Source organism: Cynocephalus volans, chromosome 14 (assembly GCF_027409185.1).
Source record: "Cynocephalus volans isolate mCynVol1 chromosome 14, mCynVol1.pri, whole genome shotgun sequence".
Lineage (NCBI taxonomy): Eukaryota > Metazoa > Chordata > Mammalia > Dermoptera > Cynocephalidae > Cynocephalus > Cynocephalus volans.
In genome coordinates this window covers 63,982,326-64,054,414 of record NC_084473.1, presented here as the reverse complement: position 1 = coordinate 64,054,414, position 72,089 = coordinate 63,982,326, and the positions used below count along the sequence as shown (strand labels likewise).

Sequence of the window (72,089 nt, the reverse complement as noted above, 5' to 3'; positions counted from 1 at the left end):
CAACTAGATAAGATTATAGTAATGTAGCAGGCACTGAAAAAGACATTAGAGAGGTAGAAAAGAGGTCACTGTCCTTAAGAACCTCGAAATCTAGTTGAGGAGTTTACAAAAGTGGTGCCAGATCTGAACCCAGATCAGATTCCCTACTGTGTTTATGTGCACATTATACTTTTATGGCACCTCCTCTGAAGGTGCTATTAGATAACTGCAGCTGTGGCCAAGACGCTGATGAAAGTGAGAGTGAAAAGTGAGCAATAGCAAAATTTGCCTGGGGACAGTCCCCAGGGCCAGTTGGGTTTTGGCCACCACAGCAGAGGTTCATTGCAACTTGATTCTTTCAAGATTTTTGCTCCTAGGACTGATAGATACTTGGGGAATGTACAGAAAATAACACTAATAAGAGAGTGAGATAGCATTTATTACTTGATATGAAAGGAACAAAATATGCTATTGACGTAAGACATAAAAACAGGTTTCTCCTTCATTCGTAATTCAAAAAACACACACCAATGATGGTTTCTAATGAAAATGAGAAATTTCCACTTCTGGTCCTATAAAACAAAGCAAAACAAGCAAACAAAACCACACAACAACCTACCCCTTTTTCATGTTAAATACTTTGTTTCCAAATGTGGAGAATCAATTATTTTATTGAGATGAAGTCAAGTTTTGTAATTCAGATTTTCAACACCATTATCTCTTTTATCCACATGCAAATATTTTATTCTAGGGGCAGGGGCCTTACAAAAGATTTGCCAAAGATTGGGGCCCTCTTCATGAAGAGCTATTTATTTTCCAATTAGCAAATGTCATAGCATAGAGCAAGTCCAAAATAATATAAATTACCACAAATGCCTCTGTTTAAAGATTCACGATCTTGTTTATCAGGATAATTATTTCCACATTTTAGCTCATTTTGTTAGCATAAACAGGTTTTTTAGTTGATTTAAATAATATTTTCAGCTTCGAAGTCACTTTTGCCTTAAAGTCTCATCCTTTTTTCGAGAAAGAGCAGCACTCCACAAACTTTTCAAATAGTCATCATGATTTATGATCCTATAAATGCATCTTCACAATAGGGGTTACTGGACTTGAGTTCCCAGCATTGGAGCACCAAGGTCCCATTATATTGGAGACACTTGGGTTGGTTTGTAGGTTTCATGCTGATTACCCTCCAAGTTCCAGTTATGAGGGGTGTGAACTTTGCCTCTCTAGAGGCTTTCCTCTGAACTCATCCTTTTTATAAAAACTGTCAGATAACCCAACTCTCCCTTCTAAATTAGCCCAATTACTAAACCACAGTCATAATTAGCAGCATGCCCAATTTTTTTCCTTTTACTTAGTGTACCAAAAATACTTTCTAATCATGAATTACTTAACCAGACCAGGTCCTGATATGTTGTCCTATCTCTGTTCCTAAAAGTAACCACACTAAGTCCACAGAGGAGAGGTTCAGCTCCAGAATTCCAGCCTCACTTGGAATTTGGATTCTAAATGGTGTTTGAAGTGTTTTTTAGTTTTTTGAGGGTTTTTTTTGGCGCTGGCTGGTATGGAGATCTGAACCCTTGACCTTGGTGTTATCAGCACCATGCTCTCACAAGTGAGCTAACCAGACAGCCTGTTTATTTGTCTTTATTAGTGATGTATAGCAAAGAATTTGGCTGGTCCTTGTCCCCAGTTTCTGGAAGGAAACCTCTAAATCCTTGGAATTTTCAGAGTGATAGAAATGTCTTTGCTATTCATGACAGAATATCAGACCACTCCTGAACTTATGCTAATGAGGTGACTCAGGGTAGACCCCTAGACAGTGTCAGGATGGGGGTTGGCCATTCTGGAAAGACTAACTATGTCATTAGAAGGTTGGGGCTTTGAGTCATGCCTTATCACTTGTCCTCCAGTAAGGGGCAGGACTTGAGATTGAATTCAATCACGTTGCTGATGATTCAATCAATCATATCTATATAATAACTCAGGTAAAACTCTGGACACCCAAAGCTCAGGTGTGCCTCCTGGTTGGTGATACAACACATTGATGTGCTGGGTGGTGCATCCTGAGGACATGGAATGTTTCAGATCTTGCACTGAGTTTCTCTTCTTTTGGCTGGCTCTGATTTGCATCCTTTCTAACTAAGCTGTAATTGTAAGTACAGCACTTTCCTGAGTTCTGTGAGTCATTCCAGTGAATTATTGAGCCTCAGGCAGCAGCAAAAAGCCCTGAATTTGTAGCCAGTTGGTCATAAGTTTGGTGGCCCAGGAACTGCAAAGCTTGAGCTGGTGTTTGAAGTGAGGAGGGTGTTCTGGAGGATTGTGCCCTTAGCCTGTGAAATGTTACCTAACTCTGGGTAGTTAATGTCAGAATTGCATTGCCACAGGAACTTACTTTTTTAAAAGTCGAAGAATTTCTTATGTATACATATGAACACATGAATACATACCCTGATCAATTGTCCAATTAATTTTTTTCAAGGTTTTTTTTTTTTTTCACAGTAGACTTCCAAGTCCAAATAAAAGAAAAACAGTTTTGTTTTGTTTTTAGTGATTGAAATGCAGCACAATATCCCATTAATGGGGTTATTTAATCCAGCCACTGTCGCAACAGGTTTGGATTTATAACCAGCTATGTTATTTAAAAATTTTATGTGGAAATGAAATGGTTATGTGTTTTAAGCAACGACTTGCAGGACTTTTCTAGTAAGATAGGGTTGCAGGGATTTCTAGTGACTCTGGACACTAAGAGATGGAAACTTTGCAAAATCACTGAGAAAAGCAGGACAAGTTGTGGAAAGTTGCCTGGAGACAAGATGCAAAAGAGGTATGAAAGCGGATATGTCAACTTGTTTCTGGACCCTTAGAGGAGAAGCGAGGAATTTGCAAAGCATTTCCATGTCTCTTACCATGAAGTCTTATAACAGAGGGCTCTGCATACAGTAGGTACTCAGAAAATGAGATGTCATGAATGAGGCCCTTAAAAGTTATACATGACTTGCTATGAGTCCAGCATTAGTAGTAGAACCAGAATTAGGTTCTGGTTTCTTGCCATAGCTGGTAGGTTCTTTCTTTGTGTAGTTTATTAAGCTTCAGGGACTGAAGACTTGGGGACAGGGAGCTAGAAGTAATGTGAGGAGTCATGCCTCCCAATTTATGCTTTGGAAACATCTGTCTATATTTTCGGTTTCAAATTAGTGCTTCAAGTACTGACACTTCCAATATGGCCCCAGTCCAGGGGGAAGGTGGATACAGAGCAAAGTCAACCAGTCTTTTCTCTTAAGGATGTGCCCTCCTGTCCTGTGAAGAATGGTGAAGAATCCTGTGTGGAATGTGACGCTGGGGTCAGTACAGGGCAACTATCAAATACAATAGGTGAAAAAGGCTTTAAATCCAAATACTTATTAAATTACTTTAAGTTATTTAATTACTAAATTATTTAAAGTCACAAGGACCTTACACAAATTCCTTCATTTTTTTCCTTCCTTAAAAATGACATTTGAATTTGACTATGTAACTACTAATTTTAAAAGGAGGTGATGCAAGGAAACTTTGACCTGGAAATATATTTTTCCTGTGGCTTTATGATAACAATAATGAACAAAAGAGTAAGATGAATCCCCATGTACCCATCATAGTTGAGTGGACTTGGGCCAACAGTGCTCTAGGGAGCAAAGGTAAGTAGAAAAACGTTCACTTAAACAGTACAGGGGAGATCCTCTGTGAGGAAAGAAGACGTGCTGGCACGTCCTCAAGTGTGTCTGTTCTGTTCCAATCAGTTATGTGGCTACAGAGCCATAAGAGGGCAGTTGTCGAGCTCCTTTAAAAATGCCCCTGCTTCTCACTGGTCTTGGGAATCAAGGCCACAGACTGCAGTGAAAGCATTTGCAGGTAGTCCTCAGCCTGAGGAGCTGAGCGAAAGGAGCCACTGAGCATGTTTGGAAATAGAGCTTTAGAATTCCTTCAGCCTCAGAGGACCTGCTCTGGGATAAAACCCTGAAAAACAAAGCAAATGATTCAACACCCACTGCTGGAACAGAAGAAACTGTTCTTTAAAGGCGCGTTTAATTGAGCCATTAACACCTAGAGAGGATCATCTGGGCTCACTGGTGGGGCAGACTAGACTTTTCATAATGGCCTCGGCCTCGTAAAACCCACCCAATTGTCTCTTGTTCCTTAATTAACATCTTGTAAAGTTGACAATATGATTATGATTGAATTGAACCAGAAGTGAATTGATGCTTTTATCAGCACACACCATGGCTTCTTAAGGGAATTTATGGAATAGTGCAGATCGGAAGGGGGCTGCTGACTACATGAAGAAAAGCAAAAGTGCTTTTAGCAGCTTCTTTAAACTTCTAAAGAAGAAAATATCAAAGTAAATGTAAACCAATGCTGTCAGATGGGAAGGAATCTGAGCCCTGTGATTCTTTACCAGCTTCCCCTCCTAGCATAAGACAGGCTGTGTAACACAGCCCTGATGAAGAGCAGGTGGTACCAAATGCCAGGTGCAATTTCCCTTCTTAGATTATCTCATTTAATCCTGCCAATAACTACGAGGAGAGACTATTATCATCTCCCTTTTACAGATGAAGGAACTGTGGTACAGAGAAGGAAAAGAAACTTGCAGAAAGTCACACAGCTGGGAAGTTGATGGATGATAGCCGCTCTGTTTAGTGCTACTTAAACTGTCTCTATGATACACTCTTAAAGCGATATGTCTTAATTTAGGGTTCAAAAGTGAATTTTCAGGGACGCTGAAATTCTATGAGAATTAGCATTTCTGTGATCTTACCTTTTGTGATCGTCTGAAAAAATGAACATAATCATATCAGGGTGGTCATATTATAACTGAGTATGGGCCTGTGTCAAACTTCTATTAGCCTATGTGAATTCTTACTTTCTATGGAACCATAACTTTGGGGGGATTGGAATTTGGTCATTTGAATCATATGCTTTGAGTCTTACGACATAGCACTCCACTGAAGGAAGAAAATCTCTGAACACAGTTTGTGCCCTTTGATTATGTCTCTCTTAGGCCTTGTTCCTTTTTTCACCAAATACCAATTCTCATTGGCTGCTTTATTTCCTCAATTCCTTATGTATTAACAGTACAGGAAAAGTAGAAAGTAGGGCACCCTGCCTTCCAAATATTATCGACATTGCTACAGTTATGCAGTTATGTAGGTCATCTTATAAATAAACTGACTGACCATTTATAAAATTAGTCTCCCCTCAAGCATCCCTCCCCTCTTAACTCTAGAGTCTATTACTGTTCAACAGACCTCTTCCTTCCCAGTGTTTTGGGAGGAGGGTGGGAAGTGCAGATTGACTACAAAGTGCAATCACAAATATTGCAAAAGATGCCAGATTTCATAGAGTTGAGCCAAGCGATGCATAAAATGGAAAGTCATGAACAAATGAGGATATGGCAGATTTAAAGCAGTTATTGTTAAAGAGGAGAAAATCTGCAAGGATTATGACAAGGATTACATGCTTCAAGAGAGAAATATGTGTTTCAAGGGCTTAAGAGAGACTCTCGGGAAAACTGATTCTGTCTCACATGTGTTTGCAAAGACGAATTACTTTATAGCTGTGCTACTAATGTGAGTGAAGAATGTCACATCATGCCATCTGATAATTTCTAGTAAATTCTGTTTTGGAAGAAACTTAGATTTATAGGAAAGTTGCAAAGATATTACAAAGATCCTGTTTATCCCTCATCCAGTTTCCCCTAATGTTAACATCTTAAATTAGCATGGTACGTTTGTCAAACGTATGAAATTAATGTTGGTATATTACTACTAACTAAACTCCAGATTTTATTCAGATTTTACCAATTTTTTTTTCTCTAATGTCCCTTTTCTCTTCCAGGACCCAATCCAGGACACCACATTACATTTAGGATCTAACAATTTTGTCAGAAAAATTTTAACACAAATCCCAATCAACATTTGAGGCCGTCTTTATTCATTCTAAGAATTAGTGTGCTGCAGTTATAACCAGAATTTTGTTAAATAATGATGATAAAATTTTTTAAACATATTTTTTATTTCAATTTTCAAGTTAGAGTACAAATCAAACCAATTCTTATGCAATTCCCTATCAAATATTACTTCCCATTTGAAGAAAATTAATTGATCTTCATCATACTATTTTTAGATAACTGCAATAGATGGTTGGAGGGGCTTTCTAACTACAGTGAAAATATGAAAAACAACATGTTATTAGGATCTATGGATTAAAAAAATACGTGAGTTTGATGTCTGCATAATCAGTGGAACTCTGTGTAATATGTATATACACTCTTTGAGTTACACACAAAATTAGTTAATAAAACAAAATAGTTTTGATGCAGTATAGAATCCTCGGATGAATGCCCTGACACTACTGCATTGTCAAGTGTTTAGTACTCTCTGCCTGCCTCTTGTTGCACAAATGTATACCTTCAAACAGGTATGCAGCATTATAGTAAAAAAAAAAAAAGAATCTTTCATTAATTTCAAGAGAAGTAACAGAAATGACTGTTTTCCTAATTGAAAGATAAACTATATCTAAGAAATGATCAGAAACTACTGCTAGCAAGTTTGACAGTTAAATCTATAAAAAGCCTGTGTAGATACTTTCAGCACATTAAAAGTGAGAGAAAGACCTGCTCTTGACTTCAGAAATAGCATGTCATTAAAGACTATGATACTGGTAGGATTTTCCACTAACAAGGTCAAGGCTTTTTTGTTATTTTAATAAGATTATATTTTTATGTTCTTTTGGACCAAGACTAATATTTTATTGTTCCTTGAATAGGGTATTTTTACTTTACTAGTGTTTGCATTTTCTTCTCAATGCAGTCATTTTCAAAATTTTAAAAAGTCATTTTATACAGGATCTGTAATGTTATTTAAAGATAAATTCCATAGTAGGACCCGTGGGCACTCAAGAAAGGAAAACAAACTTACCCTATAGAAGTACTTCCTTATAGTTCATCAATGTCACTATTAGGATGTTATGAAAGGAATGCCAGTGGATATGTGGCTTATAGACTGGGAGTAAGACATCTTTAAAAATTTTAGTTCAGTAAAAAGCTCTCTTAACATCTAAGAGAATTAACGTTTTTCAAGAAGGCAAACTCACTTTTCTCATCCTTTATATATTTTTATATTGTTATGGAATGCGGCAGTTAGTGCCACAAAATTGCTGTGTGGCATTCAGCAATTGTTGTGGATTGAATTATGTCCGCCCCACAAATTCATATGTTAAAGCCCTAATCCCCAGTGTGACTGTGTTTGGAGATAGGACCTTTAGAAGGTAATTGAGATTAAATGGGGCAAAATGATGGGGCCCTAATCCAATAGGACTGGTGTCCTTATGAGAAGAGGAAGAGATACCAGAGGTCTTGCTCTTCCTGTGCATGCACAGAGGAACAGCCATGTGAGAACACAGTGAGAAAGTGGCCATCTTCAAGATAGGAAGAGATCCCTTACCAGAAACTAACCCTGAGAGCAACTTGATCTTGGACTTCAAGCTTCCAGAATTTTGAGAAAAGGAATTTCTGTTGTTTAAGCTACTCAGTTCATGGTATTCTGCTATAGCAGCCTGAGCAGGCTAACACAGCAATATACCTTTGTTTCTCAGGAGGCTGAAGGTTTCAGCTAAGGTGAACCATCTGCTGATCTTAACTCGGCTCACTCATGTATCTAGGGGGTGGGCTGAGAGTCAGCTGTGAGTCTAGACTGGTCTTGGCTGTGACAACTGAGTTCTATTGCATTTGTCTCTTGTCTTCCTAGGACAATGGGTTAGCCAGGCCTGTCCTTCTTATTGTGAAAGCAGAAGCATGACAGAGCAAGCCTAGAGTTTTAAGCCTCTTCATGTATCACATCCAATATTCTCCCATTGCCTAAACAAGTCAAGTGGCCAAACCAAGAATCGAGAATGTACAAACATTTTTTGTGAAATAGTCACTCATTTGATGAACACTAGCTAGAATTATCAGTGGATAATTTTTTTGTATATGTAAACTCTTTTACGTATTAGGTCTAAGCCGACATAAAATTCTAAATTACACATTCTGATTTATTCACAAATTCTGTTTTCATGCTAAGATTTATCATTTACTTAAATTTTCCATTTGATCTCTTCACTTCCACCACTACTACCAGCCAGTAGATTTCTTTTGGGGGTCTAGTTCACACACACAAAACATAGTTTATATTTCTCTAGAGTTACAATACACATGAGATGCATAGAAGAACAGAAACCTGATAAGAAGATGCTAGTGGTCAGCTAGGCATACTCACTACTAAGCAGTGATTTTGAAAAATAGTTCTCCATTCATGTCTTAGAACTATTACACATTGATACGGTTCAGGGAACTTTGAGTTTGTTTGCAATAATCAAAAATTTGAAAATTAAATTCACATACTCTGCTATAGTTTGATTATGTTCCCCAAAGTTCATGTGTTGGAAACTTAATCCCCGATGTAACAGTATTAAGAAGTGGAGCCTTTAAGAGGTGATTAAATCGTGAGGGCCCTCCCCTCATGAATGGATTAGTGCTATTATAGTGGGAGTGTGTTCCTGATAAAAAGGATGAGTTAGGTCCAATTTTCCAATTTTCTCTTTTGTTCTCTTGCATTTTCTTGCCCTTCCATCTTCCACCACGGGATGATGTAGCTAGGTCCTCAACAGATGTGGGCCCATCAACCTTGGATTTCCCAGCCTCCAGAACTGCCACAGATAAATTTATTTTCTTTATAAATTACCCAGGCTGTGGTATTGTATTATAGTAACACAAAATGGACTAAGACATATGCCAAGGGCTTTCTGAGGCTTTCCAACTTGAATAGTTTAAGAGTAAGAGTTACTGTCTATATGATCTTTAGCAACACACAGTAGCTAAGGATCAGTTGAGGATTTCAAAACACCTCACGTTTTTATTGCACTTATAGTTTTCAGAATACTCTCACATTGCTTTTCTCATTTTAACTCAAAACAATTCTCCTGACAAGAAACAAAAGTTTTTCACTTTTCCTCATAATTAGTAGATCAGAAATCATGACTTTACAGATTTTACAGATTTAGGTTCAGAGCATTGAACTGAGTCACACACGCCCACACTGTTGATGAAATCTAATCTCTGACTCTTGGATCAAGACTCTTTCCCTCTATACTCCTGAGCGTCAGTCCAGAAAAGTCAGGATATTCTTGATGTGGAAATGGCAGAAAGCATTTTTTGGAATTGGAGAACAGAGCTACATGCAATGCACAGGAAGGGTTCACACTGAGTAATAAATAAATACGTTTATTTTTATCATGCCTGTAAACACTGACTTTTTTTTTTTTTTTGAAGGATGTTAGTATGTGTCAAGATTTCAGGGGGATTTTTAAAGAAGTATAACAGGAATCAATTTCTTAAATAAGCATTGCCTTATAACAATTATTTTTTGAAATGGCTAATTCTAGAAAGGTTTTCAAAATCCTGTCTTTATTCCATTTTTTGATGTAAATAATTTGGGGTAATAAAGCACAGAAAGGTAAAGATGAGGGAACAAATATAATTTTGCAGCGTTTTTTGAATGATTTCTGAGCTGACAATTTCTATCTTAAATTTTATCTTAAATTTTTCTATCCAATCAGAATGTTTCAAATAAATCAAATGAACTGCTCTTTAACACCGAGACTAACTTCCCTCATTTAAGAAAAAGAAAAGAAGGAAAGAAAAAAGAAAGAAGGAAGTAGAAAAAAAAGGAAGCAGTCTATTTATCAAGATTATTTAGACAAACAGTAGAAATGGTTTGTAGAGATGGTGGGAAGGGCGTCAGCAGCCCTTCCCACCCTTGGGTTCAAGATGGGCAGTTTTCACCATCTGGCCATTCTTCAGGATGTTATGAAACATTCATCACCTCTCTTGAACTTATTTGCTGCTAAACTGTCATTCTCTGAAATGTTGCTGATTCTTACAGGGAAAGTCAAATCAGGTGGAGTGGATTGCAGATTGTCTTCTGCACAGGCAAGTCACGACCCCGCAGTGTGACCAAGCCTCGGTTCCTGCCTGTCTGAGAAAACACTTGCTCTCTTTCTGTCCCTCTCCTGCAAGGCTGGAAGATGGAGTGGGATGAGGTGGGGTGAATGCTAAACCAGCTTTCACTTGCTTGTTTACTTTTAATACCCAACCAGAGAAGTGGGGTTGTGGGTGGGGGGACAGTGATTCAACCACTTTTGGATCAACCATTAATAAATTAGATTAATTAATGAGAACATGCTTCTAACCGGGTCACATAGACCAGTTTAGAGTTACCTTTAAATTCATGTTATATTTAGAAACAAAGCTTGCTGTTGGAATTCTTAATGTTACTGTGACCTGTGCTTTTCTTTTCAAAATTGGGGGAGGAGATTGAAGGGTGGTCAGAGTGAGAAATATTCTGCAAAGTAATGTTTTGAATACATACGTTGTAACCTGTGGCAACGTTTTCATCCCAGGTCCTTCATGACACAAACAAGACCAGAAGAAATCTTGTAGGCAAGCTACCCACAAAGCAAACACCTGCATGTATGTGAAGGCTCTCTCTGCCTCTCTGACCTCCCAACTCCTTAGAATTTTTTTTTTTGTATTTCAAATTTATAGACAAGTCGTGAGTATAATATAATAAACTCTCTCATACTCTTCACCTAGATTCACTGATTATGAACCAAACATTGTGCCACATTTGATATCTCTTTCCACATATTATTACTATTATTAATATTATTATTAATATTTTTCTGAACTACTTGAGACTAAGTTACAGACAGCATGGGCCTTTACCCCTAATCTAAATACTTCAGTATACATCTCCTAGGAGCAAGAATATTCTCTAACATAGTTGCAGTACAATGATCAAATTCAGAAAATACTGATTTAATACAGTCATGCACCACATAACAACATTTCAGTCAACTACAGACTGCATATATGATGGTGGTCCCATTTGATTATAATGGCTATATCATATAGCTAGGTGTGTAGTAGGCCATACCATCTAGGTCTGTGTAAATACACTCTGTGATGTTTGCATGATGAAATCCCCTAACAATGTATTTCTCAGAATGTATCCTTGTTGTTAAGTGACACATGAATGTATATTATTCAATATACAGTCTACATTCAATATTTATCAACTGCCCCATAATATACCTTATAGAGATTTTTTCATTGATTTGGGATCCCATCCAGAATCACACACTGCCTTTCACTGTCATGTCTCTTTAATCTAGGACAGTTCTGCAGCCTTTCTTGTTTTTCTTTCATGATATTAACATTTCTGAAATACAGGTCCTTTTTTTTTTTTTTTTTTTTTAATATCCGTTAATTTCAGTGTGTTTGATATTTCCTGAGGATCAGATGCAGGGAATACATTTTTGGTAGGAATCATATGTAGAAATGTTGTAGTCTTTCTTAGTGCCTCACAAAAGGTGACACATGGCATCAGTTTGTCCCATTATTAGAGATGCTAAAATATGAGGGTATTTCAAAAAGTTTGTGGGAAAATATTATTAAAAGATACAAATCTTTCCATGAACTTTTGGGAAGTATAATTGTACAATCTTTCCATGCACTTTTTGAAGTACATGTGGTTCTATATCTATAAGATTTACCCAATGTAAAATTACCATTTTTACTTTTGAAATTCAAAAATAATCCATGATGAGATAATTTAAAGTGGTATAAACGTCCAGTTCCCCAACAAACTTTCAAGCAATAGTTTTAGCATCTATTGATGAGTCTCACCTGAGTTAATTATTATGTTGGCTGTAAAATGGTGATTTTCTTTTCTATCATGCAGAAGATAGAAAAAAATTCTGATATTTTATTCTGATATCAATTGGGAGCTGATTTTGTTATTCATAATTTGAACACTAAGATTTAAGAAAGTATCTAAATTCAACATCAGAATTTTTAAGTTTCCTCTTTTAGGATGATAATATTCTATCATTACTACTGTTACTAATAATTTAATGTTTATTAAATGTTTACTCTGTGCCATGCAATGTGGTAAGCATTTAGACGCAGCGTCTCATTTGGCCCTCATAACCACCTAAGAAATAGGTACTATTATTGTTTCTATTTTCCAGAAGAGGAAAGTGATGATCAGAGAATGGGGATAACTTACCTAGGGTCACATAGCTAGTCTGCCCTGAAGAGTTGCTTTTGCATCAACCACCATCATTTGTACTATAAAGTAATTAAATGGGAAGGAACTGATCTGCATTGGGAATATAATCAATAGTTTTATCTTCCGTTTCCAAAGTCAGCAATATTGTTACAAATTAACTCTTTTTCATTGCAGCCAGAGGCTGGAGTATTCACTAGCCCTTTGAGGTGGGTTCAACCTCCTGATGTTGTGAAATGGAGTAACAGAAAGTATGACGTAGCATGATGCAGTGGTTTTGAAATGTCATCAGTAGACTCTTTTTTCCCTGTGACCTGAGGCTTTGGATAATTTTTTTTTCTCCATTGCTCCTTAGGGAAGTTAGCAATACTCAAGCAAACATCAGAAGAGTTTCAAATGTTTAAATATAGGGGGATTTAAGGAGAAAAAAGTGAAGGAAAAGAATAAGACAGTCGAGTGGAGTAAAGTAAAGGAAAAAGAAGGGGAGGTATTCTCAGTAAAAAATTTGAATGTACGAGGGTACTTCAAAAAGTTCATGGAAAGATTCATATCATCTGTTTTTCCATGAACTTTTTGAAGTACCCTCGTAAGCTCCACAAAGGAGGGACTTCTTACCCTCCTGTGTCTATACCATGTAGAACAGAATCTAACACATTAATGGTGATGCAGTAAATATCAGTTGGACAAATCCTGGGACTGCGGTGCTAATGCCGTGTGAACGTTTCGCACAAGGTAGCTGAGGAGCTGCACCTCTCAGGTCTCCCTTCAGGAAAGTACTTACTTTTCAGCTTCAGGAGTGCAGTTAGCTGACAGCCTCCAGCTGGGAAAACCTTCAGGATCTGTCCCAGCTTTCAGGCTAAAGCCATGCTCTTGTCAGGCAGCCCCTACCAATGACTGAACATCGAAGGGAGAATGGTACTTGGCCAGTTCTGCCGAATGTGGTCTTCTCTAAGGGGCACTCTTTGCTCTTGGTTTCACCCCTGGGGTGGCCCAGATTCTGTCAGATCTGTATCATGGTCTGAGACTCTCTCTGCCCAATTCTGCTTCCTCTCTCTTTATCTTTCAGAGATCCCGCCCCCACCCCCATTAGTCTGATTTCTGTTTCTTATAACAGAATACCTGAAACTGGGTAATGTATAAATAAAATGAAATTTAGTTCTTACAGTTTTGAAGGGTGTAGAGTCCACAGCTCAGGGAACATATCTGGGTTCCCAGGCCTTCTTCTTGGTGTTGACTCTACAGGTCCCATGGCCACACAGTATCACATGGAGAGAATGGCAAGATCTTTCTCATGTGCTCCTCATAAAGCCACCAGTCCACATACATGATAACTCATTACTCCATGAATGGATTAACTCATTCATCAGAGCAGGTCCTCATGATCCAATCACGTGTTACAGGCCCTGTGATGGTTAATTTTAGGTGTCAATTGAGTACATTAAGGAATACCTAGAAACCTGGTAAAACAGTGTTTTGGGGAGTCTATGAGGGTGCCTCCAGAAGAGATTAGCGTGTAATTCTGAATGGATTGGGTGGGAAGGATCTACCTGCCCTCAATATGGTGGGCACAATTCAATCCACTGGGGGCCTGGAGAGAATAAAAAAAGGAGGAAAAGGTGGATTTCTCTGCTGGAGCTGGGATGCACTCTTCTCTCCTGTATGTGGACATCAGAACTCGAGACTTTTCAGCCTTTGGGTTTTAGAGCTTCCACCAGCAGCACCTCTGGCTCTCAGGCCTTTGGCCTCACACTGAGAATCACAGCATCGGCTTCCTTGGTTCTGAGGTTTCCAGATTTGGACTGAGCCATACTACTGGCATCCAGTTTGCAGATGGCCTATCGTTGGACCTCTCAGCCTTCATAATCATGGGAGCCAATTCCACTAATAAGTCCCCTCTCATATGTTCATATACACAACTTATTAGTTCTTCCTCTCTGGAGAACTCTGACTAATACATGCCCCCACCTTTCAAATATCATAATTGGGTTTCCCACACTCAACACTGTTCCAATGGGGATCAAGTTTCCAACACATGAACTTTCGGGGGACACATTTGACCCATAGCACCCCCCACCATAACATGCTTCTTTTACTCCTAACTCCCTTTGGTGTTTGCTTTCTGAAGGACCCAAATGATACAGGTATAACAATTTGCCTTGAAGCCTCATTATCACCTCAGTTCAGGACAAACTGTCAGGTTCTGAATTATTGTGGGTTACGTTTCAGTCTTCCCAGGCCTCGATAATCTTTGTGGTGAGGTTATGCACCCACTCTCGAGGATGGTACAATTCAAAGTGTGATCTATGAATCAGTGTCAGTCCACGAAGTATTTGTTATTATTTCTCCACAGTGAGATGAGTGCAGAAATTGAGGATAATCATTTAGAAACGTTTATAGTGATTCCACATTTCCACAACCATGGTTGTCAGCGAACTGGTTTTCTTCAATAGAATTGTAGTGGATTCAATTATATCTGCCCTAAACTCCCTGAAACTTGAATTGTGTCCCCCAAGTTTTGTGTATTAGAAACTTAGCCCCCACTGTGACTGTTAATAGGACAGGAAATTCTATTATGGTAATTGAAAGGTGGAGCCTTGAAGAGGTGATTGGATTGTAGGACCCTGCTGTAGTGAATGGGTGTGGTTCTGAGAGCTTTAAAAGAAGAGGAGAGTCTGTCTCTCTCTTTTGCTCACTCTCTGCTCTCTCTGCTTCCACCATCTTGCAATGTGAGACCCCTTGGTCATTGTTGCCACCACTGGATGGACTTTACTCTTCCCAGCCTCAGAAACTGTAAGCAATAATTTCATTTTCTTTATAAATCACCCAGTCTCAGGTATTTTGTTATAAGCAACATAAGCGGACTAATACAAGAATGTAGATTAGTTTAGATGTCGTTGAACTCATACGGTGAGTCCCATGTTGTGTGAACTGTCATGTGCAGTAGGACCACATTAAAATTTGTGATATTTTAAGGTTAGTTTGGCAATTGTGACCCTAACAATGTGAAATACCTGGAATTAATTTCTTTCATCAAATATAATTTAAATTTATATTTTAGAGGATAAATTGTTGGAACTGACAACTAATTAAAGATTGAAGATGAATTTTGAAAATATGGCATCATTTGTTTCATGTCAGATAAAAGTTAAAAATGAATATCCTTAGCTTGCAGAAACAACTTTAGAATCTCTTCCATTCCCATCAATGTAGCTATGTGAAAACTGATTTCTCTACTACAGTGTTAAAACAGAGTAGAGGATTCACACTATCCTCTGCAAGTTGTTCAAGGAGTGCTGTCTTTAATCCAACTAGAGCATATCAAACCAGAAGCAGCTCATTTTCTACTTTAAAAACTTTATTGACATATATGGTGTTTGTTCACAGTTCCTTTTAATATATGGAATTGCTATTTCATGCATAACTTTTTGTTAAATTACCACTGTGGAACGATAAAAAGTTACGAATGTAAAACAATGCTGTTAATCGCTTACACTACACTTTAAATTAACAAACTGTACAATTTTCATGATTCTTTTTTTCTATTATGTTCTGACTGTATATATTGAAATGTAATCTTATGTACATTGAAACTAATAGTTAAAAATCTAGGCTCGTATTTTGCACATTTTTTTTTTTTTTGCTAGTAATTCGTTTTTCGTGTATTTTACAAAAGTATATCCTAACGATGGATTGGAAACATAAGGAACCCGTCTTTAGATAATTTGGGAAGCTGCCCTAGGAGGCTAATTTTGAGGTGGGTGATAAGGGTGTAGGAGGAATCAGGATGCTGGAAAGGGCTTCAGCAAAAGTAAAAACCTGAACAAGGCTTTAGTAACTAACATTTTTAAAAAACCCAAAACGCTCAACCGCACTTGAACTGGATGCCGGCCGAGTACAAATCTAGCTAAATGCCTCCAGCACACCACCGCAGCCTCCTTCCCCACGTCGCCCCGAAGCACCTACGAACACCGCCTTCAGAGCGGAGGGAGGGGCGGCGGGGCGGGGCGAGTGGCGTGAGGTCATCGGAGAGCGACGCGCGCGCACCATGACGTCATCGTTGCGCGACCGCCTTCCGGCAGACCGGAATCGAAGGCCCGGAGGTATTATTCAAAGCTGGGGTTGTTGGGATCCTGCCTAAGTTGACTTCTCCTGTCCTAGAGTTTTCCTTTCATCATCCGGCCTGACTGGGAGGAGCGGGGTCAGGGGCTGCGTAGCCTCCTGAGACTGCGATCGCTCACAGTTGAGCATTGGCGGCAGTCTTGCTATAGGACCTCCCACTTCCTCTTGTCTTGTGGCTGCTTGCTGACTTTGGCTTACTCTGGCTTCTCATTTCTCTCTCTTGGTTCTGTCTTTCCCTTTTTTTTTCGCTTGTTAACTCCACCTCTCAAATACTGGAAGGTGGAGAAATAAAAAGACATATAACTTCACAGTAAATTTTCAGCTGCCTTCAAACCTTTTTTAGGGAGGAAGGCTAAAGTGGAGGGTGTGAGGAAGTAACTTTCCTATGTCATCCCCGTTTATCATTCACATACATGATTACACACTGCCCGCCGCTGCAATATTAGCCCATCTGAGACGGTGGGCTAATTTGACCTTTTGTTAAAATCTGTAGTGGATAATCTTAACAGAGAAGTTTTTCTTTATGGCTCGGGAAAGTTCACTGTGACTCAAACTTCTGTTTGAAGGTAGCTTTAATGTTTTCATGTTTGTTGACTACAATTCAGTTTTGGCTTACTTAAAGATGTATCTGTCCCAATGAGATGTTTGCTATTCACTTCTTAATTTGTTTGGACTGATAGTAGACTGAACCAAGAACATACATTTTTCATTAGAAAATAACAGATAACCCCTACTGAAGTTCAGAGAACTGTTTATGATTGGTGCAAATGGTAGAACTCATAGTTTTGTTGAAAGATAAAATAATGACATAGTATGAACAATGGTCTTTCAAAATAATCAACACAAAATTCCCAGTCAAAAGACATGCTGCCTTCAAACGGCTATATTATGTGTATCACACTTAGAGATGATATAATTTTTTCTTAACTGCTTTTAACTTGTCAATAGCTCTTCATATGTATTATCTCAGCTACTGTTTCCAAATAGTCGACCCTTCAAGTATGGCTTTGAGTAACCCACATTGAATTAGGGTTTTGATAATTTTCAGTTCAGTAGAATAACGGCTGGTGTTACTAGCTAACAAACCGAGTGCTAACTGAGCCAGGCACTGTTCTTATAGCTTTACCTATATTATTCATGTTTTTCTGCACAACAACCCTATATGCTGTTATCATTATTTTAGAGATGAGATAATTGCAAGTTTCATGTGTTTTGGAATGTAATTTTGCTGCTTCATATCTACAATTTAGAAAATGCTTCAAATTAAACATTGAATAGTAATAAATTGATTCTGATCTAACTACTCATTTCAACCTTGAGTAAATTTCTTGTAATTTATATATTTTTCTATTATTAGACTTTGGGATAGATTTGTTTTTAGAGATTAATATCTTTATTAGAAAAGGAAGAAGTCTGTTTTCTCAGGGATTTTACTGTAAGCCCGAAGGAGAATTATAGGCAACACTAACATGTTCTCACTGTTTGTCAAGAAAGCAGTATTTATCGAGAACTTGTTGTATGTACATTTCACTTAATTTCTAAGATAGTGCAGTGCAAAAAAGTCATTACAGTGATAGAATTCTGGTGCAGCATCTGCAAATGGCTTTCTAGTTCCAAAAAACAATTATATGTTGGATTTGTTCTCTGGCTTAGTTCATGACTATGCATAGCTCTGCTTGATATAGAAGACGGAAACAGCCCCAGAATGTACATTATCATATATATATATATTTTTGGATCCATGTAGTGACTTCATAAGTCCAAACTAATAATCTAATATTCGTAATAATGTAATATTAAGATTAGATAATAATCTTAATAATCTAATATTAAGATTCTCCAAAATTTGGTCTGTTTACTTTGATTGATTTTAGTCAGTTAACAAATACAGTCATTCCTGGGTATCTGTGGGAAATTGGTTCCAGGAACTCTCATGGATACCAAAATCTGCAGATGCTCAAATCCCTTACATAAAATGCAGTAATATGAGGGTACTGCTTTTTGAGGGTACACCAAAAGTTTTTGTAAAAATAGAATTGAAAGGTAGTACAATCTTTTCATGAACTTTTTGAAGTACCCTCATATTTGCGTATAACCTACAGACATCCTCCCCTCTCCTTTAAATCATCTCTGGATTACTTATAGTACCTAATACAATGTAAATGCTATGTAAATTGTTATACTGTGTTTTTTTAGGAAGTAATGACAAGAAAAAAGTCTGTACATGTTCAGTACAGACACAGTTTGGACATTTTCGGTCTGCAGTTTGTCGAATCCATGGATGTAGACCTACACATATGGAGGGCCGACTGTAGTTGCTAAATACCTAATATGTGGCAAGACATTATGTCAGTGATGTGGAGATACGCTTGTAATGCAACATGAATCCTGCCTTGAAGGAATAGCCCAGTGAATCAAATAACCAATGTAGCCCAGTGAATTAAATAACCAATGGAAAGTTCTGAGCAGAGGCGTGACATGATCTTGACTTAGTCTTTAATGAGATTACTTTGGCTGCTGTGTTATGAATAGCTTTTTGGAGGGTGGGGTAGGTGAAAGCTAGGAGACTAATTAGGGAGGTGTCATAATAATTCAGATGAGATGATAGCATTTTAACTGGTTGGAAAGAAGTGCCAGTTCAATTTTGGATGCATTTTATAGGTAAATCCATGTATTTTATGGATTGAATGTGCACAGTGAGAATAAGGTAATTGTCAAAATTTTCAGGTTGAGCAGTTAGAAGAGTGGAATTTCCATTAACTGAGAAGTGGAAAACTAGGAGGGGCAGGTTTGTGGGAGAAGATAAGGAGTTCAGTTGTGGACATATTAAGTTTGAGAAGACTGTTAGTTATTCAAGTGGAGATGTTAAGTGGGCAGTTGAGTACCATATATTGAGTCTGGAGTTCAGGGGAGTGGTCATTGCTGGAAACAAACATTTGAGAGTTGTCATTGAACAGATGTTAGTTATTTAAATTCATGAGACTGGAGGTGATCATTAAAGGAGTGAATATAGACAGCAAAATAAAAAGCACCATGCCTGAGTCCTTACTTATGTTAGCATTTACAGTTTAGGAAGATGACGAAGAACCAGCAGAGGAGACAGACTGAACAGCCAACCAGGGACAAGGACAATTTTGAGTCTGGTGTTGTGAAATTCATGGAGGAGTAGTGCATTCAATTTTGTCAGATGCTGCTGATGGATCAGGTAAAATGATGATGGACACCTTTGGATTTATCAAGGTACATGAGGAGTATTATTGATGGATATGTGATAACTTTAAGTCTGGAGAAGCAGATAGTCACACACCGATGTGATAACTATACTACAGATGTATTCAGAGAACCTTGGGAGCAGGGAGGAAGAAGGGACATATAGAAGCCTTTATAGAGGAGAGGGCATTTGATGTGGGTTTTAAAGGATGAATAGGCCCAGAAAATGGGGCGGGGTTCCAGGAGGGGGTATTCCAGGCAGAGAGAAAGGACCATGAAAGTACCTTACTTCTTTCCCTTCATGATCACACCTCCCAGTCAATTGTTTTAAAGATGCTTTTGCAAATCCTCTTTCCTCTGTATCCACTAGAATGGTAACCATTCTAGCTCCAGGCCTACTGAACATTGCTAAGTGATAGAGTTCGGATGTGTTGTCTCTGACAAAACTCATGTGGAAATCTGATCCCCAGCATGGCAGTGTTGGGAGCTGAGTCATGGAGACTCTTCCTAGGGGCTGGGGTTGCCGAGTGAGATCTCCGTGCTTAAAAGACCCGGGCATCTCCTTTCTCTCTCTCTCTCTCTCTCTCTCTCTCTCTCTCTCTCTCTCTTTCTTTCTCTCTCTCCCCCCGCCCCCTCCCTCTCCCCTCTCGCTTCCTCTTGCCATGTGATCTACTTGTACCCACCGGCTGCCTGTCGCCTTCCACCATGAGTAGAAGCAGCTTAGGCCTGCGCCAGATATGGCTGTCCCAGAATCGTAAGCCAAATAAACCTCTGTTCTTTAAAAAATACCCAGTCTTAGGTATTCTGTTATAGCAACATAAAATGGATTAATACATTATGGAAATTGTGGGGATTCTAGTCATGTGGAATAATGACAGGAGCAGATGTTGAATGTGACAGGGGATAGGGAAAAGATGAGAGTTAAGGCTGAAAGGGCAAGAAAGCCAGATTTTGAAGAACCCCATGTGTTGTGTAAAAGAGGATTTTGTCCTGTAAGGGTGAGGAGCTATTGAAGGGATTTGTGAGGGCTGCTCCTGCATTAGATCTGGATTCCATTCCACTGAGCTTTACCACTTAGCTCTATGACCTAAGTCTCTGTTGTGTGTCATCTGTAAAGGGAGGCTAATGTTAGTACCCAATCACAGAGTTGTGAGGACTCTCCACACTACTGTTCTTGTCTGCTTAACTCAGCTGTCATCAAGAGTGTTTTCTTAAGGAAGCATTCTGTCTTCCCTCGGATTAAGTCTTGTTCATTAGTTTATAGTCTCATAGCACTATGTATTTCTCCATATCATTGTTGTAATTTTATATTTCTGTGATTATTTGATTAATGTCTATCATCCACACTAAACTGTAAGCCCAGTGCAGGCAAGTTTTTGCTCACCACTATATTCCAAGTATCAGGGCAGCGTGTCATAATGCTAGATAAATATCTATTGAATAAATGAGGCCTTAATGCCTGGTGTGTGGTAAATGCTCCGTAATTGTTATTCATTTACAAGGCATTGTGCAATATGTGCTGAGCCAAGGATAAATAAAAAAATTGTCTGGCAACTAAGAAAGGACCCATTTGAGGTTGGATAGTATTAAATTGTGTCTTTTGTGAATTTCTTTAAGACAGTTCAGTTAGCCTGAATCTAGAATGGTTATCCAGGACTGGAATTGGCTAGTGGGCACAAGGGAAAGATAAGGACTTGTAAAAGCATCTTTAAAACAGCTAACTGAAAGGTATGGCCATGTAGGAAGGGAGGCCAGAAGAGGCTTTTGTGCTATGAGAATAGGGAGAAAATGGACTCGAGTTGGCTAGAAAATTTAGGTGTAAAGAAAGGAATACATTCATATGGTTCTATGAATATAAGAGAGCTAAAGAATATAGGTTTGATTGTAGGTGGTAAGTAGGGGAAAATGATGACATTTTATGTGGCATACTTGGGAAGAAAGTAAATTTCAAAATTTGAGATAATTGAAATTTATATTTATAAACACATTATTATAATGTTACATATATTATTGTTTAAAAATCATAATTCAGAGAATGTAACAAAATATGCCCCTTCACCTTTATGCTTTTCCTTTCCCAGAAGTAAACACAGTTAACAGCTTCTTTTGTATTTTTAAGAAAACTTAACATGTATATTTTTATATTTTATATGACTCCATGCTCGTATCTTTTTGGCTTAGAAGCAAATGGGATGTATTATACATGCTGTTCTTTAACTTCTGTTCACTTAATATATATCTTAGGAATCTTTCTAAGCCCTACTTCATACTTTTTTCACTACACAGAGTATTTTATTGGATGGGTATATCATAATTTGTTTAACCGGTCACTATATTAATGGGCTTGCAGGTTGTTCCTTGTTTTAAAGTTTCACTGTTTTAGAGTGTGGCAGTGGATGTCCTTGAACATTATCTTGTGTGAAAATATACGTTATGAGAAGTGAAATTGCTTGGTCAAAGACTATGTAAATAAACAAACTGCCCAATTGCCCCACAAAAATGCCCAATTACCTTACATTCCAACTAATAGTCAATGAGAGGCTGTTTCTGCTCACCTTTGCCCATCTTTTAAATTTTGGCCTGCTTGACAGATAAAAAAAATGACATCTCGTTTTGGCGCTTTATGTTTCCTTAATTATGAGTAAGATTGAATAGCTTTTTTAAGGTTTATTGGTCATCTGGATTCCTTTATTTGTGAACTGCTGATTTTATTTGCCCATTTTTCTTTTAGGTTGTATGTACTTTTTTTTTTTTTTTTTTTTTTTTGTCTTTGTCATGACCAGCACTCAGCCAGTGAGTGCACCGGCCATTCCTATATAGGATCTGAACCCGCGGCAGGAGCGTCACCGCGCTCCCAGCGCCGCACTCTCCCGAGTGCGCCACGGGCTTGGCCCTACTTTTTTTTTTTTTTTTTTTTTTTAATTGATTTATCGAGACTCTAAATCTGTCTTTGTGTTGCAGATGTCTTTCCCTAGTTTTTCATTGGGCTTTGTTTGGACTTGGTTTATTTTTGCATGGAAACATTTTTAAGGGCTAGGTAAAGATATAAGAAATTAGGGGTTTTTTTAAAGAAGGAAATTTGTGATATTTTTGAAATAATTAGACGTTCTGGAATGTCAGCCTTTGTTGGAAATGCTAGTAATACAAACTTAATTTAAGGCACAAGCTCTGTCTTGTTTTCCTAAGTTTTGTTCACCAACTGTCACAGATTCAGTGAATACCTAGTAACATTCCTACCCTTCACCCTTTATTATCTTGGGAATTGATATGAGATGTAATAGAGCTGCTTAAATATTCTAGAGTACACCTCTTTAGGTATCCTCCACTTTATGAACCATGTTGTATTCTAAAAGTTAATTTGTGAATTAGCTATATAAATTCACTGTAGAAGTATCATACATAGATTCTTATCTTTGCTCTCAAAGTTTAGTCCAAGAAGTCTAGCTTTTTTTTTCCCCCAAAGCAAATTCAAGATGTAATATAATTTTACCCCTGTGTACTTCAGTATGCATCTTTAAATGATAGGGACATTTTCTTATATAACTATAATGCCATTTTCATAGATGATAGAATTATCAATAATTTCTTGGTATCACCTAATACCCCATCTATGTTCAGATTTTTTTCTCTCAAAAATCTCTTTTTATACTTATTTATTTAAATCAAGATCCAAATGAAGTCTACACATTCCATTTGGTTGTCATGTCTCCTAAATCTCTTTAATCTCTTCCTCTACCTCCTCTTTCTTTTCTTTATTTTTTCTTAATGTCATTGACTTTTACAGAAACTCAGCCAATTGTCCTATAGAGTATTTCTCATTCCAGATTTGTGTGTTTGCTTTCTTGTGGTGTTAACTTGTTTCTCTATCCTCCATATTGCGTGTAAAATGGAAGTTATCTCTAAAGGCTTAGTTAGATTCAGATTCAACTTCCTTGGGAGTCGGAAATACTTCACAGTTGGTGCTGTGTATGTTACATTGCCTCACATCAGGAGGTTCATAATATGTGTTCTACTTTTAATGATGTGAACATTGATAAGTGCGTTTGGATAGTGACAGTCTCATTTCTTCATTGTAAACTTCTCAATCATCCTTTTGTCTTTTGGTGATCATTGCCTGAATCTGTAATTCCATTAGGGATTGCGAAGTGGTGTTTTTTTTCTTTTTTCTTTTTTTTTTTTTTAAAGTTATCGTTTCTTCCACATATGTTATCTGGAGTTTGAAGTCTAGTTTTATTACTTGGGAACCTGGTAATCAAGAATAACAAAGCTGTTATGGGAAAATGCTGTCAGAGCAACAACTTGTGATGCCAGGAATACATCTTTACTTGCTGTAGTTCTGGAGACTTAAAGGAGTGTGATGGTCTCTTTGATCTTTCAACTAGGTGAAGATGCAGTTCCCAGATATTCAAACAGAATCTAGGTGTTGCTGTGAAGGTATTTTGTAGATGTGATTAAAATCCACAATCAGTTGACTTTAAGTAAGGAAGATTATCCTAGATGATCTGGGTGGGCCTGACTAAATCAGTTGAAAGGCTTTAGAAGCAGAGCTGAGGCTTCCCTGACAAAAAAGCAATTCCACCTGTGGGCAGCAGCTTCAGCTTGTAGCCAAGAACTCCAACATGCCCTTCCTTGATGGCCTGCCCTGTGTAAAAGTTTTTTTCACTCTTTTTATATATCTCCTACTTGTTCTGCTTCTCTGGTTGAGACCTGACTGGTATAAGGAGCAATTCCCGACTCTCTAACAAAATGGGGTGGGGAGCGGTGGTAAGTGTCAGAGGTCCTACTTTGTTTAGAGTGATCATATAATTTTTTGTTCAAACTAGGATTTCTGAGAGAGAAAGGAGGAGCTGACCAAATGTCAAGCTGAAACAACAGGTATAAACTGGGATTATCCTGGGCAAATTGAGACTTATAGTAGTACTCATCCTGTGTCAGTCACTGATGGTATAATATCAGTGTGGCACAGCCCCCTCATGGAGCTTGTAATCAAAAGGGAAATCAAGTAAATAAATAGACATTATAAGGTAGTGTTCTAAGTGACACAGCTTATAGTTGTGTTTATACAGACAGAGAACAGGAAGAGGGCACACAGAGAAGTCTTCACTGGCTGAAGTGAAACCTGATCTTACCTCCAAAGATAAGCAGGGTTTGAACAGGGTGGAGGTGGAAGGGCATTTCCGACATAGAGAACCTCATGGCTGAAAGTTTATAATAGGAGAGTGTGGCACATTTGGAAAACTCCCATTCTGGCTATAATTGTAGGATTGGAAGAGGGGCACCATGAAAGGTGAGGTTAGGCAGATAAGCCAGGGCCATAACATAATGGGACTCATATCCATGCTGAGGAGTTTGGAATTTATCTTCCAGGTTGGGGGAACTACTGCAGGATTTTAAGCAGGGGAGTACTGTGACCAGACTTTTTTTTTAAATAGAAAAATCATATTTTGTAACATTCTAAAATTAGGAGTGGAGAAAAATTGGCAGTAGGGAGACTACCCAAAGGCTGTTGAAATAATCTAGTCAGTGAGAATGGAGGAAAGCTGTGGTGTAAGGAGATTAAGGAAGCTGTATTGACAGGACTGATTGGATTTGGGGGCCTGAGGAAGGAGTCAGGGGTGCCTCCCAGGTTTCTGGCTGGACTGAAGATCAAGGGGAGGAAGTAGTCAATGATTTCAGTTCTGTAGGTGATGCTGTGCACCCTTCCTTTTCTCCTGCGGGTACTTTGGCTTCCGTAACCAGTGAGAGGAGGGACAGAGGAGCTGCAGTGGCAATACATTCTGTAGGGATATTGGACAGCTTGTACCATCTCCCCCGCTTAGTCTCAGCAAGCCCTCACTGAGAGGGAAGAGAAGCAAGTTTTGTCCTTCCTGCTCTGTCTGTTTCCACTGCTGCAGCTGGCACTTTAGAAGGAGTAGGTGGAGGGGTGAGGGGTGCCTATAGAACCTGGGAGGGGAGTGAGGACCAGAGGTGAGCCAGTTCTGTTCTTCTTTTTCTTCTTTGGAAATTTTGCCATGTACACCTTAGGCAAGTCATTTAAGCCACTTACTGTGGCTCAGTTTCTTCATCTACAAGGATTAGATGAGTTAATGTGTGCAGCGCTTAGACTAGTGACACTGGCACATAGTTGGTACTATTCAAGTGTTTGCTATTGCTGCTGATACCATCGAGTCACTGGAAGTTTCTGCACTTTTCCTGTGGCAGGAATAAATACTCAGGAACTGCCTATATAAAATGTTAGTAGGAATCATTTGAATTGGGAGGAATTTCTGGTAGTAGAAGAACGTTTATTTTTTAGTCTGTCTTGACTTTGCTTTTTAGTCTGTCTTGACTCTATTTTTTAGTTAGAAAAAAGGCGAGTGGTTCCGTTCAGATTTAATAAGGACAATTATTCTTACTGCCTTGCTTTCAGTGTTCACCCTAACCCATTTTAACAATAAATAACTGCTTGTTTATTGGGGTGTAGGGACAGGGAATAATTGCAGGAAAAATCTGCAATGTGTTCCAGAGAGGGGAAATATATTCTAATAGGAAAATTGGATGAAAAAATTCACGTTTAAATAAAAAGCTTTTTGTGTGTGTGTGTGTGTTTTAATATTTGCAGTATTTGTTAAAAGCCAAAATACTTTATAAAAATAAGGCTTTATTTAATTTGATTGTTTATTTTTATTACACATTTTATATGTGCTTTTTGAAATAATATAATTAAATTAATTAATTAATTAATTTTTTGGCAGCTGGTCAGTATAGGGATCCAAACCCTTGACCTTGGTGTTATCAGCATCACACTCTGACCAAGTGAGCAAATTGGCCAGCCCTGAAGTAAAGTTTAAACAATGAAGAATGAAGAGTTAAAAAAATGAATCTGTTTTGATCCTATTCCCTAATCCCTACCTCTTCTCAGAGAGAATGTTTGTTTCTTATATGCCTCCTTCTAGATCTTTTTCTATGCATGTACAGGTTTTTTTAAAAAAGCAGATGGCATGTTAGACACATTATGTGTTATATACAATGTTCTGTGATTTTTTTTCACTTCTCATGTGTGTCACTACATATAGATATGCTTTTTTATTTTAAGTAGACATATAATATTTCCAAGTATGGATGTGCTGTGTTCATTAACTGTTTGCCTGTAGATGAATATTTAGATTATTTCCAGTATTTTGTTTATTTGCATTCAACAAATGTTTGTTGACTGCCAGGCAGTACTTGTGAGCAAAACACAGAAATTCCTGCTGTCATATATTTACCTTTTTTTGGAGGTTGTATTAGTCTGTTTCTGTTGCTTATAACAGAGTACCTGAAACTGGATAATTTATAAAGAAACATAATTTATTTTTACGGTTTGGAGGCCAGGAAGTCCCAGGTCCCAAGAACACACCTGGTGAGGGCCTTTTTCTTGGTGGTGACTCTCCACAGAGATGCAGAGTATCACATGGCAAGAATGGGCTGAGCAATAGAGCTAACTTCTCATTTACTCTCCTTTTAAAGCCATCAGAACCATGCCTATTACTCCATAAATGGATCAATTCATTCCCAAGGGCAAAGTCCTCACAATCTAATCACTTCTTACATGCCCCACCTTTCAAACGCCATAATTGGACTCTCCCCCCACCCCCAACACTGTTATAGTAGGGATTATGTTTCTAATACATAAATTTTGGGGGGACTCATTTGACCCATAGCAGAAGTAGATAGACAATATATGAATAAAAATAATAAATATATGTCAGATGCTACTGAGGAATGTAGGGTGGGGTAGGAGATAAGGAGTGAGGCGAGGGGTTTGCATTTCAAAATGTGGTGGTTAGGAAGGGTTTAGCACTAGGTGGCACTTGAGCAGAGATCTGGTGAAGATTGAATAATGAGCCTGTGAAGCTGTTGGTAGGAGAGGAGGAGAGGGAGAGAGCATTTTGGGAGGGAGAGAAGTGCAAAGGTCCCAAGGTCCCATGCCTTATGTGATGGGGGAAGAGCAACGAGGCCGTTCTGGTTGGAGTGAAATGAGCAAGGGGAGAGTAGGAGGAGATGAAGTCCCAGAAGGTGATGGGGTGTCAGGGTACATTGCCTTGGGCTTTTTTAGGCCACTGTAAGGACTTTGTCTTTTACTTTGAGTGAAGTGGTTAAGCCTTTGGAAGTTTCTGAGCAGGGGCATGACATGTAGTCATCTCTTGGTATCTGTCTGGGTGGTAGGGGGATTGATTCCACACTCCCGAGGAAACCGTAATCCACAAACGATCAAGTCCTTGTCATAAAATGCGTAGTATTTTCATATAACTTCTGCACATCCTCCCCTATACTTTAAATCATCTCTGGATTACTTAGAATACCTAATACAATGTAAATACCATGTAAATAGTTGTTATAGTATGTTTTTTTATTTGTATTTTTTGTCGTTTTTATTTATTTTTCCCCAATATTTTCCATCTGCAGTTGGTTGAATCCACAGGTGCGGAACCCGCGGATATGGAGGGCTGACTGTAGTCTGATTTACATTTTGAATGATCATTCTGCTTGCTTGATAATAGATTATTTGGCGGAAGAAGCAAGGAGGCCATTTAGGAGACTATTGCAACAATCCAGGCAAGACATAATGGTGGCTTAGACCAGGGTGGTAGCAATAGAGGTGGTAGGACGTGGTTAGATTCTGAATACATTTTAAAGATGAGGTGAGGGAGAATAGTCAAGGATCTCTCTGAAATTTTGGGTCTGAACAACTGGAAAGTTGGAATTAGCATAAGATGATATGGGGAAGACTGCAGTAGGCAAGATTAGGAATTTGGCTTTGGGCAGGTTATGTTTGAGAATTTATTAGACATCCAAAACCAGAGGTATTGAATAAGCAGTTGGAAATGTAAATTTGGAGTTCAGTGGAGAGGTCAGGGCTGCCGAAACAAACCTGGGAGTTATCCGTTTATTAATGCAATTTAAAGTCCTGAGCTCACCTAGGAGTAAATTAGAGAAGATAAGAGAGTTAGGGACAGCACTTGCGCACTTTAAGGTTAAGAGGCTGAGAATGTGAGAAGGATGCATTAAAGAGACTAAGAAAGCAGCCAGTAAGGTAAAGGGAAACCAAGGAAATGTGATGCCTTTGAAACCACAGGAAGGGAATCAATGATGTCAAGTGACGAACTGAGAATTGACCATTGAATTTAACAGTGTGGCAGTGTGAGTGACGTAGACAAGAACAATTTTGTGTGAAAAGTAGGGGGCCTGTTTGTAGGAGATTCAAGGAAGAATGGAAGGAACGGAATTAGAAATCATTAGTGTAAGCAACTCTTTTGAGGAATTTGTTCTAAAAGGCAGAGAGAAAATGAGGCTTTAACTGGAGGAGGATATGAAGTCAGGAAGTTTCTTTTGTTTCTTATCTAAGATGGAGAAATAAAATGTCTTAAGCTTGTGGGTAATGATCCAGAAGAGGGAAAACCTAGTGCAAGAGAAAATAGGATTATTTCAGAGAAGAGTTTGAGGAGTGCATTTTAATAAATTTATATACATATGTGCAAGGATTTCTGTAGGCTATATATATTCTTAAAAGGATTTCCTGAGTCAAAGGGCACATGCATTTTTAAAATCTGCACCAGTTTAGATTCCACCTTCAGTGCATGCCCTTGATAACAATGAAGTACCTAATCTTAAAAATTATTGCCAATCTGATGGATGATGATATCTTCATTATTTTAATTTGTTTTGTTGCTTTCTAGAACTCTGTGTAATCTATCTAATCCTTTGTTATATTTTGGCAAATATATTCTCCTGGTTGTCTCTTGCCTTTTAACTTTGCTTATGGTATTCTTTTACCATATAGACATTTTTCCTCCAGGTTTTTTTTTTTAAAGATGACTGGTAAGAGGATCTTAACCCTTGACTTGGTGTTGTCAGCAGCATGCTCTCCCAAGTGAGCTAACCAGCCATCCCTATATAGGGATCCGAACCCACAGCCTTGGTGTTATCAGCACCGTACTCTCCCAAGTGAGACATGGTTCAGCCCTTTTTCCCCAGTTTTTATGTAGTTAAGTCTGTTAGCCATTTCCTTTTATAGCATTTGGGTTTCATTTGGATGATATAACTATTTTACATAATCTCATACATTTACACTTTTACATTTTTAATTCATTTGGAGGTTATTTTTGTTTATGATGAAATAGGTATTTAAGTTTTCCATCTTTTTAAAAATATTCTTAAACAGTTAAATACCTTAGGAATTAATTGTTTCTTGAAAGTTTAGAAGAAATTACCTGTAAAATCTTCTAGGCCTGGAACATTTTTGGAGGGTAAGTCTTTGACTACCTTGTAATTTTTTTTCTGTGGTTAATGGTCTATATAGTTTATGTACTTCTTTTTAGTTTTGGTAATTGATTTCTTCCCAGAACATCGTTCTTTTCATCCCCAGTTTCAAATGTATTGATTTAAAATTCTACATAAAGAGAAGAAGTACTAAATCTTCTCAATATTTGCAGTATATCATCTGTACTTAAACACCTTTATCTGGGAAACAAATGCTGGAGCCATCCTCTGACAGATCTATAGATTGGTTTACCTGTTTTCAGCCCTTATGGCCCATGATCCAGGGGTTATCACTAGATTCTCATTCTCTTTTGTTTGTAAGGTTCCTTGACTCTGTTTCCTATCAGTCTGATCCTGTTTGCTCTTTAGCTTACAGAATTTCTACTGTTGAGGTCTGCTGGATGGGTATATGCCCTTCTTGATTTATAGCATTTTTATTTTTGTATTTTTATATTTCTTCCATAATTTTGGAGGGACTTGGGGAGGGATGAGAAGCAAATGCATATTTTCAGTTAATCTTTTGAAATAGGAAGTTACAGTTCTTTCCTGTGTGGTTTTCTTTTATCATAGTCCTTTGTTTAATTGCTGGTTGCACAGTAGTTGGATAGTAACTTTACAGCTCAAGTAGTGATAGTCAGATGGACTTAACTTTTTTTTTTTTTTTTAAATGAAACCAGATGTCTCAGTGGAATATACACTCATGAGAAGGAATGTTGATATATTGTGATAAAGTATTCAAGTAGTATTTTTAAAACTTAAAAGATATAATCATAATAGTTAGAACTATATGGAACTTTACAGATCATTAGACCAACTGTCTTATTTTCTGGATGAGGAATTTAAGGCCCGGAGAAATCCAGTGGTTCATCTAAGGTGACAAAGTCAGTGATCAAGCAAGATGGAAGGCCTAAGTCTCTTTACTTTCATTCTGCTATGCTCCTTGTTATTATACACGTTCTTGCTGTTTTCTTTTGCTATGTAATGGAGATGTTTCTGCTTCTAAACAATTTTTTTTTTAACCTAAAGATGTTATATATGGCTTGGAATTGCTTCTGAAATTTGGTCTTAGATATTTTATTTAATACATTGATGTGGATTTTGCATTTTCCCACATAGATAATAATTATTGTAAGTGCAAATTTTAAAAGAATTGGTTGTCATGGTATGCTCTGTTGTAAATAAAAACCATACAGTTTATTTCTCCCAAGTTTCCTCTTTTCTGTTCAAAGACATTATATGACTTATGGACTCTTTGAATTTCTTATTAATATTTTAAAGAAGCTTAAGGCATATAAATATATACAGGCTTGAAAAATGATTTCAGTGATAAATAATCAAGATATCTCAGACCTAATATTTCTAATTTTTTAGTTTAATATAACATGCTGCTAATCAACACCTAAATTTAGAAGGGCTAAAATACATAAGCTTTTTTAACAAAAAGCATTTTGCTTCTTTCTTCACAAGCATTAGGGGATGTATTTATTGAAATTCATTGTTTTGCTTGGTCTTTTAACTTCAACAGAGAGTTTTTAAAACGTAGGATTTTGGGCTGACCCCGTGGCTCACTCAGGAGAGTGAGGCGCTGGGAGCGCAGCAGCGCTCCCGCCACGGGTTCGGATCCTATATAGGGATGGCCGGTTCGCTCACTGGCTGAGCGCGGTCACAAAAAAGGACAAAGAAAAAAAAAATGTAGGATTTTGATTATTGATATCTCACTACTGATAATCATGTCTCTAGCGCGTTAAAAGTGTTGAGGGTTTTATACGTGTAGCATTAGTGGACTTCTGTGGGTTCCCCCTGCAGGTAACTTAAGAAGAGGAGAAGTTGGAATGTAGTTACATTCTAAGAGTTATATTCTAAGATTGGTTTAATTATCTTCAGGTTTTAACTCTTTTAGTGCTTTTGAAATACATAATAAAACCTTTTTTTTTTTTTTAAGTAAACCAAAGAACAAGTTTTGTCTCCCATATCAATTCTAAGAATTTAATTTTTTTTACAGTTGGTCATAATGGCAGGTGAAGCAATTAATGAAGACTATCCAGTAGAAATTCATGAGTATTTATCAACGTTTGAGAATTCCATTGGTGCTGTGGATGAGATGCTGAAGACCATGATGTCCGTTTCTAGAAATGAGTTGTTGCAGAAGGTATTTTAAAAATGTAATTCCTAGGCTGTCCGGTTAGCTCAGTTGGTTAGAGCACAGCATTATAACACCAAGGTCACAGATTCAGATCCCTGCACTGGCCAGCTGCCAAAAAACCAAAGAAAAAAAACCCTCAAAACTAAAAATGTAGTTCCTGAAAATGAATTTCAAAAAAACAGACTGCTGTTTTATGAAACATATGGAGAAATAGATTAGTGATACATGTCCCTTTCCCTCCTTTATTTCAATTTTATAAGTATTTGAGTATTTTTAGGGGATAAACTAAAACAAGACTCCAGCTTTAGGAAACACCTAACTATATTTTTATTTTGACTTGATTTTGAAAAAAAAAAAGCACTCATAGCATTCTTTTTGACAGACTCTTCTTATCTTTGACCTTTTAAGTATTATGATGGTTTTATCAGAGTTTCTGGAAACCCTATAAGACAAAAACAGTAAATTGACTTTGACAGTCTAAAACAAATCTCATTATGTTTCTTCTGTCTTTGGTATTGCCTAAGCATTTTAGCCTGCTTCTTATACATAAGTGCATTATGTGCAATGTTTATATTGCTAAATTACTTTTGACATACAAAGCCCAGATTGTAACTCTCAAAATTAAAATAATTCACAAATTTTTTTGAGGTTATATTCATTCTGTGTCTAACTAAAGATGATATACCCTGAAGTGAAAATTTGTGGCAGAAGTCACTGATTAAGAAAACTTCTGTTTGCAAATTATTTCCAGATCATTTGGTTGTTGGATTACAGGAAGTGAAAAAAAAAAAAAAAAAAAAACCGTTTCTTTGATATATTGTGCTTGGTGAAAGTTTAAAATGTTATCTGATGATGTTCAAAGTTTGTGTCTGTATTTCTTTTTTCTTTCTCTCTCTTTTTTAATAGTTGGACCCACTTGAACAAGCGAAAGTGGATTTAGTTTCTGCATACACATTAAATTCAATGTTTTGGGGTATGTACATTACTTTTGGAGTTAGGTAGAAAGCAAATTATTTATTGTGTCAAAGGTGATTTATTTTTTAAATACTAGTAATTTATGTATGATTATGCTTTGTAGCAATTTAAAATGATATTTATCTCTTTTTAATCAGAATACTGGTTGCCTGTGAGCCACACATACATTTAATATTACATAGAGGTTGAATAATTTAATATTTAATCATTTGTGTGACTTTCCTTTCTTGTGAGTAACTAGAATTTTAACTGGAATGTTCTTAATTAATATATATACCATTTTATTGCACGAAATCTTTCTCCTTTAGTTTATTTGGCAACTCAAGGAGTTAATCCTAAGGAACATCCAGTAAAGCAGGAATTGGTAAGATTTCAGTGAATTTCTTTTTATTTTACATGTCTATTTGTTGTAGTATTCCTGAAAGTTAGGTCATATTACCTTTATCACACTATTTTTGGAGAACAAAATTAGAGTTGAAATTATGAAAGTGAGCCAGATATTATCGTGTCTTTGGTTTTTCTTTCTCTTACTTTTGTCATAGAATTGGTGTTCCATATATTACATAAATCTCTGGATGGGAAAATGTTATGATTCTAGTAATTATTTATAACTTCCATATTATTTTTCCTATAAATTCTTGAAATCCTGTTCATCTCTAGTACTACTATATATATATATATTTTTTTTAACTCTTATGCAATTCTTCAAAGTATATTCTAGTTGATTTACTAGCAAAGACGGGAAAGTTTCTCCCCCACCTTTTCAATTCCTCCATTAATTCATTTTCTCAGCAGTAAAGAATCCAGTTCAGCAACAAAGCTAAAAGCTTTTTTGGCACCAGTTGTATGTGTACTGTCCAGTAATTCTGCATTAGTGACATATTTACAACCTGTAATAAATCTTCTAGTTTTGTCTTTGTATTCCATTTAGATGTATAAGTATGGTATATAAGGTCTGGTATCTTGGAGTTTTTGCTGACTTCAAAAATTAAATCATATCATTCAATTTGAAGGAAAATATTAGAAATCAAACTTATGGTTACCTTGTTGATTTGGCTTTATGAATAAGAATATTAATAAATTTATTCTTTGTGTTTATAAAATATTAGGTAAATATATATGTGAAATACACTTGACATTATATTCTTGTTCTCAAGTCTTTTGGTAGTTGTTATGTATGTTATCTACAACTTAGTGAAGCACCTGGTCATTTATTTTTAAAAAATAAATGAACTAGATCTTTTGTCTTCATTTTTTAAATGTGTGGACTAAGACATTTTCTTCTTTTAAAGTTCTTGGGGGAAAGTGAATTTATTTTTAAATACAGCAATTGTGAAAAATATTTAAAAGAAAAGTGTAAAGCAATATGATACGCATGTCTTGGTTGGACCAATGATACTGGCTTTAAACCATAAGAAGTATGGCTTTTGTCATCTGTTTTTAACTTTCTAATGTAGACTTTACATTTATAAAATTTCTTTTTTTCCTTTAGCACAATTATTTGCAGTACCTGATACTGTCTTTGTATCTAAAAGGATAAGATCAGTTGTCTTCTTTCTCCCTCAGAACCCACTTTATGGAGGAGAACATTAACATTGTGGACAAGGGTTGGCAAATACAAATCATACATAAACCTATTCCCCTTGTCTTACCTTGTGACAGACATTATTAATTTATCACAGAGTTAGTGTGTGATAGGAAACCTATTTGCCATGTATATAACAAACGGGGAAAGGCACTGAAAATAGTCAATTTATACATTCAACAAATATTTGAGTGCCTACTCTGAGCCAGGCATTATTTCCAAGAGAGATAATTCCTCAGTGAATAAATAAAGCTGATCCCTGCCCTTGTGGCAGATACCAGACTGTATCTAATGGAGGGGGACAAACAATAAAAATAATAAAATAAACAAGCAATAAACATGTATGAATATGTAGTTTGTTAGAAAGTTATGTATTATGGAAAAAAAGAAAATAATTAGAGCAGGGTAGGGGGGTTTGGAGTGCTTGGGTGGGATTGCAATTTCAAATGTCAAAGTCAGGGCCTCACTGACAAAGTTAACATTTGAGCAGACTAGAAGGAAGAGAGGGAGTGGTTGTGTAGATATTTGTGGGAAGATTCTTCCAGGCTGAGGAATAAGCAGGGCAAAGGCCCCCAGGCAGGGCCATGTGGGTGTGCGCTGCAGCTGGTATCCACTATTGGAAGGACTGTGGATTTTACTGTGAGAGAAATGGGGAGCCATTTGAGGGTTTTGAGCAAGTAGCCAGTCTTTTTACAAAGAAAGATTTCTAAGGTTCTGCATTTTTCTGTGTATGTTTATGTAACTATTTTGATTATTTTAATGAAACTGGCTTTCAAGAAGCAATCAATCATTTACCCTGCTGTTTTATAGCTCTCATCAACTTTATTTCTACATTTGAAGTATAGGATAGCCATTTATGCTGATTAATGGTCTCAGAAAGATTCAAAGTGGTATGGCAACATATTACATTTCTTACCTTGTAAAGTTTGATTAGAACTGTATATTTTATTAGAAAATTTCATGCACTTATCAATCAAAATTATGAAATTGAATAAAAGATCTTATATTTTCATTCCACCTTTTTAAATTGTGACATTGGATGGTAACATAAAAAAAATAGTATCTATTTCCTGTTTATAAAAATTTTAGAATAATTTGTATGTTACAAGGGTATGAGAGCTCAGATTTTAGATTTTACACTTCAGATGCAAAACAGTTAATATGTGAATTTAGGTTAATGCTAATTTTAAAAAAATGTATAACCACATATAAACAATTCAATGTTTATCTCTAGTGATGTTAGAATGGTTCTTCCTCTTTGGAAACACTCAGAACACTTCTGAAATGACTTTTTAATGTGTGTCTTCCCCTCAGACTGTGAACTCCAGGAGAGTGTGGAGCATGTTTATCTTACTCACTTGGATTTACTAGCACTGTGTACTTAGTAGATAGTAAATACATATCTGTTGAATTTAACTGAAGTATAGTATAATAAAACTTAGTGGTGGTGAACAGCTTAGTAAATCCATTGCCTACCTTTCTTTCTTATTTTTGTCTTTAAGGAAAGAATCAGAGTATACATGAACAGAGTCAAGGAAATAACAGATAAGAAAAAGGCTGGCAAGCTCGACCGAGGTGCAGCTTCAAGATTTGTAAAAAATGCCCTCTGGGAACCCAAACCTAAAAATGCATCAAAAATTGCCAATAAAGGAAAAAGTAAAAATTAGCTTTTTGGTTTTGGCGCACATATATTCAAAAAGTATATCATTTTTATTGTTTTCTCAAAAGATGATTATGTGGCAATGCAAGGTTTAAATGTATTCCTTACTGAATTCATATATAAATTTACACTTTAAATCTGTAATGCTTAGTACTTATTTTCCCCAGAAAGATTAAGTTATCTTTATTGATTTCTCTATACAACACTGAGGTTTTTAACATTGTTATATATTTTATGTTTATAGTTTACTGTCTCTTTTGATGAGACTCTTATTTCCATATTAGGTCAATCTTGCAAATACCAGTTTATAAGCAATTGTGAAATTTAATTTAAATGTTCTTTGTAAACATTTGTACTATTTTAAGAGAATAATGACCTTATGCAGTATGCTATCTGTAGACTTAAGTTATAAGTACATCTGTTTGTACTATATGATATTAAGAAAGAATGAAGTAACTTAAATGTTAATTTTTTTTCTGCGTAGTTACTTTATCATGTTTTCATGATTTTAGGAATTACCGTTTTTTTGATATTCAAAGTGTGAAATTAAAACTTTAAGGTTGTACTTTAATTCTTGGAACACTTCCTCTGTGTCTCATTTAAAATAAAATATATTCTCATTAACTTTAGATGGGAAATAAGTTTGTATGTTGATGCCTGAATTTTGGCATAATGGCTATACCCTCTCAATAAAAGCTGTAAATGTTGCATAGCTAAACTGTGTTGTTCCTTTCTTTCTTTCTTTCTTTTTTTTTCTTTTTTTTTTGAGTAAATTTGCCCTTCCAATTAGGAAGATATGTTTTAGAAGTCATCACCAATATAGAAATTCATGAGTTTTTGTTCCTAATGTATAGTGCCCATAGTTCTCTTGGTCTCACTTTTTCAGATTTTTTTATTACATGTTTTCAAGGTAATATCAAGGACATACAAGCGTTTTGGAACAACTTTACATGTTACATAATGCCACTTAAGCAGAGGAGAATTCCAAAAGAGATTACATTGTGTTTATATTCTGTTCTATTTTTCTGGAATATTTGTTACAGAAAATTCTACATATTAAGCTTTTCTTAAAAATGTCTAAGCCCATGAATTTTAATTATATGCTCTTAATGCTTTCAGTCTTTGAATCCACATCATTATGTGCAGGAATGCCAAGTATAGTAAAGTACTTTAATTTTTGAAAAAGGAGTTGTTAAAATTTTCTGTGTGATTAATTCTACATAAGTAACCTAGAAGAAATGGATTTCTTGATTTATAGTATCAGATATTGGAAATGGTCTTAAAATGTAATGGATTTTGTAAAGCATGTTGAACTCTTTCTACGACACATGAAGAGGAAGTCACTGATAGATGTGGAAAGTCTCTCCTGGCTATAATGTGAGACAGTTTTTGAAGTGGAAGAACATTTATGAACATTTATAATTTCACTCCTTTTATACCTTCACCCTCTGGAATTTCTAGCTATTTTTAAAAATCTTCATGAGAAATAAGTGTTATTATTAAGATCAAGTGTAATATACATGTCTTTGTGTTACTTTTTGCAAAGAAACATAATTTATATTTGTATATTTCCTAATTTCATAAAGGAAAATAGATTAAATGAAAAGTGTCGTATAATTGCAGAGACTCATTAGCCAAATTATTGGTTTGTGAAAGTCCAACTCTGCATTCTATTTAAGTGGAGATTTTTAAGTTAATAATTCAGTGTCCGTTAGTAATAAAAAAATGGCTTGAGAGTATTCCATTTTATTAGGTATAATTTTAAATACTAATTACTTAGCACATAATAAGGTGCTGAATGGCAGTAGTGCATTGGGTTGCTTATTTGTTGCTTGTTTACTAATTCCACAAATATACAATACTCAGTGACATTTACATTGCCAGGTACTATGCTAGGCGCTAGGTTCCAAGTGCAGTCTTTATCCTATTTTTATAAAGTGTTATTAAAAAAATAGTTTTTTTGTTCAATTCAGTTTTTCAGAGTTACTGGAAAATTTATGACAAATTGTGCTCATTAACCTTAGTCAGAACCATAAAGGGTGATGGGTTATCTATTTGACTATGGTACAGTTATACTTAACATAGTTTGTTCCAAATGACAGTCTGCTCTAAGTTTAGATGTTAATTACATCTTTTATTAATCTCTTTGGGAATTAACAAGTTGGAGAGGTTGCAGCTATATAGATATTTTTAAGATTAGAATTATAGACTATTAATCTAATACTAAATAATGAGATCTTGTCTTTTAATATTATTGTAAGTACAATTTTATTCTTCATAGTTGCAGGATGGGAATTCATTTTAGTGGAGTAGAATATGTTAAGAGAAAAATTGAAGCTTGAATTATGGTTTACATTCCTGGAATTAGGAGGTTATGTCAAGTTGATTAGTTTTTAAGATACCCTGCAGATTAAAAATTCTACTTATCTATTAGAAATGGATTGGTATTATTTCTAAATAAGACTTAAAATCGACTAGAAATATAGGAAATGCTTCAAAAATGGATAGTGTATTGAATATAGATACTTTTTTCTTAAGTAGGTTATTGGAAAAAAAAGATTTTAGGGATTACTCAGTTTATGATATAGTTGAATTATAATTTTATGAAATAAATTATCAGAAATTTTGGCTTTACAAAGCAACATTAACTGAGAAAGACTTGAACAGTGATTCTGAGCCTCATGTAATAGCTAAGTTTGGTATATAAAGGGGAAAAAAAGCACTAATATCTCGTTTTCTCCTTTTATAGCATACTAATCTTGCGCAGATAAATTCAGTGGCTCTTTTACTTAGTGTTCTTGATAGTAACCTATTTTATGTAAATGTGATGTGAATATACTTTACTAATGCAAACATTTCTCTTTTCCTATGTGCTGGTCTAGAATTCTTCAGTTTTGAAAATACAAGCCGTGTTTTGTTTAATTTATATGTTAGTATTTTATAGTTGTCATTACTAATTAGGGGGAAAAGTATGTTGGGCTTTATCATAGAATTCCGTAGATTTCTTCTACTTGACTAATTTGCAATTATATTGGTGCTAGCAGGATTTCAAGAAAATGATTTGAATGTTTTTGGTTTGCAGATTCATTCAACAACCACTCTCTGACTTGATGTGCCTTTTTCAAATGCTTATTTAATAGCATACTTTTTAATGTAGCCAGAAAGATTAGTAAAGCTATCCAGAAAAGAAATAGCTATAGTGATAGCTATTGGCAATTGAGGTTTAATTTTTAACTCCCCCTCCCACTAAAGAGAAAAGCAAACCAGCTCTGTATTACTTATCTGTTCTTAGAAGGTTGGAAGAAGATGCTAGTTTTACTCCTCCTCCCCCCAATAAACCTTGAAGTTTAGTAAATGTATCATGGCAGAATAACTGCATGCAAGACGTCAGTTTGTAAAGTGATATATTTCAGACAATATACAAAATTTGATGGTGGGAAGAATAAGCTTTTATAAATGAAACATTTAAGACACTTTTTTATTATTTGCTTTTCAGTTTAGTGTTGCCTTTAAGGTGCACCATTTCAGTTTGGCGGCTACAATAAATGACTGAAGGAAATTGAAGATGATAATTCAACATTTCAAGATGCTTCTGCTGAAATGAATGTAGACCTATCCAGGGCTTGAATTTAAAGTTTATAGTAATACATTTTTATAGCCAAGTACCGAGGAAATTCACGATGATATGATTTGAATGAGATGATTAGGAGAAATAGAAAAGGGTACCTTCAATTCCTTGTTATGTAGGTATTATCTATTGAGATGCTATGTCGAAAAATATTATTGTAAAAAGAATAGAAACTTGTTATACACAATTTGCAATTTATTTTGGGCTTTATGTAAAAATAGTTATTAAAAAAACAAAATTATTATAACAAGGATTCACCTCTGATCTAGTGCTATATAGCAGTGGATTGCCTATGATCCATGTAATATATTTGGCTGGTATCCTTTCATTTGGTGACCTTGGATCTTTCTAATAATGCATTTTTTGACTTATTTAAACTGAAATAAATGGCTACCCTAGTTCTGAGACTTTCTTCTCTATTTTTCCTTTAAGAAAAAATATTATTTAAAATTATGCATAGTAGTTGCTGGTTCTTGTGGGTTTTGATATTTGTGACTTTCAGCATTTGTGATTTTTACTATTTGTGAGTGACTTTTAGAGGTTCAAGGAGTATATAGAATTTTGCAATTTTGCCAAGGCACAATTTTAATTCCTGCTAAATTCCATGCAGGAAAGCATTACTGAGCTAATGATCTAGCCTAGCTAAACTCTAAGCTCTTTGTCTCATTCATTTATTCCCTTATTCATCAGATGTTTATTGAGTTTCTCCTGTGTGCCATGTTCTGTTTTAATCACAAGAGATGCAGCAGTTATCCAAACATGGTTGTAGTGGTTGGGAGATGTCAAATTTTTATCATGTGAAAACTGACTGCTATGGGTTGAATTGTGTTCCCCCAAAATTCATCTATTGAAATCCTAAGGCTCAGTACCTCATATTGTAACCTTATTTAGAAATAGTTATTGCAGATGTAATTAGTGAAGATGAGGTCATTAGGGTGGGTCCTAATTCAATACGACAGGTGTTCTTATAAAAAGGGGAAATTTGGACACAAACACATTCACACAAGAGGAACACGATGTGAAGATGAAGGCAGAGATGAGCGTGATACTTCTATGAGTATAAGCCAAGGAGCACTGAAGCTTGCCAGCGAACCACCAGAAGCTAGTTAGAGCCTTGGAACAGATTCTCAGAGCCCTCAGAATGAACCACCTCTGCTGACACTGTGATCTTGGACTTCTAGTCTACAGAACTGTGAGACAGTACATTTCTGTTGCATTAACCACCCAGTTTTTGTGCTGTGTTATGGCAGCCCTAGCAAACAAATACAGTCGCTATTAAGTGAAGGCAAACTATTAAAAAGATTAATAACTTGGGTGTGAAAGTATGTATAAGAAACTGACACAAGATGAAAATATAATTCTGAAGAAAACCAGGAACCTGTGTAAACTTACTCAGGAATATTTTTGAACTTGGGCCAGGATCTCAGGACTTATACCTTGAATCATCAAGGGTCTGTTACACTCTTTCTAAAGCCGGAATGTTCAGACCTTTCTAACATATTGTCAGTTATGATTGAGTATGCTGTCTTCTAAACTTTGTTATCATGGTTTGAACAAACTCATTTCCCTGAAGGAAAGAAAACCCTGTCAGGTTTCCATGGAGAGGAGATTTTCACCAAGCCCATTATCATATGCCATGTGGTCTTTTCCTAATGTAATGCAGCAGTCATGATCAAATAATGAAAAAAAATACTTAAAACATCTTATGTAAGTCGTGTTTAATTAGTGCTCTTGGATGAGTACATACTGCTGGAAAAAATCCCATATTAATCTGGATAGAGATGTTTTAAAGAATGTGTCTTTTTTTCCCTCCTGAATTCTTAACTGTATAGTGTACTATTCAGTTTTGTTTCTTTAAAGTTAGGTATTAGAGAACTCAGAAGTGAGTTTTTACTCTTAATGATTTGGGTCTAGTTCAATTTTTTTTGGTGGCTGGTCAAGACAGGGATCAAAAACTGGACCTCGGTGTTACCAATACTATGCTCTAACCAACTGAGCTAACCAGCCAGCCTAATTTTTTTTTTTTTTTAAATATTGTAAATGCTACTTATTGGTTTTCAGCTTTTAGAATCAACTGATAGATAAAACATGAGATAAGAATGTAAATAAAATCGACCTTGATAATATAAAAGTAGACATATAATAGAAGTGGGGTAGAAATGGGGGAGGAGAGAAGAGTGCATTCTGATGGGGTGAGAAATCCAGATGCTGTACAAAACTGATGGATGAATAAAATTTTAAGGAGATTTTAAGTTGCAAAGATAATATCTATGTTGTTCTTTTTAATTCTTCCATCAAAAATTGGAAGGAGTTGGCGGGGAGAGTAGTATAGTTAAATCCTAATTTTTAGGCTGGGGAATCAGTAGATGATGTCCAATGGTAAGCAATGTAGATGTTAGGAAGGCAAACTCCAGAAACAAAGAAATGACTTTAAAGTGATCATCCCTTGCATGAGTGGAGGTGAAGCAGGAGCACAGGGTTTCATTTTGTTTTTGCTTTTGCCATGCAAAAAGAAATGAGAAAAAATGTTGTACTGACCAGCAACAAAATTTGCTCAAAGAAGGAGCATGACAATCAGATACCTCAGTGAATACAAGTAATTTAGTTTTTGAAATTTTAGGTGATGAAACACTTCTGTGAAGGGGAAGTAATATAAAAATAAGTATGGCAGCAAATATTTCATTGCTATATATATATACAGTCTGTAGGCATTTAGTACTTTTTGTAAATTAGGGCCTAGTTTAATTTTAATTTTAGTCAAGTTATATTCCAGATATAGCTGGAAATAAGTGCTCTTATTTGGAACTGGTTCTTTTTCTAATCTGCCTTCCATACTATTTTGAAACTTCTAAATATTGTTCAAGGTAAATTTAGACACTACAATAGGAGGGTTATCATATGTAAGTGATAGTGTGATCTTTGCTTAAATGTCGTGTGTGTGTGTTTCGGCAACTGGCTGGTACAGGGATCGAACCCTGGATCTTGGTGTTATCAGCACCCACGCTCTAACCAACTGAACTAACTGGCCAGAGCCTGAATGTTTTAATAATCCTGAATTGGAAGAGGAATTTTATTGTACCTAATTTTCCTAAGGGGAGGCTAGTTCCTAGGAAACGTGCTTATGATCTTGTCTCACTGCAAACCAATTGGATTATAATGGAAATCGATTCTTCAGTATCAGAAGTTCAACATGTCAGATTTGGCAAAATGTAAAATCTTTTTAGAATTTGTCCTAAGAAGAATCAAAACAAAATTGGGTTTAAGGAATTAGAATTACTAGATTTTATCACCTTTTAAAATTTGTAAAAAACACTAATAAAGACCAACCTACTAGTGTTTTCCCAATTATTGACACCACTTAAAAATTTATTTTAGCATTTATTTGAAGTTTTCCAGCTGCATTATGTTGTTTAAATACAAAACACTGGAAATACCTGTAATAAAGTTTCAGTCTTTCAGCTACGCATTTAAAATAACAAAATAATTTCAATATGTAACATTGAAAAGAGATGTTAAAATCAGCTTTTGGAAATAGTGTTAATGTATGTTTTAATCCTTTTATGGGGGGAACTATGTACAACTTAATATGTATGTTCTTAAACTTTGATTTGCTAAGCTTAATTCTTATGTAGGGACTAGAAATTTGCAGAAACATTTGAAATAATCATCTCAAACTATAATTGTGTGAGATGTTTGTGTTGCCTGTATTCCCCTTCTCTCTTATGTGTAATTAAAAAACTTAATAGTCAACTTTATTTTTTAAGGCACTTTTAGGTTGACAGGGGAAGTGCAGGAAGTTCTTTATACCCTGTTTCCAAACATGCACAACCTCCCTCACTGATGACATCTTGAACCGCAGTGGTACATTTGTTACAATTGATGACCTACATTGACACATCATTATCACCCAAAGTCTGTAGCTTACATTAGGGTTCACTCTTGGTGGTGTACATTCTATGGGTTTGGACAAATGTGTAATGACACGGATCTACCACTGCAGTATCAAACAGAGTAGTTTCGCCGCCCTAAAAATGCCCTGTGCTCTGCCTGTTCATCCCTGTCTCTTCAAACCTAACCGCTGATCTTTCTACTGACTCCATAGTTTTGCCTTTTCCAGAATGTCATATAGTTGGAATCATTCGGTATGTAGCCTTTTCAGATTGGCTTCTTTCACTTAGTTATATGAATTCAGCTTTCCTCCATGTCAATCTTATGACTTGACAGCTCATTTCTTTTTAGCACTGAATAACATTCCATTGTCTGGATGTACCACAGTTAGTCCTTCACCTCCTGAAGGACATCTTGGTTGCTTCCAGGTTTTGGCAATTATGGATAAAAGTGCTATAAATATCCGTGTGTAGATTTCTGTGTGGACATAAGTTTACAATTCATTTGGGTAAGTATCAAGGAGCTCAATTGCTGAATCATATGGTAGGAGTATGTTTAGTTTTGTAGGAAACTGCCAAACTGTCTTCCAAAGTGGCTGTACCGTTTTGCATTCCCATCAGCAATGAGTGAGACTTTCCATTGCTCCACATCGTAACCAGCACTTGTTGGTGTTGTAATTTGTTTTCAAAGCTTTTATTTGCAGGTTCTGCCATACGTTTTTGTAGAGGTTTAAAGCAAAAAAATGATTTACATGGTCAAATGGGATTTAGAAAATCTTAAAATTCTTATGTGGATAAAACTGGAATGGAGCTAGGATCTGCATCCTGAGATGCTAGGAACTAGAACATTTCATTTAGAATAAGACTAGGGCTTTAATTTAAAATGCACCTTAAAAATTCCTTAAATCCCCTGACTCACTGGAAGACATTTTTGTCAGAGATAAATAAGAAATGCTTGTTAATATGCGAGTTGGGAAGCACAACTGAATTTATTAGGGCTGTGTATTTAATGTTACCCGTACCAATTGTTTTAAATATTCTTGCCTTTTATTATGATAAAGTGAAAAAAGTGGAATAAGCGAGGTCTTAAAATTCCCATTGGATTGTCATTTTCACAGCTGGAACCCAGGCACAATATTTACTTTTTTTGTACTGGTATCTGTAATTAAAGTATAGGTTGTTAAATTTAAAAAATGATTTACAACTAAGGAAAATAATTCTTTAATCATTCCTTTTTCTCTGAATAGTAATTGTTGTGTGTGTGTGTGTGTGTGTGTGTGTGTGTGTGTGTGTGTATGTTAATGCCATGTATGTGCCCACGTGTGAGGGTGTGTTCATTTATGGCAGCTAATGCAAAGTCCTTGCCATGAGCCAGGCATTGTGTTATCTCAGTTGTGATCTGTACAACAAGCCAATCGAGGTGGGTATTTGTTGTTTTCTGTTTATCGACTGAGTCTCAGAGAGATTAGGCCATGTCCAAGATTACACAATTCATGAGGCTAGAATGTGAATTCATTCTGGAGACAGCCTTAATACTATTGCCTTTGCCTTAAACTCGTTACTGACCAAGGAACTACACATGGAGGAGGCTTCACAGGAGGAGGGGAACTGGGTCAGTCATGGATGCTATTTGCTATTGGTCAAATTTGCACTGAATTTTCAAACACTAGCTGGTTTCAGTTCAAGTTTATGTGGTGTCCGTGTTAATTTTGAACAACAACTTTCAAGCATGATTTGAAGCCATATCCCATTCTGACAGTGTGCTCTATTGCTGGTGTCAGCAATGGAAAAATCATCCTGAATAGCCATTTTTGATCATGTTTGAGTTAGTATTCTACCTCAGACCACCTTAAAACTATTCAAGAAGCATGCTATTGTTACATCTGTCTATATTCCTCAAAAGCAATTATTTCCTTAAATGTACAGTTTCTATCTCCCCTCTCCCTACCATACAAAACATGCTTTTTGTGGAAAATGGGAAGGAAGTCCCTTTGCCAGTTCATCATTAACATTTAAAAAATATATATAGGGCCGGCCCGTGGCTCACTTGGGAGAGTGTGGTGCTGATAACACCAAGGCCACAGGCTCGGATCCCTATATAGGCATGGCAAGTTGACTCACTTGGGAGAGTGTGGTGCTGACAACACCAAGTCAAGGGTTAAGATCCCCTTACCAGTCATCTTTAAAAAAAAAAATATATATATATATATATATATATATATATATATGTATGTATTTATTTATTTTCTGCCGGTATTCTATTTACACTCAACTGTAAATAGCTTTGCATCCTGCTTCCACTTGATTATAATTGGTATTTTGATGAAACAGTTAATCAAATGTTGCAGTAAACTAGTGTTTATTGAGTGCCTACTATGTGCTGATGCTCAGCTAGCCTCAGGCTAGGAAGAGTGAAGTTCAATGTTCCCACTCTTGCTTGAACTTACTATCCAGAGAAAGTTTTCCCTCAATCTTTATGCAATATGAAGGAACATTTTTATAATATAACTACCCCTTTCAAAATTTCTCACTTTTAACAATTTGGATTTTCAGGCCTTTCTTAAAGATCTGCATGTGTTTCTTTCACATGGATACATTTTCTGTCCCGTTTTTAGATTTACCTGCATTGCATTTACTGATTAGAAGCACTGGGTGGCAGCAAAAGAACACAGAAGGTTTTCTATTTGCTTTTGTGTACACAAAAATGAAGTGAAAGCTATACTTTGGATTTAATGGATGATGGAGAGGAAAAAATACAATGACTAAAACTTGATATGTAACTGTAGCAGATGAAACCCCCACACATCTCACGACTAAATAAATAATACCCTAAGTGAAAAAGTTAAACTTATGTTTTATTATTATCAAGAGCATATTGTAAAGTTCTTTTTTAGTTTCTATTAGTCACAAAAACATCTTCCAAGATTTTTATGTAATTACTTATTTATAATGATGAGGAAACAAACCCAAACCAGATATGAAGAAAAATTTGTTTAGTGAGAACTTGTGAACAGAGATTTTGAATGTCAAGGAACAATGGAAAAGAGTCACTTTTCTTGACAGCCTGTTTTAAAGAGTGTTCTTAGAGAAGAACTGAGCTTGGAGATACATAGACAAAAGTTGGTTTTCCTTTTTCTTTTTAAAAATTGCTTAGCAAGCAGATTTTAAGAAATGTGAGTCTCTGAAGATTTTATACCAATCCTATAAATTTACAATGGCTTAATTCCAAGCCGAGTGCCTTACACATGGTGTCTCAGACTAAAAATGTGAAATGGTCCTGAGGCAGCAACAAGGTAACAAACACTTTATTTTATTTTTTGCACAGTATTTTGAAATCTGTTTAGATGAAAATAGAACTTCCCATTTCTCCCAAATATTATTCAACCTTATTTTCTTACTTTAAAAGAATCTTTTCTTTTAATTTTTAGAAAAAATATATTTAGCCTACCTTCAAACTTCTAAACGAGTTACAAAAATACTAACTGCAGAATGGAAAGGTTGCTTTTGTCCCAGGAGCTGAGTATGGAGCAAAGCCACAGTATTATCACCCTGGGGCTTATTCCTGGAAGGTTATGGAAGAACAGCATTTGTCTTTCTCCCCCTTCCAGAAAGGGGAAGGAGCCTTCCAGTTTACCTGGAGCCTGAACCCTTCTTGATTTTATTTCTTGTTGGCAACATTATCATTGCTTTCTCATGTATGTATGATATGGATCAGTGAACCTCATATTATTTGACTCTTAATGGAAATGAAGATTGGGGAAATAGGCAAGTTCCCCCCACCCCCCACCCCCATGAGGTATATGGCTACCAGGGCTTCAATGTTCACTTTCCTTTTACAGTACTGAGGATGTTTCAGCAGTATTTATAGGTTCTCAGACCTGGAACCCCAATCTGAAACTATACCTGATAACCTTTCTGGGCTTGGACTCTGGCCGTCAATATCTGCTACAAACCAAGAAAAAGGACAGAAATATAATTATTTTTTTCACCATTTCCTCTTCTTGGGGAATTTTATTTTGGGGAGGTGGGGAGCGGGAAACATTTGTATTGTTCCAGTGCAAGGTGGATTTGTTTTGTCTTTAGAAACTATGCGGAGTCACTATGCTGAAATAGTCTAATATGCTTTTTCTAGGAATCCAAAGTATTTGGGGGCAGAAGGCTATAAATCCCGTTGGAAAATTTCTAGGAAGGAAGTATCTATACCCCTCTTCAGTAATAATCACTTATAATCTGCCCCTCCCACCATGTCTATCATTAAGTCACATGATTTTCATTTATTTATATTGGCTACTTATTAAGAAATTACTTATAAATATAATGAGACAAGGTTCATTTTGAAACTCAGTGGTGGTAAAACTAAAGGGTAAAACCAAACATAATTTGTATCTTTTTTAATAGTCTTTAAAGACCTATCTTTCAAGTTTCAGGATTTATTTTGTTCCAGATTTATTGTTTTCATGGCTATTTTAAATTTCATTAGATTTGATGATCTAGCCTTAAATCACTAATTCCTAAAATATATCTTCAGATAAATATCTCTATAGAATATCTTTTAGTATGAATTGTAGAAGTTCAGAGAGAATATCACAATACAACTTTGACTTCTTGGTTCTGTCAGTGACTGTTGACCGAATAAATCAATGAAACTATGCATACAATTCTCTATCTGCACAATCGGCACAATCATGCCCATTTTCCTCCACTGACTATACAAATTCAAATGAAAAGAAATTAGGCTTTTAGAAGATAATACTGTTTAAAATATTATGCTGGTATTAATAAAATTAAGATGCAATTTTACTTCATAACTGGGCAATTTTGATGGAGAGGTTCTCTTCTAGTTTGTTCTCTATTTTCTGTGTCCTAAGGAAGTATTCTGAGTTAATAGGTCATTTGGGGAAGTTAGAATTCTCAGACCTTGCACTTGTGAAACTCTGGCTGAAATTTGCCCCTGGAGTCTAATATATTCTGTTTGGACAGCTAAGGTTTTGTAAGGTTGTTTGAGACCATGGGCCAATCCTAGAAGGAGTCAGGCAGTGAAAAAATTCTAAGCAAAGGATTTTATCTTATATGCAAAAGTGTCAATCCTTCCCTAATTCATTTGGAGAAAGAAGCCCACACCACAAAGAATAGATTCCCATGTTTTTGTTACTAATGGAAGTTGTTCCTCCTGACTCCAGAGCAGCATCTAGAGCAGTTGCTATCAGCTCTGGCTCCACATGACCGTCACTCCAGAAGCTTAAAAAAAAATCCCCATGGTCAGACCCGATCCCAGACCAACAAATCAGATTTTCTGGGGATGGAGCCCAGGCATCAGTATTGTTTGAAGCTCCTCAGCATATGTCATTGTGCATCCGAGGCTGAGAACCATTAACCTAGAGGCTGCAGAACAGAACAAAAGGCTTAAACGATGGAGCAGTCTTCAACGTCCACTACTTTGTTCTTACTTTTATTATCTCACTTTTTCAAAAAGGAAAATTTGAAGATGAACAAAATACACACCAGCAAAGATGTGCTCAGAATCAGATAGTCAATCTTTTCAGCTAACTATGGTCCTCCCTGGGGCAATACAACTTTGCTTCACCACTGCAAAGGAGGATTCCATTCTTCCTTCCAGCCTATCCACTATGCCATTCAAAGAAACAAAAATGAACATAAGATTCATCTGAGCCCTTTCTGATACTGCTGAAGTTATTAGATATAGACAATAGTCTTCCCAACTTGAGCATAAGCCCACACAATAATTACAAGTCTTAAGAAATTGGTGGTTTCTCTATTCTGTCTGAAATGATAAAAAAAGAAAAGAAACCTCATACCTTAAAGCATTCAAATAATTATATAATATTATTTGTGTATACAGACAAGCAAAAATACATTTAGGAGATAGTTACAGAATCAAAGCTTTCAATTTCATTGTGTAGTACAAAGAAGATTGACCTGGGAGATAGAAATGGATTCTGGACTGGAGTTGGCCCTGGCTAGTAGGGACCTTAAAATTTTTTTCTACTTTCACTAACTTCAGTGTCCTCACTTATTAAAAGGGCATCTGTGATTCTGACAAGCCATACACCTTATCTGCTCCTTCTACGATCTTCATCTATTTCTCAAATCAACCCTGCTGTAGATATAAGTTCCAATTAGCTATACATTTGCTTTAGAAATATTCCAATCACAGGTCTTAATTTTTGCTGGGTGAGTAGAAGAGAATGTTGATGTCATTTACTATCAATTGCATTTGTCTCCTTTTATGAGGAAGATAATGCAGATATTGGATTAAATTTCAATGCTGTCTTAGAAAGACACATTACACAGAGAACTGGGAAATATTCTTTTTACCGATTATGTTACAGACAGTAATGTTTAACGTGGCACATAAATCAGCAGATTAAATGAGCAGAAGTCTGATGTATTTAAAAAGGAACCTAGCAATATACTTAAATATTTGACATATAGTTGATGCTCAACAAATGTTTAAGTGTTGGATGAATTTGAAAGGTTAAAGAGCAATTTCTAAGTCTCGAATGCCTCATTGAAAAAGCAGATTTCCTTAAATGGTTAAAATTTGGATACGGTAAAATTGGAAAAATGCATCATTGGACAGGAACAACAATTTTTAATTAGATAGTGCTTGGGCTAATATTCTTATGCAATGATTTTGAAAAGTTTAAAAAAGTTACAGCAAGCTTTGAAATACCTTTAATCTATTTTATTAAAAAATAATCTCAATGAAGAAGGTAAATTTTTCCTATGGGTGTACATCTAGAATTCCCATGGTTCTATCACCTATAATAAACTTTGTGGCTATGAAGCACAGTTTTGTTAAGATTTTGAAGAAAGCTAAAATCACATTAATGTTTAAATTACTAGTCTCTAAAAATAATTAATTTGTCCAAATGAGTATTTGCTTCCTTTACACTGAGTAATTATAAATGGAAAAACTGTTTGTGAATAGGAAGAATTGGAAAGCTTTGTTTTCCTAAGATCCTCTTATTCAAGATTAAAAAGAAAGGAGGAAATTATATTTAAGTGTCTTCTACTTTCAATAACTGTAGGCAAAGTAACTTTGACTGACTCACCTGCTGGGTCCAACCTAAAAAGTGGACCAAAACAAGCCAACAAGCAATGGAAAGCTGCTTAAAGTTCTCAGAAAGCTAACAAGATACTAAAGAATACCAAGGCCATGATCTAGAGATGGGATAAGATGATTCTGGAGTTGGGGTGCTTATCCCCCTTTTCCTGGAGATAGAGGCTGAGAGGTCCAGTGTTCATGTAATGGTGTTGATGTCCTATGAATCAAAAGCAACAAGGATTGGTGTCCAGGGTCCATCCAGTTTGGGAAAGAGTCCTAGTCCCTTCTTTCCCCACTTTGAGTTGAGGCCCCAAAGGGTTGCACTCTAGGACCACAGAGAAGTGAATGCGAAGTTGATCCTTGCAGGTGATCCAGAGTGCTCATATCCCCAGGCATCAAGGAAAGAAAATATAACTCCTTCTTGGAAAAACATAATATGAATATCCAAGGCCCCAAATCACTTCTACAAGAAATTTTGCATATAAATTATTCAGGGCATAATAAAATAATATCCAGGCAGGAGCCATGAATGAAAGCTGACAGAAACAACCCAATGGAAATAGACTTACAAGGGCTCCAGATATTGGCATTGTCAGTTACAGAATCTAAAACATTAACATGTGATGCAAAGATAAGAAAATAAGAATTTAAACAAATATAGTTTGGGGAAGGTGGTATAGGACAAGATTGAGAATTTTGGCAAATGTGGAAACTATAAAAAGACCAAACAGAAAATCTGGAACATAAAATTTAATGACTGGAATAGAAAGATCTCAGTGGTTGGGTTTAACAGAAGATTGACACAGATGATAAGAGAATTAGTGAACAGCTTAAGGGGTTAAAGAAAATGTCCAGAATGAAGTATGGAGAGTCAAATAAATTGGAAAATCAGAATGAGGGTAAAAAACATGAGGTTTAAATGAAACGCTCTACCTTATGAATAATGTTATTTCCCTAAGAAGAGAAGAAATAGAATGGGGTGGAAACAAAATTTAAACAGAGACAAGAATTTTCCAAAACTTATGAAACTTATCAAGCCACAAAGAATGCCTAAAAATCAAAAACAAGATAAATATAAAGAAAATCATATTTAGGCACATGATGACGATATTACTGAAAACCAAAGTTTAAAAACAAAAAGCCAGATAAAAAAGATTGTCTTCAAAGAAGCAACAATTTAACTGACAATTAACAGAACTGATGGAAACTAGAAGACGATGGAACCATATTTTAAAATGTCTAGAAAAGATAATTGCCAACCTTAAATTTTAAGCCCAATGAAAATATTCTTCAAGAATGAAGGTAAAGGCGTTTCAGTCAAGCATTAAATTTAGAGAATTTGTCATTATCAGACTCCAGACTGGAGATTTTCCTTCTGTCTAAAGATAGGAGTAATAAGTTGTGATGTGCTATTGCACAGTAGGGTGACTATGGTTAACACTTAAGTTTTGTATATTACATAATAGCTAGAAGAGAGGCTTTTGAATATTTTTGCCACAGAGAAATGATAAATGCATGAGGTGATTGAGACATTAACTATCTTAAACCAATTATTATGCAACATATATATGTATCAAAACATCAAATTGTACCCCATAAGTATATTTAATTACAATGTGTCAATTAAAATTTTAAAAAGAAATAAAATTTAAAAAGAAATGATGTTTTGGCAATGATGGATATTCTAATTACTCAAATACACTGATTTGATCATCACACATTGTGTACATATATTAAAATATAACTCCATACCGCATAAGATGGAAGTTTAGAAATGAAGGAAAATGAATGTGCCCAAAGGAAATATATAGGTAAATTTAAATAAATATTAATTGAATAAAACAGTAATAATAACATCTTGTGAATCTTGTGGAATCTTAAACAAACAAACAAATAACAATATGTGAAATACACAAAAAATACATATAAGTTGTTAAGGGCAGATACATGGAGTTAAAGCATTCTAAGATCTTTTGTCTATCAGAGGGTAAAAGTAGCAATCAGTATTACATTTTGATAAGTCAAGGGATGCATGTTACTACCAAAAGTCACCACTAAAAGAATACATAACTTCTAAAGTAATAGGAGAGGAGCTGGAATAATGAAAAATAATGAAAAATATTTAAAAGTAAATTTATTTTTCAATTGACATGTATTAGTTATACATATTTATGGGGTACAGAGTTATATTTTAATGTATGTATACAATGTGTCATGATCAAATCATTATATTTGAATAATTAGAATATCCATCATTACAAAAATTTATCATTTCTTTTAAAAATTTTATTTATTTACTCTTAAAATTTTAATTGACACATTGTAATTAAACATACTTATGGGGTACAATCTGATGTTTTGATACATATATATGTTGTATAATAATTGGGTTAAAGTAGTTAACGTCTCAATCACCTCATGCATTTATCATTTCTTTGTGGCAAAAATATTCAAAAGCCTCTCCTCTAGCTATTATGTAATATACAAAACTTAACTATTAACCATAGTCACCCTACTGTGCAATAGAACATCACAACTTATTCTTCCTTTCTAATTGTAATTTTGTAACCGTTGGCCAACTCCTTCTGTTTTCCCTTCCTCCTCTCCTATCCAGTCTCTGGTAACCACTGTTCTGCTCTCTGCCTCTGTAGTATCTTTCCTTTTTAGATTCCACAAATGAGTGAGGTCATGTGGTATTTGTCTTTCTGTTTCTGGTTTACTTCGCTTAACATAATGTCCTCCAAGTCCATCCATTTTGCCACAGATGACAAGATTTCATTCTTTTTTATGGCTGAATAGTACTGTGTATATATACCACATATTTTTTTATTCGTTCATCTTTGGATGAACACTTAGGTTGATTCTATACCACATCTTGCCTATTGTAAATTGTGCTGTAATAAACATAGGCATGCAGATATCTCTTCAACATACTGAATTCATTTACTTGGGTATATAGCCAGTAGTCAGATTGCTGGATCAAATGGTAGTTCTATTTTTAACTTTTTGAGGAACCTCCATACTGTTTTCTATAATGGTTGCACTACTTTATACTACCACTAATAGTGTGCAAATGTTCCCTTTTCTCCACATCCTGTCAACACTTGTTTTCTTTTATCTTTTTGATGATAGCCATTCTAACTAGAGTGAGGTGGTATCTCATTGTTGTTTTGATTTGCATTTCCCTGATGATTAGTGATGTTGAGCATTTTTTCACTTGCCTGTTGCCCATTTGTATGTCTTCTTTTGAGAAATGTCTATTAAAATCCTTTGCTCAATTGGGTTATTTTTATTTTATTTTATTTTGCTGGTGAGTTTTTAAAGTAACTATGTATTATTGATATTAATCCCTTGTCAGATGTGTAGTTTGCAAATATTTTCTTCCATTCTGTAGATTGTCTCTTCACTCTATTAACAGTTTCCTTTGATGTGCAAAATTTTCTGATGTAGTCCTACTTGTCTATTTTTGCTTTTATTGCTTGTGCTTTTGAAGTCTTATTTAAAAATTCTTTGCCCAGCTCCATGTCATGGATCGTTTCTCCTATGTTTTCTAGTAGTTTCATAGTTTTGGTTTTTACATTTAAATCCTTAATCCATTTTGAGTTGATTTTTCATATATGGGGAGAGATAGAGATCTAGTCTCATTCTTCTGCATGTCGATATCTGGTTTTCTCAGCACCATTTATTGAAAAGACTATCTTTTCCCCAATATACCCTTTCTTTTTGATGAAAGCATTTGAGTTCCTCTCTTCCAGCCATTTGAAAACATACAATAAATTATTATTAACTATAGATGCCTAACACTACAGTAGACCACAAGAACTTATTTTTCTGACACTTGGTGGTGGCCACTGCGCAGACCTGGTTCCATTTGCTCATGTGCCTCACTCTGCTTCATCTGCAACCATGTCTGACAAATATGATATGGCTGAGATTGAGAATTCTAATAAGTTGAAATTGAACAAAACAGAAATGCAAGAGAAAAATCCACTGCCTTCCAAAGAAACAATCGAACAGGAGAAACAAGCAGGTGAATCACAATGAGGCATATGCTGCCAATATGCACTGTACATTCCAGAAGCATTGCCTTCTTATTTTACTTCTTTTAGCTGTTTAACTTACTAATTTGCAAGGAGGATAAAGTTTAAATGACTGTGCTGCCCCTTTCACATTAAAGAACTACTGACAATGAAGGCCACACCTGCCGCTCCCATATGCCTGTCTGGCTGGAAGAGATGGAAAAGAACTTTCATGTTGGTGAAGGAAGAGCAGGGTGGGATGACAGTGAAGTCTAGAGTTAAAACCAAGCTGGTCCAAGGTGTCCTGCAGGCTATAAAATGCAGTTTAATCAGAGTGACATTTTTTTTCAAAATATTTAAATTATTGGAATGCACATTTTTCAAAATGTGCAAATAAAAAGTTTTAAAACATTAAAAAAGAACTTATTTTTCCTACCTAGCTGTAATTTAAAATGTTTTACTTTTCAAGTCAAATCTGAAATGGAAGAAAGAAGTGAAAGAGAACCATAATACAGGTAGGACATGTGAAAATCATTGAGTAAGACATTAGACTTAATGACTTACATTAAGTAAAAAAAAATCAGTCATTACATTAAATATAAATGGCCTAAAACAGTCAATTATATAAAAATTAAAACCCAAATACAAGTTTATGGTATTTTCAAGAAATAGATCTAAAACATAAGGAAACAGAAAGGTTGAAAGTAAAAGGATAATGGTGTTTGATGCACCAAGAAGTGTAACAATTCTAATTTTGTATGTGATAACATAGTCTCAAAATATATAGCAAAAGTTGACAGAAACTAAAAATAATAGATAAATGGATACTCTTAGTTGGAGATAACACATCTCTCTCAGTAGTTGGTAGAATAAGCAGAAAAACAATCATAGAGGTGTGGAAATTTTGAATAACAAAATTAATAAAGTTGATGTAATTGATGTATAGAGTATTGCACTGAATACCTGTAGAATTCTTTTCAAACACACATAGAAAAAAAAAAGAACTATGGGCCATAAAACAACTTTCAGTAAGTTTCAAATACTTGAATACATAATATATTCTCTGATCATAATATGAACTTGACAGGTAGCTAGATAATTAACTAGAGAAACATAACTAGAAAATTCCCATATAGTTGGAAAGTAAGGATTATACTTCTAAATAACCTATGAGACAAAGAAGAAAACACAGTGAAAATTGGAAAATATTTAGAACTGAATGAAGATGTGACATATCAATACTTGTGGGTTGCAGCTAAAATAACATGTAGAAAGAAATTTATAGCCTTATATGTTTCTATTAGAAAAGAAGAAAATCTGAGCCAATAATCAAAGTTTGTATCTCAAGAAGCTAGAAAAAAAGAGCAAGTTATACCCAGAGAAAGAGGAAACACACACACACACACAAAGAACAGAAATCTATGAAATAGGAGGCAATAGAGCCCCAAATTTAAAAGATTACTAAAATCTTTAGCAATACATACCAAGAAAAAAATAGGTAACATACAGATAACCAATGCCAAGGATAGAAAAGGGGACATTACCATAGATCATCTCAACAGATGCAGAGTAAACATTTGATGAAAGTAAGCATCTATCCATGGTAAAATCTCTGGGTAAACTGGGAATAGCAGGAAACTTCCCCAGTCTGATAAAGGATAACTACAAAATGCCTACAGCAAGTGTCATACTTTCCGAGTTTGGGAACAAGACAAGGATGTTTGTTATCACTACTTTCCTTCAAATTTTACCGGGGGGAGGGGGGGATGTCATAAACAAAGAAGTAAAATGTATAAGGACTGAAAAATAAGAAATAAAACTGCCTTTATTTGAAGATGATATGATTGTACACACAGAAAATTTAAAAGAATCTATAGATAAATTACTGTAATTCATAAATCAGTTAAAAATATTAACTACCTTGGAATAAATGCAAAAAAGTTAGTGAAAGTCCTCTGTTATAAACTGATGTATTGATATAAATATATCAATATGAATATGTTGAAGCCCTAACCCTCAGCTTGGCATATTTGGAGACAGGGCCTTTAGGAGGGTAATCAAGGTTAAATGAGATCATAAGGGTGGGACTCTGATTGGATAAAATTACTGTCCTTATAAGAAGAGACACCAGACAGCTCTCTCTCTCTCTCTCTCTCTGCACACTCAGAGGAAAGGCAACCTGAGGATAAAGCAACCCTCTGCAAACCAGGAAGAGAAAACACTGATCATGAACTTCTAGCCCGCATAACTGTTGAGAAAGTAAATTTCTGTTGTTTAAAGTCAGCCTGTGGTATTTTGTTATGGCAGCCCAAGCAGACTAATACAGCCTCTCTGAAGAAAGCTATAAAAAAGTGTTGAGAGCTATTCAGGTAGATCTAAATAAATGTAACAGTATAGCAGTTCACGAATTGGAGGATAGCAATTCTCTCTAATGTGATTTTCAACAGTTTTTCTCAAACTTTACTGTGTACGTAAGTTACAGAGGGATCTTGTGGAATGCAGTTTCTGATTCATGAGGTCTGGGGCGTGGTCTGACATTCTGCGTTTCTAACAAACTCCCAGTTGACGCTGATGTTACTGGATCTCAGACCACACTTTGAATAGCAAAGATGTATAGATTCTGGGAAACCCCACTCAGTGTCCTAGCAGAATCCCCCTCTCTCTATATAGTCATCTTCATATGTTTTGTATATATCAAGATGATTCTTAAAAATTTTGTTCTCATTATTGCTTTTCTAGATTATTCTTAGCATTAACTTAAGTATTTTCAGAATGGTTTGGTAGGTTCATTTTTAAAGATTTTTATTATGGAAATGTCCAAATAGCAACCTTAGGGAAAACATACCATGAATGCCCAGGTACCTGTCAACTACTGACCTGTATTCTACAATTCTCAGCATTTGGTCAGTCTTCCTTCCTCTGTTGCCTCCTTCTCTGTCCCACAATGGATTACTTGGAAGTAAAATCATACATTGTAACATTTCACTTGTAAATATTTCAGTAGGAATCTCTTTTTAAGCATAAAAACATTTAATGAAATTGATACTACTTCTCAAAATCATCAAATACATAGAAAGTTTTCAAATTTCCCCTATTGTTTTATAATTTATTTATTAAGAAAACTGATGTACAGCTTCCCCCCCACCCCATAATGTGGTTTAATATGTTCCTCCAACTCCTCCATTACCTGTATTAAGTATCTATAGGAGGCTGGATGAGATTGGGCTTTTGTTTGTTTGTTTTGGAAGAGTACTTCATAGGTGGTGGTGTATACTTTCTATGGCATCCGAGAGAAGGCACATAACATCTATTTCTACTTTTTGTGATATTATGATTTATCAATCAGCTCCCGCAGAAGCTTTTCACCACTGGATTTAGCAGCCATTGGTAGTAAATACCCGATCCATTATTTCAATAGGGGTTGCAAAATGGATATTCTAATTCTGTCATTCTTATTTCATTATTAGGTAAAATTCTTCTTCTAAAGAAAAATTTTTCTTGATCAACTCTTGTTACCCTGAGGTGTAGTTAGTTACCTGTCAGACTTCAGAACAATGAGTTGATTCTCTAGCATTCTCAGAAGGCGACCAATTTTTTTAAAAAGTATAAATATCAGCTCTGGATTTTTCACTTTTCCTGTGTGTCACTTTTTCGTAGATATTGTTTTTGATGTCCCAGTTGTTCCATCTTTGGCTAGTGGGAGGCTTTTCAGGTTGCATGTTCTTTTGATACAACCCCAATAAGTCTGCAGCTGCAGCCCAGTTCACTGCTTTGAATTTAAGTTCTTTTCTGGTCCACAGAGATTTTTGTCTTGTTTTTGAGTTCAACTTTATCTGTTTGTTTTTCTGTCTTTATACTTTAGCTATCATTGCTTTCTTTATGGAGCAAAGTGGTGAATCAAAACATCAACTCATAGTTCTACAGATGCACAGGTGAAATGTGTGGACCAGGAGTAACTTCCCTGAGGAACACAGGTAGGACTCACAGGATGGGTCAAAGGATGGAAATGAATCATGGAATGCTCAGATAAATTCCAGGAGTGGAGTTTCTGGGTCACAGCTTCCAACTTCTTAATGCACCATATTGCTTTACAAAAGGATTATACTGGAGGACTTCCGGTCAAGATGGCGGAATAGACGGTCCCTAGCGTCACTCTCTCCCACAAAGCAACTGATTTAAACTATAATAACATAACAACAAGTGCATATGGAACGGGGAGACATCCAGCGGGGGAGGCGGAGACTCGGCAGAAACCACACACCCTGCTGGGCCACCACTGCGTGATCCAGCAGGTAGGCTTCACTGGAGGCACCCGGCTCCATTCCCAGCCCCGCCTAGTGCGCTCGGAGAGGGAGACATCCATCAGGGGAGGCGGGAACTCCACGGGGACCACACTGCTGCCACATGATCTAGCAGCCTGGCCCAATGCGTAAGGAGCACAGAGACGTCCAGCAAGGGAGATAGAAGCTCCATAGAGTCCACACACCCTGTGGAGGGGCCAGCATCACATGATCCAGCAGCACGTAGGCTTCACCGCCACCACCCAGCTCCATCCCAAACCTGGTCTAGCACGCACAGAGCAGGGAGACATCCTGTAGGGGAAGGGGAAACTCTGCAGAGACCACATGCTCTGTGGTGCCTCGGTGCATCCCAGCAGCCCAGGCCAGAGCACACGGAACAAGGAGAAGCCCTGCACGGGAGGTGGAAGCTCAGCAGAGACCACACACCCTGAGGTACCGCCCCGTGATCCAGCAGCCCGGCAGAGTCCAAGCTGACCACAGAGGTGGCTCCCCAGAGAGGCCCAAGACCTGAGGCAACCACACAGACAAGGCACTAGTGGCCAACTGAGCAGTCACGGAGGTAGCCATAACAAATTGGCAACCACAGCAACATCTTAGTTAGTCAATAGTGTCAAACATGTGGACTGTGAAACGCCCTGCCACAACAAATAAACATAAAAAAAAATACCAGAAATACAAGAAATCAAGACAGTACAACACCAAAAGTTAATAAATCTCAAGCTCTAGATCCTATAGAACAAGAAGCCCTTGAAATGACTGACAAGGAATTTCGAGTGATAATTCTAAGGAAACTGAATGAGATACAAGAAAACTCAGCTAGACATCATGATGAAATGGGGAAAATTATACAGGACCTGAAAGAGGAAATGTACAAGGAAATCAATGTACTGAAAAAAAATGTAGCAGAATTTGCCGAACTGAAGAAGTTATTCAGCAAAATATAAAACACAACGGAGAGTTTAACCAGCAGCCTTGCAGAAGTTGAAGAGAGAACCTCTAAACTTGAAGATGGGCTGTTTGAAATAACACAAGCAGACAAAAAAAAAAGAAAAAGAAAAAAGAAAAAAGAATCAAAGACATTGAAGAAAATCTGAGAGAGATATCAGACAACCTTAAGTGCTCAAATATCCGAGTCATGGGTATTCCAGAAGGGGAGGAAAAAGGAGATTGCATTGAAAACAGATTCAACAACATAAGGGCAGTAAACTTCCCAGGTATAGGAAAAATTACAGATCTTCAGATCCAGGAAACTCAATGATCTCCAAATGTATTCAAACCAAAAAGGTCTTCTCCAAGACATGTTATAGTCAAATTGGCAAAATTCAAAGACAAAGAGAGAATCTTAAAAGCTACAAGAGAGAAGTGTCAAATCACCTATAAGGGAGCCCCAATCAGGCTCACATCAGACTTTTCATCACAAAGTCTAAAAGCCAGAAAGGAATGGGATGATATATTCAAAATACTAAAAGACAGAGATTGCCAGCCAAGAATACTCTACCCTGCAAGGCTATCCTTCTGAAATGAAGGGCAAATAGTATATTTCTCAGACAAACAAAAACTGCAGGAGTTCACCACCACACGACCACCCTTACAAGAAATTCTCAAGGGAGTACTGGGTTTGGTTCCTGAAAAATAACTACCACTGCCATAAAAACCCAAGAAAAATCAAAACCCACTAGTATAATAAAAATGGCATTCATGAACAGAAAACAAACAAACAAAAACGCTATCTACAACCTAAGGAACCAACAAACACAGAAAACAAACAGTAAATCAGAAAGCAAGGAACAAAAGACACCTAAGTCAACCCAACAATCAATAAAATGCTAGGAATAAATCAACACTTTTCAATAACAACTCTTAATGTAAAAGGCTTAAATTCCCCAATCAAAAGACACAGAGTGGCTGACTGGATCAAAAAGGAGGACCCAACTATATGCTGCCTACAAGATACCAACCTCACCCATAAAGATTCACATAGACTAAGAGTGAAAGGATGGGAAAAGATTTACCATGCAAACAGAAAAGAAAAACGAGCTGGAGTAGCTATTCTTACATCTGACAAAATAGACTTTAAACTAAAAACCATAAAAAGAGATAATGAGGGACACTACGTAATGATAAAAGGACTGATCCATGAAGAAGACATAACAATCATAAATATGTATGCACCCAATGTTGGAGCAGCCAGATTTATAAAACAAACTCTGTTAGACCTAAAGAAGGAAATAGACACTAATATCATAATAGCAGGGGATCTGAACACCCCACTGTCAATATTGGACAGATCATCTAGGCAAAGAATCAGTAGAGAAACACAAGATCTAAACAACACACTAGACCAATTGGACTTGGCAAATATCTACAGAACATTCCATCCAACAACTTCAGAATACTCATTCTTCTCATCAGCACATGGATCATTCTCCAGGATAGATCATATATTAGGGCACAAATCAAGACTCAGCAAATTCAAAAAAAATTGGAATTATCCCATGTATTTTCTCAGACCACAATGGATTGAAACTAGAAATTAATAACAAATGAAATTCTGGAACCTATAAAAACACATGGAAATTAAACAGCATTCTACTTAATGACATATGGGTCCAAGAAGAAATCAAGCAGGAAATCAAAAAATTTATTGAAACTAATAAAAATAATGATACATCATACCAAAACCTGTGGGATACTGCAGAAGCAGTACTAAGGGGAAATTTGTCACATTAAATGCTTACTTCAGAAGAATGGAAAGATGGCAAGTCAACAACCTAATACTTCACCTTAAAGAACTAGAAAAACAAGAACAATCCAAACCTAAAGTTAGCAGACGGAAAGAAATCATTAAGATCAGAGCAGAACTTAATGAAACTGAAACCCAAAAAATGATACAAAAGATCAACGAATCAAAAAGTTGGTTTTTTGAAAAGATAAATAAAATCGACAAACCATTAGCATGGCTAACAAAAAACAAAAAAAAAAGATGAGAGAAGATTCAAATAACAAAAATTAGAAATGAAAAGGGTGATATTACAATTGATTCATCTGAAATACAAGGAATCATTCGAGACTACTATAAACAACTACATACCAAAAAATTTGAAAATCTGGAGGAAATGGATAAATTTCTGGACACACACAAGCTCCCAAAACTGAACCATGAAGACGTAGAAAATCTGAACAGACCAACAACAATAAAGGAGATTGAAGCTGTTATCAGAAAGCTCCTAACAAAGAAAAGCCCAGGACCAGATGGATTCACAGCAGAATTTTACCAAACATTCAAAGAGGAATTGACACCAATTCTTTACAAACTATTCCAAAAGATTGAAACAGACGCTAATCTCCCAAACTCATTCTATGAAGCAAACATCATCCTGTTACCAAAACCAGGTAAAGATATAACCAAAAAAGAAAACTACAGGCTGATACCCTTGATGAATATAGATGCAAAAATCCTCACTAAAATACCAGCAAACAGAATACAGCAACACATACGTAAAATTATTCACCACGATCAAGTGGGATTCATCCCAGGGATGCAAGGTTGGTTCAACATACACAAATCAATAAATGTGATATACCATATTAATAAAATCAAACACAAGGACCATATGATCATCTCTATGGATGCTGAAAAGCATTTGATAAAATTCAGCACTCATTCATGACAAAGACCCTCTATAAGTTAGGTATAGATGGAAAACATCTCAACATAATTAAAGCCATATATGATAAACCCACTGCCAACATCATCTTGAATGGGGAAAAGCTGAAAGCTTTTCCTTTAAGAACAGGAACTAGACAAGTATGCCCACTCTCACCACTCCTATTCAACATAGTGTTGGAAGTACTAGCCAGAGCAATCAGAGAAGAGAAGGAAATAAAGGGCATCCAGATTGGAAAAGATGAAGTCAAACTGTCCCTGTTTGCAGATGACATGATCCTATATATCGAACAGCCTAAAGCCTCTACAAAAAAAACTCTTGGAGTTGATAAATGATTTCAGCACAGTAGCAGGATACAAAATCAACACACAAAAATCAGTAGCATTTCTTTTCTCCAATAGTGAACATGCAGAAAGAGAAATCAAGAAAGCCTGCCCATTTACAATAGCCACCAAAAAAATAAAATACTTAGGAATTGAGTTAACCAAGGAGGTGAAAAATCTCTATCATGAGAACTACAAACCACTGCTGAGAGAAATTAGAGAGGATACAAGAAGATGGAAAGATATCCCATGCTCTTGGATTGGAAGAATCAACATAGTGAAAATGTCCATACTAGCCAAAGTGATCTACAAATTCAATGCAATCCTCATCAAATTCCAAAGACATTTTTCTCAGAAATGGAAAAAACTATCCAGACATTTATATGGAATAATAAAAGACCATGCATAGCCAAAGCAATTCTGAGCAAAAAAAATAAAGCTGGAGGCATAAAACTACCTGACTTTAAACTATACTACAAAGCTATAATAAACAAAACAGTATGGTACTGGCATAGAAACAGACACATTGATCAATGGAATAGAACAGAGAATCCAGAAATCAACCCACACACTTACTGCCATCTGATCTTTGACAAAGGCACCAAGCCTATACACTGGGGAAGAGACTGCCTCTTCAGCAAATGGTGACGGGATAACTGGATATCCATATGCAGGAGAATGAAACTAGACCCATACCTCTCACCGTATACTAAAATCAACTCAAAATGGATTAAGGATTTAAATATACACCCTGAAACAATAAAACTTCTTAAAGAAAATATAGGAGAAATACTTCAGGAAACAGGACTGGACACAGACTTCATGAATATGACCCCAAAAGCATGGGCAACCAAAGGAAAAATAAACAAATGAGATTATATCAAACTAAAGAGCTTCTGCACAGCAAAAGAAACAATTAACAGAGTTAAAAGACAACCAACAGAGTGGGAGAAAATATTTGCAAAATATACATCTGACAAAGGATTAATATCCAGAATATACAAGGAACTCAAACAACTTTACATGAAAAAAACAAGCAACCCAATTAAAAAATGGGCAAATGAGCTTAGTAGGCATTTGTCTAAGGAAGATATACAAATGGCCAACAGACATATGAAAAAATGCTCAACATCACTCAGCATCTGGGAAATGCAAATCAAAACTAAACTGAGATACCATCTCACCCCAGTTAGGATGGCTAAAATCCAAAAGACTCTGAACAATAAATGCTGGCAAGATTCCATAGAAAAAGGAACTCTCATACATTGTTGGTGGGACTGCAAAATGGTGCAGCCTCTATGGAAAATGGTATGGAGGTTCCTCAAACAATTGCATATAGATCTACCATATGACCCAGCTATCCCGCTACTGGGAATATACCTAGAGGAATGGAAATCATCAAGTCGAAAGTATACCTTTTCCCCAGTGTTCATCACAGCACTCTTTACAATAGCCAAGAGTTGGAACCAGCCCAAATGTCCATCATCGGATGAGTGGATACGGAAAATGCGGTACATCTACACAATGGAATACTTCTCAGCTATAAAAACGAATGAAATACTGCCATGCAACAACATGGATGGACCTTGATAGAATTATATTAATTGAAACGAGTCAGGAACAGAAAGAGAAATACCGCATGTTCTCACTTATTGGTGGGAGCTAAAAATAAATAAATAAATTCACACACACACACACACACACACACACAAAAGAAAAAAAAAAAAAAAAAAAACGGGGACGGGGGAAGAAGACATAACAACTACATTTCCTTGAAGTTGATATGACAAGCAAACAGAAAGGACATTGTTGGGTGGGAGGGAGGAGGGGGAGGAGGGAGGGACGTTTCGGTAATGGGCCACAATAATCAACCACATTGTATATCGACAAAATAAAATTAAAAAAAATAAAAAAGCATCAACTCATGACACCATCCTGAGTGACAAGTCTACAAGAATTGTTGAAATGATAATCCATGTGTAAGATATCTTAAACAAATAAGCTGAAATTCTAGTGAATGATGACATTGCACAAAAATTTAGTGATCATGAGACACACAGAAGGAGACAAAGAGTCCAGATAGAGTCAGGTGGAAGGTTTAGTCTTGGCCACAGTAGAACTGGACATCAGAACTCAGATTGCTGTGTATGTTTTTCCCCAGGTCAACCATAGAAGATGTTTCTATTCTCATTCTAGAATGTGAGTTAGCCCCTCTCAACAAGTTATTTTGCCTTCTTTAAGTTTTGGCGTAAAAGATTCTTCCAGATGATATTCATCTATATATCTGGTGTTGGGACCAAGTCTCTGTTCTGCGACACTCATTTTTGTTGGAGCATGCTTTACTTGACAATTAGCCAATATTTTAAGTTCTTTTGTGGATACTGCAGGAATAATCTACCCACATTTTGTTTTTTAAGAATCCTCTTATGCAGTTCACATTAATTACTGAATAGGTAATATTTTTAAAAGATGTGTATTTCTAGTTAAAATGATACATACTTTATGCTGAATGAAACTGTCCAAAATGTGCTTATAATTTAAAAAGACAAATTTGTGTGCATGTGTGTGTGTGTGTTTAAGTGTTGTTTTGGATTTTAGTATTATCATTCTTATCTGGCATCACAAAAACTTCCACCCTTCCTACCCAAATCTTTAGGATTAATCTTTTTTTTTTTTTTTTTTTTTTAACTCATCTGTATTTGTTACAACCTTTTAACCAGAATGTGACCCAGGCACTACATTTCCATTCACAAGCCTCGCTCTGAGTTACTTTTCGAACGAGCCTAGGTAGGCTTATAATTTTGTTCCTCTAAACAATACTTTTCTTTGGAAAACAAGCCCTGCGGAGAGTTCTCCCATCAAGTTGGTCTGGTTTAATATATTTATTTCTACAGGACTACTACATGCAGAATTGGTAACTACAGGGGGCGTAAAGTTTGAAAAGTAGATCCTAAAAGATGAAACAAGTCATTTTAACATTTTCTTTGAACAGCAAGGTCTAGCTCAGAACACTTCAGTAACAAGATTTCGTCTATTACAGAATCTGCCTTGATAGCTAAACACTTCAGACCACAAAGTTAACATTAAGTTACATACATCTTACAACAAACGTTAACTCAGTCTGTTAAAATAAACCAACGTGAAACTAGAAAAGCTTTACTATCTTTGCTTTAGCACCTGAAGTATCACAGTATCACACAAGTAGAAAGAAATCTTATCTTCCCTTTAAGTAGTTATTGTCATGCCATACAGATTTTTTAAATGTTAACAAAAATAAAGAAAAAAGTCCTTGAAAATATATTATCAGCGGGAATGCAGATAAAGTACTGAACACGTGTAGAGGCCATTCTTCAGGCAGAGCTTAGTCTACTTTTTCCATGCGTGACGTGTCATCGTCCCCTTCGAGGGGCGGCATTTCTTCAGTTACAGCAGCACTGCTATCATCAGCAGTAGGATCGTCTTCATCAATACCCAGACCAAGTTTGATCATCCTGTAGATCCTGTTGGCATGTGTCTGAGGATCTTCCAGACTGAACCCAGAAGACAGGAGCACAGTTTCGTACAGCAAGATGACCAGATCCTTCACAGACTTGTCATTCTTGTCAGCCTCTGCTTTCTGCCTTAAGGTCTCAATAATGGAATGGTCAGGGTTTATCTCCAGGTGTTTCTTTGCTGCCATGTAACCCATTGTTGAGTTGTCTCTTAAGGCTTGAGCTTTCATGATTCTTTCCATATTTGCTGTCCAGCCATATGTGCTTGTGACAATACAGCATGGGGATATCACCAGTCGGTTTGACACAACTACCTTTTCAACTTTTTTCTCCAATATGTCTTTCGTAATCTTGCAGAGGTTTTCAAACTTTGTTTTTTTCTCTTCCTGTTTTTTTTTTTTTTCTTCTTCATCTTCTGGAAGTTCCAAGCCCTCTTTGGTAACTGACACTAAAGTCTTCCCCTCAAATTCCTTCAGCTGTTGAACACAGTACTCATCGATAGGCTCGATCATGTAGATCACTTCTAAGCCATGCTTCCGAAGATGTTCCACAAAGGCCGAGTTAGCTACCTGGTCCTTAGTCTCACCTGTGATATAATAGATGTGTTTCTGGTTTTCCTTCATTCTGGTACAACAGTCCTTAAGAGAAACCATCTCATCACCAGAAGCAGATGTGTAGTATCTTAACAGCTCTGAAAGCTTCTTCCGATTCTGAGAGTCTTCGTGTATTCCAAGCTTTATATTTTTAGAGAACTGCTCATAAATTTTTTTGTAGTTCTCTTTATCTTCTGCCAGTTCAGTGAAGAGTTCTAAGCATTTTTTGACCAAATTCTTTCTGATAACTTTCAAAATTTTGCTTTGTTGCAGCATCTCAAGAGAAATATTTAGAGGCAGATCCTCAGAGTCCACCACCCCTCTGATAAAATTCAGATATTCAGGGATTAGCTCCTCACAGTTATCCATGATGAAAACTCTGCGCACATACAACTTAATGTTGTTCTTTTTCTTTCTGTTTTCAAATAGGTCGAAAGGTGCACGTCTTGGGACAAAAAGAAGAGCTCGAAATTCCAGTTGTCCTTCAACTGAAAAATGCTTCACTGCCAAATGATCCTCCCAGTCATTGGTCAAGCTCTTGTAGAATTCTCCATACTCTTCGTTAGTGATGTCATCAGGATTTCTGGTCCAAATAGGCTTTGTTTTGTTAAGTTCTTCTTGATCAATGTACTTTTCTTTAATCTTCTTTTTCTTTTTCTTGTCACCATCCTTCTTTTCTTCTTCTTCTTCATCAGAACCAACATCTTCTATTTCAGGTTTGTCATCAGATTCTTTTTCTTCTTTTTCTTTTTCCTCTTCTTTTTCATCCTTTTCTTCAGCCTCATCATCACTGACTTCTTTATCGCGTTCCTTTTCCACAAAAAGTGTAATGGGATAGCCAATAAACTGAGAATGTTTCTTCACAATCTCCTTTATTCTTCTTTCCTCCAAGTACTCAGTTTGATCTTCTTTCAGATGCAAGATAACCTTCGTTCCACGACCCATAGGTTCACCTGTATCAGTCCTAACTGTGAAGGATCCCCCTGCTGAGGACTCCCAGGCGAATTGCTCATCATCATTATGTTTGGTGATCACAGTCACTTTCTCAGCAACCAAGTACGCAGAATAAAAACCCACACCAAACTGGCCAATCATAGAGATATCTGCACCAGCCTGCAAAGCTTCCATGAATGCTTTGGTGCCTGACTTGGCGATAGTACCAAGATTATTGATTAAGTCGGCCTTGGTCATTCCAATTCCAGTATCCACAATAGTGAGGGTTCGATCTTGTTTGTTGGGAATGAGATTAATGTGCAGCTCTTTCCCAGAATCTAGTTTACTAGGATCTGTCAAGCTTTCATATCTGATTTTATCCAGGGCATCTGATGAATTCGAAATAAGCTCCCTAGAAAGATCTCTTTGTTCGAGTAGAAAGTATTGATAATCAATGACATCAACTGGGCAATTTCTGCCTGAAAGGCGAACGTCTCAACCTCTTCCTCCTCCATTGGCTGGTCTTGGGTCTGGGTTTCCTCAGGCATCTTGGCTACGAGACCGCACAACCTCAGCGACAGAACCACACCAGGACGCTGAAGCAACTGGATTAATCTTTTAACTTGTAAAGTAGTGAATAAGTAAATATACACATCAATAAATAATAATTTTCTGAGGTACTTTTGAAATATGAACATTTTCTTTAAATTTACTTAAAAATATACGTTATATTTCACTCAGCTAAATTCTTTTTATTAACTTCAGAATAACTTAGAACTTTCTTTTGGCAGCAAAGATGCTAAACTTAATCCTAGACTGATAATTGAATTCTTCTGAATTATAATTTAAATCAATTCACCTGGGGTTAGTTATTGCCATTGAAACTAGTTCAGTTAGTTTTCTAAAATACTACATTTACTTAGGGATCATACATCCCTTTTCATTTCTAAAAGGACTAAACATATCCTGCTTTCTTAAAAATAAAGCAAAAAAGTAGAAATAAAAAGCAACACAGAACATCTAAATCAGCATTTCTCAAAAGCAGTTTGGGCACTTTGGGTACTTGTCAAAAGGGCTTGGGCTTCACCCTGGGGGCCCACTGAATCGGAATCTGGGGCCCAAGAATCTGCTTTTTAACAGACTTCCCAGGGAATTCTTGTGCACATTAAAGTCTGGGAATCACTGATCAAGGTGGAGGAGCGAAAATCGACATCACCAGGAACCTGAGATGGATAACTTCATCCACGCAGTACGGCTGTGGGTTTTGGCTGACACTTTCTAGAAGCTAAGGGGTGAGGGGGAACCCAAAAAAGCCAAAAGAAATCACTTTGGTTCATGTGGTTTTAACCTTCTGTCCACAGAATTATACACGTTCATCAGCAAAGTTCGTGTTTCTTGGAAATTGAACTCAGGGTTTTTGCACAGGAAACATAGGGACATTGTGGGCAATAGCCTAAACTCCAATTTTTTAAGATTCACATTATGATCCTTTAAGTGCACCATGCATTTATGACCTGGAAAGGGTGAGCACAAGTAATAAGTTTTAAGCTGGCAAAGGAATTTCTGAAGGCAATGAAGATAATGTTGTCTAGTTGCTTTGCCTTATGGCAATCTAGCTTCTGAAGGGTGGAACTTGGACAATTTGGAAGAATAGATAGTTGGCTTATTCATTAGTTTATTTTAAAATATTAACTGAACATCTTAAGGGAGCATTTGGCAGAATTGAAGCATGGTTTATTCATTACTAAATTCCCCAGTCAGTATCTGTTTTTGGTAAAAGTGACAGCCATATGCTTTGCAATCAGATGTGTGGGGGCAAAGTCCTTATCTGATTGTGAAAAACCTGCATGCGGAGGAAGGTCTAAAGCCCAGAATGCAGGCCTGGGATGCAGGTAGCTTAGTGGTACATGCTGTAGAGCCAGAATTTAGGTTTACCAAGACTATAGAAGCTTGTATAAGTACTTCTTTGGAACCAAACGCTTCTTAGCAATGCAGAAATGACTTTTTCCTAAACACTTCTAGGGCATATGCCAACTACTCTATAACAACCATAATATTTCTGGAAATGAACCTCAAGATGTTTCTTGTGGAACATATGCTCTTAAGAAGAACTATATCTTAATAAGTTAACTCCAAATGTTACCAAACCATGTGGGGTTTGGAAAGCCAATCATCAAAGCATGTGTCTTTGCAGTAGAGAAAGAAAGTTTAATCGCAAGGAGATCATTGTGAGAAGGTGGGAAATTAGCAAATCAGATCCACCTTCTGCACAACAGGGAAGTGGTTAGGGGGAGTGCAGGCATGGGGGACTGCAATAGGTCTCAAAAGTTTGAAGCAGTCCTTCAGTGAACTATACCGGGCATGAGTCATCTGCATATTCAAAAGATGGTGGAGTCAACAGGATCTGGAGGTGGAGTCCTCACCCTCTGCTAGCAAAGGTCAGACACTCAGCAGGGATGTCCACAGGTTCAGCCATCCTAGCCTGGTTTGGGTTGGGACGAGCTAACCTCAAGGATCCTAAAAAAACTTGGGCACACAACTGTGAATTCTATGCCAGAGGGCAGGTAGGAAGAAATAGAATGAGAGGTTAGTTATGGAAATTTATTGAAAGAAGGAGCAATTTAAACAGAGAATAAACTTTAATTGAAAGCTATGGTGACACAAATATTTAAATAAATTGGTTTGGCAAGTGGACTGTTTTATGACTGCCTACCAAAAAACACATCTAGGTGTACTGGTGCTGAACAACTCCTCCAGGCAGTAATATGCCACTGGGCCCTGTAGCTGCTTATGACCTCTGCAGCCAGAGTGACATCACTGGGCCAGCATTGCCTTTAGGATACTTTGGTTGCCGGTAACAGAAACCAAGTAAGTTAGTTAAATGACCTCGATGACACCACATTAACAAGTGGGAATTTATTACAAAGATTCAGAGCATGAAAAGAACAAGAGGTTGCACAGTGTTTGTGGTCGATAGACTAGTCCCTTCTTGGGCCTCCCAAAAATTCCTTAAAGGCGGTGTGTGTGTTTGTGTGTGTGTGTGTGTGTGTGTGTGTGTGTGTGTGTGTGTGTGTGTATCTGTCCTAAGAAGATTGTTTTATGATGAGAAGTTCAGACTATTGGGCATTAAAAAGTAATGTAAAAAAAGAGGTAAAAAATATTTGACAGCCGATAAGGTCTAAATTTCTTGGTTATGTTTTTATGTGGATCTGCAAACACCAGACTTTTTGTAAAGTGAGGTCTCACTAAATGGACTGGATAGTTTGTGGCTCCATTGTTGATTGAAGTCAGTTAATTTCCTTGTAGCATTCTTGTCTCTGCTTGAGTTGCTGTGGGTTCAGACATCCCTGGGAAGGGAAGGGAACACACCACTGTCAGGAATGGTGGTGACAACAATAGCCTCGTCACCTGTGGAGAACAAGTGAACAGTTAATGCTTGGAGGGTGTCTAGGATAAGCTCGGCATGGCCCCATGTTCATCAGGGAAATGGTATTGGTTTGAAGGGGCCAAACAAACTTGCACTCTTGGAAAGAACCTGGGGAGGTGGGGGGTGAGGACAAAGATCTGGGCACACAGTGAGTAGCAGGAATCTGCCAGGGATCGCCTCCAGTGTGCAAGTGAATGAAGAGCATTTGATGTTTTTACCTGTTGTGCTTCCTGAAGTTTGTTGCAGGGGAAACTCAGTCCCAGACACAGACAAGAAGCTAAGAATTCTTTGTGCAAACAAGAGTCAATCAAATTATTTCCTAGAGCAATGTAAGGGTGGCAATCAGACAAATGTTTGACAAACTTTATTGTCACACCAGATGTCAGAGGTAAGATGAGGCTGTCCAATGCCCAGGAAAATGCTCGGAAAAAGGGATAGATTATCATGTGGTTGATAGTTTATAATTCCTGCCCCTCTCAGTTTTAGTTGTCGAAGGCTTGACAATCCCTTTTCATACACTCTGGAACATCTTCCAAACTTATCTGATCTGTACTTTTACTCACCTAAAATAGGAGATGTCACTTCCACTTTTCAAGGTGACTCCACCTTTCGCTACATTGAAGACTGCGGTGGCTTATCCTCAATT

The 72,089-nt window shown here is 36.4% G+C and overlaps 3 protein-coding genes across 6 annotated transcripts; 2 read left to right on the top strand and 1 right to left on the bottom strand.

Annotated features, from left to right (window-relative positions):
- Positions 1-16,192: 16,192 nt before the first annotated feature.
- On the top strand, positions 16,193-36,299 carry C1D (C1D nuclear receptor corepressor). 4 transcript variants are annotated; one of them, XM_063078851.1, is made up of 5 exons: positions 16,193-16,231; positions 31,744-31,890; positions 32,791-32,857; positions 33,168-33,223; positions 35,947-36,299. In XM_063078851.1, the coding sequence occupies exons 2-5, from the start codon at positions 31,753-31,755 to the stop codon at positions 36,109-36,111; spliced, it is 426 nt and encodes a 141-aa protein (XP_062934921.1). In that variant the 5' UTR covers positions 16,193-16,231; positions 31,744-31,752; the 3' UTR covers positions 36,112-36,299. The 4 variants fall into 4 exon arrangements, with proteins under 4 accessions (XP_062934921.1, XP_062934920.1, XP_062934919.1 ...); XM_063078850.1 differs by lacking the exon at positions 16,193-16,231 and adding an exon at positions 19,349-19,455; XM_063078849.1 differs by lacking the exon at positions 16,193-16,231 and adding an exon at positions 19,470-19,490.
- An 18,295-nt stretch (positions 36,300-54,594) lies between these two features.
- LOC134363338 (thymosin beta-4-like) lies at positions 54,595-54,732 on the top strand. Its single transcript, XM_063078935.1, has one exon. It carries the CDS (start codon positions 54,595-54,597, stop codon positions 54,730-54,732), a length of 138 nt encoding a protein of 45 aa, XP_062935005.1.
- A 10,968-nt stretch (positions 54,733-65,700) lies between these two features.
- Positions 65,701-68,607, bottom strand: LOC134362886 (heat shock protein HSP 90-alpha-like). Its single transcript, XM_063078274.1, is given in 2 exon segments — positions 65,701-68,432; positions 68,435-68,607. Coding segments are annotated over 2 exon segments (2,202 nt in total). The 5' UTR covers positions 68,565-68,607; the 3' UTR covers positions 65,701-66,360.
- Positions 68,608-72,089: the final 3,482 nt, after the last annotated feature.

Bases quoted from the DNA above. Each gene is read 5' to 3' on its own strand.
- C1D (XM_063078850.1), top strand. The intron at 31,891-32,790 runs GTATTTTAAAAA...CTTTTTTAATAG, and splicing joins GAAATGAGTTGTTGCAGAAG to TTGGACCCACTTGAACAAGC. The intron at 33,224-35,946 runs GTAAGATTTCAG...TTTGTCTTTAAG, and splicing joins ATCCAGTAAAGCAGGAATTG to GAAAGAATCAGAGTATACAT.
- LOC134363338 (XM_063078935.1), top strand. From the start codon at position 54,595: ATGTCTGACAAATATGATATGGCTGAGATTGAGAATTCTAATAAGTTG.